Here is a 72,089-nt window from a genome sequence, read left to right on the forward strand (position 1 = left end):
GAGAGGTTTCCTCTTGCTCATAACTTCATTGTTATCAAGGTATGGCTTTGCAGCAAAATTCTACATTTAGCGAAACTGAAAAAAACACCATTGACTTTAACGCCTTTGTAGTCTTGTAATTTTTCCTGTGGTTTTATAAATTTACTGACAAATTGAAACAGTGAAAATTCACAAATCTCTTTGAAGTCAGTGGGCGTTGTTGGCAGTGAAGTTTTCTGCTGTGACAATGCAAAATACATTGGAGTCAATGGGGGGTTTTGTTGCCACTTTTTTTGCAGTGAAATGCAAAATGACAAATACATATGAGCCGAAAATGCCTCTCATCACTAATGAGCAATCAACGATACAGCTAAAGCCATCCACAAGTGAAAACTTTTTCATCCATTGTTCTTGAGTAAGGTTAAAGGTTCAGACGGGTGGCAACACAAGTTCACAACTAAGGGAAATGACAACAACAAAGAGCAGATTGCATTCCCTGGTACTCAAGATCTCACAATGAAGTTCATGCAGCAACAATATGAGACTGTTACCTACGGTATTTTACTGGTGTATTCTTCTTTTGTCGTTCTAAGTAGTTTCAAAAAGCAACTCCAAATTTGCACTGTTAGTGAATATTAGTTGTGTTTCTAATGATGTAGCAGCAAAATGACAGCTCCAAATATATACCTATGGTATACACATGGATAGGAGACCATGCAGATGACTGAATACGGCTTGGTCCCTGCAAATAAAGTAGTTAATAAAGTAGTCATAAGCTAAAAAATAATAGCTATTAAGTAAAAAGCTACAGACTTCAGGCAATGCTATGACAATACTCTGTAGCCTTTGAACAGATTGAGCATTGTTCTATTATGACTGTAATGTAAATGGGTTGCAAGTACTTATGTACATTGAATGTGCATTTTTTGTATCCTGGAAATGGAAGTGAATATTGGGACCAAACCTTGAAAAGGGAGCGCACAGCCTGCTATATAAAGACACCAAATAGGGTTCAATACACTCAGGGTTACATGAAAACACTTTTTTTAATTCTATGTCAATGCTATCCTCTTACAATCATGTGACTCTGCATTAACGCTATCCAAAAACAGAAAAAAGATGCACTCTTAGAACGATATGTGGTATCCCCTAAGTACCTGCAAATATTTATTGTGCGGAGTAAAAATTAAACGTTTCAGGCTGAAACATTTAGTTTGTACACAGCACAATAAATATTTGGAGGAGCTTTGGGTATACCACATAACGTTTTAAGAGTTCATCTTTTTTTCTATTTTGCTATATAAAGACAGACATATATCTCATAATACAGACTTCTCTTAATTACCTGTCTGCCCTCTTGTGCAGCGTTGCAGAAGAGGCAATTTTGCATTTTTCTTCTTTTATTAAAGGGGTTGTTTGAATTGACTTTTAACATAATGTAGAGAGTGATATCCTGAGACAATTTGCAATTGGTTTTCAATTTGTATTATTTTGGGAGTTTTAGTTATTTCGATTTCTATTCAGCAGCTCCAGTTTTCAATTTCAACACTCCGTTTGCTAGGGTCAAAAGTACCCTAGCAACCATTCATTGATTTGAATAAGAGACTGGAATATGAATAGGAGAGGCCTGAATAGAAAAATGAGTAATAAAGAGTAGCAATAACAATAAACATTTTTTTAGATCAGTGATCTCTGTTTGAAAGCTGGAAAGAGTCAAACGAAGAAAGAAAAAATGTCAAAAAGTATAAAAAATAAAAAAGTTAAGCTAATTGAAAAGATACTGGGGGGCACATTTACTTAGCTCGAGTGAAGGAATAGAATAAAAAATACTTTGAATTTCAAAGTATTTTTTTGGCTACTTCGACCATCGAATTGGCTACTTCGACCTTCGACTATGTCTTCGACTTCTAATCGAACGATTCGAACTAAAAATCCTTCGACTATTCGACCATTCGATAGTTGAAGTACTGTCTCTTTAAAAAAAACTTCGACCCCCTACTTCGCCACCTAAAACCTACCGAAGGTCCCCATAGGCTTTCCTAGGTTTTTTCGATCAAAGGAAAATCGTTCGATCGATGGATTAAAATCCTTCGATTCAAAGGATTTAATCGTTCGATCGAACGATTTTTCCTTCGATCGAACGAATTGCAGTAAATCCTTCGACTTTGACAGTCAAATATCAGTCGAATATCAAGTAAATGTGCCCCTTAGAGTAAGTAATTCTATAACATACTAAAAGTTAACTTAAAGGTGAAGCTCTTTAGTGGCTTATGGTAAGACCACCCAGACCATATTTAATAGATATTTATACTCAAACAGTAATTCAGATACAGCTCGATAGTTATTGAGAAACAGTTATCTCAAATCTCACCTCAATAATAATTTGCCTTAGCCCCTCCAATGAAAACTTGGTTCATCTCTAAAGGCAGGACAAGACACGTTCTGGAAATAGAATACATTTAGGAACATTTACTCATTATTTCCTTTGCTAAAAAAAGCTGCAAGAACATAGTCCAATTTCAGACTTTGCCTCCTCAGCATTTGTTACGTTGGGAATAATATACTAAATTAGCAGTAATATGCTACACAAGCCTCAGAGTTTAGATTTTCCACTGAAAGTGATTTACGCAGAACATGTTTGTGACAGTTCAATGAATGAAACTACTTGAGTTTAATATTTCCATTCTTGGTATTTAGACTTTAGACAGACAACGAAGGGGCTTTAAGCGATAAAAGGATTATAAGAAAAGAAACATAAAGTTTCCACTCATTCACAGGAAATATACTCCTAGGAAAATCAGACCCAACAGAGCAGCAACAAAAAAATGATCTAAGCGCACACCGATACTCTCAAACCTCAATGTGCAGCACATGAAGAGCTGCCCCGGTGAGCTTAATAGTCCAGAACCATAGAAACAGGCACTGTGGTTCCCAACAGAGCAGCATAACAGTCTCTCATTCACCTACTCACAAATGCACTAGTAAGCTGAAGCAAAAAAGCAACATGGTTGAAGGCATTGGTGGCTATGAGACCCCATATTGCTGTCATATGAAAGTAACAGACCTGGGAAGTCTGTACAAATTAGGCATGTAAAAATTGCCTGTACACTTTAACAATATAATTTTAAAGGAGAAGGAAAGCTACGGAGGCATTTTATTGCCAATAGATTAGCTGCAATAGTGCAAGCTAGAATGCTATATTTATTCTGTAGAATGTTTTACCATACCTGAGTAAAAAGCTCTAGAAACTCTCTGTTTGTTTAGAATAGGAGCTGCAGTATTAATGTGGTGTGACATCACTTCCTGCCTGAGTCTTTCCCTGCTCTGGGCTCAGATTACAGTAGAGAAGGGAGGGGTGGGGAGAGAGGAGCAAACTGAGCATGCTCTTGCCCAGGGCAATGAGGTTTAAGCTGAAGGCAGGAAGTCTGATACAGAAGCCCATGTGTACACAATAGAAGGAAAGAAATGTTGTGTTTCTTTTGACAGGGGACTCAGAGTAACATTACTTTGGGGGTTTACTGGTATATTTAGATGGACCTTTCTGATAAGGCTTACTTAGTTTTAACCTTTCCTTCTCCTTTAATCAATGTTTAAATGTTTTTGGAATATAGGGGGAATATAACCTAGTGCCCACAAAACTATCAAAGCTGTTGCACAACATACCTACCAGGGTTTCCACCAACGTAAATTGGAAGAGTTATGTTTCCATTAATTCCCTACATGGGTGAGACAAGGCCAGATTTGACAGTTTTTACACTAGAGTGCACTAGCTTACCTCTCCTGTGGAAGGATGGCACAGTACTGCTGTCGAGTAGTATATTGGAAGCGTCTGCAGGGCTGTCCTTGAGCATCAGTTAGATGTAATGAGAACAGACATAGCAGAAGCAAATCATACAGAATTACTAAGAATTCTGCACAAATACTCTTGGGGCTGTTAGGTGGTGGGTTTGGGGCTTACTTATTGTGCACAGCATGCAGGAACTTGTGAAAGATATTTGACTTTAAATTCTTACCCACTCAGACAGAGTGTTGTTATATGGCAACAAAGAGCAAGCAGCTCTCCTATTGGGCTCAGTTATCAGCAGGTTTTTCAACCAGCCTTGTACCTGCAGGATTTCAGCTGATCTGTGCAGTCATTCCAGCCAGGCTTTGCACTAGTGATGTGTGGTCGACTTTCGCAAGAAGTTTGCAGGCAGCAGGCGGCTGAACTTTAGCCTGCGTCCACCCCACTCGGGACCTCCTAGTTCCCCACTTCTACCTTTTCATATGCTCACACTCCAGTGTGCCCTGTCCCCTTCCGCATATAAATAGGAGTGCATGGTGGGTTAGGGGCGGGTATGGGTTCTCGGGGGTTGGGGTCTGGTTAGGGTCGGATGCGAGTTTTTCTCAACCCGTGCATCACTACTTTGCACTTAACGACAGCTGGGCATTCTAACATGGGAACACCTCTGTCTTTCCCCAAGGTGACCATTCATGGCAAGCTGTATTGATTGTGTTTGTAGAAAAAAGCAGACTAAAGCAACCTGGATGTCCAAAAATTATTTGCACTATTCTAGCATTTTTGTGAATACAGTCCCAGTGTTGAAAGGGTTAGTTCAATTTTTAGTTGACATTTAGCAAATTCTAAGCAGATTTTCAATTGGTCTTTATTTTTTATAGTTTTTTAATAATTTGCCTTCTTCTGATTGTTTCCAGCTTTTGACTGAACCCATCTAAAAACAAATGCTCTGTAAGGCTACAAATGTATTGTTATTGCTACATTTTATTTATATCACCCTTTATTCAGGCCCTCTCCTATGCATATTACAGTTTCTTATTTAAATCATGGCTGCTAGGGTAATTTGAAGCAACTAGAAAAGTGGAACAACCCCTTCCAAAACAGGTTTGAGAGTTGAGGGGGTAGAGCATATTGATGGTTTATGAGCCTACAATTTTAGCACCAAGACTTTCACTTAAATAAAGTTTTGTGGACATTGTCAGAATTGGGGGCTGTCACCTCAGTGTGGAATCAAGGATACAGCACCCAGGGCAGGAAGCAGGTCTGGGTCAGTAGGGCCCCCGGGATTTTTTTCCAGATATCCTGCCAGCCTATACTGACCCTGTTTGTGGATGAATCAAAGCTTTTTTTCTTTTTTCTAGTAGTTATCTGCCACCTCAGTACTACAAGTGGACCCTCCAAATTTCTAATGAAATTTCTAATGGTATTGTTTAACCACGTTTCTAAATGCAAATCTTTTACTTGCATATTAGTTATGCCAAATCAAAGTGTTATGGCCCATGTGTACCCTAGGCTTAAAGGAGAACTCCGGCTTCCAAACCAAAATTTGATAAAAAGGCCCACATAACACAGAATCCCCTAATATACCCATCACAGTTACCTGTTTCTTCAAAAAGTATGACTAAATGACATTTTCTATGCTGCAATCCAGCTGTTTAACAGTTCTTCTCTTTCTGCATCATTTGAAATCCTGGGGGATTAAACTACTGATGTTACAAATTGTAACAACTTCTCCACAATTTACAGACAGCATGCAGGAACTACATAACCCACAATGCATTGCACTATGATGTTCCTTTCCTTATTAAAATCACATGTGCAGGGAATTGTGTGGTTTGGAGGATGCAGGCTAAGGACAGCTGTACGGAACGCATTTTAGGACATCATGCGTCTACTTACGTTTGCGTCATGCGTCGTCCTATGCCTTCTCCGTTGCGCATCGCTTGCCTTTGAAGTCACGGATCATCCAAATGTGCAGTCGCACCTCCGCTCTGTAGCCTCCCTCCTCAGACGTCGCTCATCAACGCTCCGCCCTCAGACTTCCTCCTTGAGCTGTCAGACGTCGTCCATCAGGAATCAGTCGTCCTCCATCAGGCATCCTCCATCTGGCATCAGGAATCCTACATCAGGCGTCCTCCATCAGGAATCCTTCATCAGGCGTCCTCCATCAGGAATCCTCCATCAGGCATCAGGCGTCAGGAATCCTCCATCAGGCGTCAGGAATCCACCATCAGGCGTCAGGATCAGGCATCAGGCGTCAGCATCAGGCGTCAGGATCAGGTATCAGGCGTCAGGATCAGGCATCAGGCGACTCTCTGTCCTGGGCTGCTGTATTCATTTTTTTTTTTACTTCCGGTTTTACATTTGGCGCATTTTTTCCCCAGCCAATAGGAGTCTTAGGTTTCGACCAATTAAATTAAAGCTGCCACTTGTAGGCGTCGCCATTTCGTCCCACAGACATTGTTTGGCAAGGCACGCTGTCTGGCTCCGTTCATCTACCCCCCCGCATGATTTGTGCTGGTAATTAGATAATTAATTAATTAACTGAAATGTGGCATATACTTTAATTAGTTCGTGTTTATGTTGTTTTTTTTATTTATTTTTTCAAATAATTTAGCTTGCTGCTTACAAATAATTTACACTGCACAAGAGAGAGCAGGTTTCTCTGTACTTTAATTACCTTCCATGGCTTTGTGTTTTAGTTTAATATTTTAGAATATATAATATTTTTCTGGTTTTATTGCATTAATTTTATTTATTTATTTTATACGTTTTTTTTTATTTTATTTATTTTATTGCTATTATTGTCATTACAGGTATTTACCATAGCTTTGCAGCTTGCTCGTTTGTTTGTTTTATAAACCAGTTTTTACCCATGTTTGTTTTACTTGTCCTTTAGCTTCTATTTTTTTTTTTTGCTCTATTCTAACTTTATACTGACCACATCTAAAAAAAACATGCTCTGTAAGGCTACAAATGCATTGCAAAGGCTGCGTTTCGATTACTCCTTTTCCTATTCAGGCATCTCCTATTGATTTCCCACCTTTTACAATGCATGGTTGCTAGGTGTATTTGTACCCTAGCAACCAGATGGTTGCAATAGCAAACTGGAGAGCTTCAGAATTAAAATCTACATAACCAAAAAAATAAATAAAAAACACGATTAAAAAATGTAAACAAATTGTCCCAGAACATAACACCCTACATTATACAGCTATAGAATCCCATATCCGGAAACCCGATATCCAGAAAGCAACTAATTACGGAATCGCTGTCTCCCATAGACTCCATTTTATCCAAATAATCCAATTTTTTCAGAATGATTTCCTTTTTCTGTGTAATAATAAAACAGTAGCTTGTACTTGATCCCAACTAAGATATAATTAATCCTTATTGGAAGCAAAACCAGCCTATTGGGTTTATTTAATGTTTAAATTAATTTCTAGGAGACATAAGGCACGAAGACCCAAATTACGGAAAGATCCGTTATCCGGAAAACCCCAGGTCCCGAGCATTCTGGATAACAGGTCCAATACCTGTACTAAAATTTAAATCAAAGGTGAACAATCCATTTAAGATATTGTAGTGTCCAGGCCCTGACTGGCAATCTGTGAGTTCTTGCAAATGCCAGAGTGGCTGCTGCAAGGTGCCATAGAAAGTCAGTATTTGGTGGCCTGGTGGGGGCTCTTTGTGCTTCTGTGTGGGCTGAATTGGTCTCTGCATACCGGAAATGCCGGTAGAATTTTTTTATTTGATTTATTTTATTGCCATTATTGTCATTACAGGTATTTACCATAGCTTTGCAGCTTGCTCCTTTGTTTTATAAACCAGTTTTTACCCATGTTTGATTTACTTGTCCTTTAGCTTCTATTTTTTTTTTGCTCTATTCTAACTTTATACTGACCACATCTAAAAAAAACATGCTCTGTAAGGCTACAAATGCATTGCAAAGGCTGCGTTTCGATTACTCCTTTTCCTATTCAGGCATTTTACAATGCATGGTTGCTAGGTGTATTTGTACCCTAGCAACCAGATGGTTGCAATAGCAAACTAGAGAGCTTCAGAATTAAAATCTACATAACCAAAATAGTTTTATAGTTTTAGAGTTTTTGGATTATTTGCCGCCTTCTTCGGACTCTTTCCAGCTTTCAAATGGGGGTCACTGACCCCATCTAAAAAAAACAAATGCTCTGTAAGGCTACAAATGTATTGTTATTGCTACTTTTTATTACTCCTCTTTCTATTCAGGCCTCTAATATTCATATTCCAGTCTCTTATTTAAATCAATGCATGGTTGCTAGGGGAATTTAGACCCTAACAAACTGGTAAGCTGCTGAATAAAAAGCTAAATAACTCAAAACCCACAAATAATAAAACATTAAAACCAATTGCAAATTGTCTCAGAATATCACTCTTTACATCATACTAAAAGTTAACACAAAGGTGAACAACCTTTAACAAAATTATATCGGGGGGTCTTTTTACAGTTTGGGGGTCTTACGGCACATAACACACAGTTGGGGATCTGTACAAGTGAGAAATCTCCATAAAACTATATACATTTGGTATCGCCGCGTTCAGGAGACATTTTTTTCATTTTATTAGACACTTAGAAGCCTATTTTTTTTTTTTATTTTTTTTTTTTACAGAAGTAGAATAACGCCGAAATTCTTACATATTTTCAAAGCTCAGGTTGTCTTGGAAAAAAAAACTATATTATTTTCCTGGGTAAACTAAAACCAGGAAAGGCCCTTAAAGTGAAAGAGTACAAAATGTCTAAAAACTTCTTGCCAGTAGAGGTTTTCAGCTAGGACAGAATGGCTGGCAGGGAAAGGGTTAACTTATGCAAGTTAGGTAACATTGTCTAAACAATATATATGATCATTGGCAGAGGACTGCATTAGGTCTCCTTTTTTCTCTAATATGTTTAATAAGGTGCAGTTCTAATTTACATTTTTTCATTTAGTATATTCACTTCTATATATAAATTAAGTGCTATGCATGCTGTGTTCATAAAGATACTGAGAGTGTAATTAACTGTATCATGAACAATTGTTTTAGTAAAATATAAAGCTTTGTTCATTTATTGCATTTTGTTATCTATCATTTATTTTGTCCTTGGTTAGTGTCAATTTACATTAATCTTTAAAGGTTTATTTATGTTAAACAATCTTACATATTTTTATTGAACAAATTGTTCAATCTTTGTTCTGTATTAACATTTTCCGATAATTTTTTTTTAATGTTTTATACATATATTTACAGATTATACATGAAACTTCAGACATGGAAAGTAAGTGTTTATATTTGTTTGTATTTGTTTAATTGTCTGTACCTTTTACTTATCAACACTTATTTTTATTTGTAGGAGAAGAGATCATCAGAGGCCTATTTTGCAATGGACACACACAGAAAGAAATCATTTGGATACTAGACAAAGTTTACAGCTACAGAATATCGTTAGTAATAACTGTGTGTCTGTGTATGTATGTGTGTATATATATATATATATATATATATATGTGTATTTATATATATATATATATATATATATATATAATCACACACACAATTTTGTTGTTTTTAGTCAAATCTAGATATTCATATATTTAAAATTTTTCTACATCTGTTTAAAGTGACCGTCATTTACGCCGAATTTTAAAATCTTATTCCTTGTGTCGTCGTGCACTCAATAGAGACCATCAATCTATTTTTAATGCTGTTAAAGTAAGTACTTATTTTTGCACACATTTACTATATCTTTATCACAAATCATTTATAATCACTTTATAAATCCGCTACCGATGACTATAAATACTATATTTTAGATTAGTAAAGTTAAACTTTTCCCCCACCTCCTATTAATTTTTACAATTAATTTTCACATTTTCTTTCTGTCAGCCCTATTTTGCTATTTTATAGTTAATAGGAGAAGTGATTCATGTCTTCAATTGCTTCAGGTGTTCAAGAGTGCTTCTGTATAGCTGTGCTTCGTTTATCAATCAATATATTGCAAATATCTAACTAGAACTGTGCTGCAGTTTGTAGAGTAAGTTGTCCTGGCAACCAAAGACATGCGCTCATATATGAATACATCCGATATGTCACTGCACTCCTTAGATTCCCCATCCCGCCATACACTTTTTATAATTGTATAGGCAGGGTACCATGCATGGGCATTAGGTCATCCATTCTGGTGCAGATTTTGGGTTGCTATACAACTTGCATTGTCCACAAAATGACACTTGCCTGCTTACTATGATTCATAATTCCAAGACTGAAGGAAACAAAATTTAAATAATAAATATAGCGTAAGTAAAGTTTATTTTGCTCAATTAAAATTTGAAGTAATTTCTTAGTGACAGGTCCCCTAAGCTTAAAATAGTATCACAACTGAGATGAACTGGACCTTGCATTGTTTACACCTCAGATTCATGCTGTAATTTTTCACACCTGTACTGCTCTCTTTTACACATGCTCACATGTTTACATGTCAGGCAGACTTTATGAGCAGCACTGGCAACGTAGAAACAGAACACACCGGCACAACATGGGTACTGCTAGCAGGTATAACCTTGCTCGTTTATTGCGGATGCAACGTTTTGGGGCGTAACCCCTTTCTCAAACATGCTTGAGAAAGGGGTTACGCCTTGAAACGTTGCATCCGCAATAAACGAGCAAGGTTATACCTGCTAGCAGTACCCATGTTGTGCCGGTGTGTTCTGTTTCTACGTTGCTTCTGAGGTTGCCAAGTTCCTCTATCGCCGAGCACCTGGGATTCGTGTTTGTCTGGATGGCCAGGGTGTGCGAGTGTAAGTTCTTTCTTTCTTTCTACAGCACTGGCATAGTGTCACTGTCCATAGTATACGATGTACTGTTCATGTTAAGGTGGCCATATATGTTAAGATTTTTAAAAGTTCTTTGTTATCCGAAGACAAAGCTTATCTTGAAATTATCTTTGAAATGTATGATTTGTTCATCAACAAAAACAACGATTTCAAGCGATATTGTATATTTCAATCTAGGGGAAACTGTGGGTAGCTGCCTGCTTGGCCCTGCAAACAATAGTACAATGGATACATTTCTCTCACCTAGTTTGGGGGGGGGACACAGGCACCATGGGTATGGAGATACTACAAATTGGAGAGTGGACACTAATAGATAAAGTTGACTCCTGCTCTGGTCTTCATCCCCTGCCTCCTCCTACCCTCTCCAGTTTCTTTTAGTATCCTCAGAGGAGAAGAACATGGACACTCCGTGGCAGGAGCAAATGACCTTAACTACGGCGCAGGTCATGCCACACTTTGGCCAGAGATTAGCTACTCCAGCGCCTCTTCAGCCAGATGTTTTCAGCTGCCTTCCCGCTCCACTGAGGCTGCAAGCAAGAGCTCCCATATCCCTGAGGCTGTTGTTCTCGCTCTACGGAAGACTGAACCAGCCTGATTTTACAGGGAAGTTTCCTCTAAGGCACTAAAACATTGGCTGAATAGGTAGGACACCTTTTTTCCTACCTCCCACCCCATATAGCAGCATAGCAACCCTTGGAGCAAGTGCCCCGTCTTAGGCTCTCTCCCTCCCCCAGTACTCTAATCTGGTGCAGCTGGAGCCTTCTTAGGCGCACCACGACCTTACACAGTCTCTTCCCAGCTGCACTCTTCGCCCCTCTTCAATTCTCCACTGCCATTTTGAACATTGGCACCCTTTGAGAGTGCAGCGACCTTACCCCACAGCACTCAGACATAACTAGCTGGTTGCGTCTCTATGCACCCTTCGCCCACGCTGGTGGCCATGCCTCCCATTGCCATCTTGCGTATCTTCCAGGCTCCACAACGTGGGAATCAGAGCAGATGATTAGGACTTAATCAGGGAAGTCCTATTTTCCTAACGGGATCTCTGCTTATATCATAATACACCCCTAGTCTAGAGATATACACACATATATCTATATATCTCTATCTCTACAGACATGCCTGAGGCACCACACGTCATCAGCACTGATACAGCGGGGACCCACATCTACCCCCTGCCTATCCATCACGCAGATCTCTCTAAGGGAGATTGGCCATGACTGACACAGCGGAGAAGGCAGTTCTAGTCAAACCTACTTTTGATTACCTCATCTTTCTCCTGTGTCCCCCTGTCGACGAGAGAAAATCTATATTTTTGACCAAACATTTCTATTGTGTTTCCCACATAACAATACATCTTATTGTCTTCTTAGAATGAAATTCAAATTTGCTCCCCCATGATTGGTGTAAAAGCAATGCATAGGAAAATCAGAGATCTCAAAGGCATTCGACCATGCTACAGGTTGGTTTTTCTGAAATTATAGTTACTTCTATCTTTCACATTTGTAATCATGTTCTGCTAAGATATTGTCTTGATCAATTCCTTTTGTTTTAATGAAAAGTCCTTCAAATATGATTGAGTTTCTGATTTTTTTATATACAGGTATGGGACCTGTTATCTAGAATGCTTGGGACCTGGGATTTTGGATAACTGATCTTTCCATAATTTGGGTCTGCGTGCCTTATGGCTACTAGAAATTAATTTAAACATTAAATAAACCCAATAGGCTGGTTGTGCTTCCAATAAGGATTAATTATATCTTAGTTGGGATCAAGTACAAGCTACGGTTTTATTATTACATAGAAAAACGAAATCATTTTTAAAAATTTGGATTATTTGGATAAAATGGAGTCTATGGAAGACTTTCCGTAAATCCGAGCTTTGTGGATATCGGGTTTCCGGATAAGGGATCCTATACCTGTACTATAAAATGTTTTAATTTTTTTATTCATGTTTGGGGAAAAATAGATATAAATTTCTTTGCACATCCATGTTTGTGAGATCGAAAATGATATTTATAACAAATTAGTTTCTTTCTTGGATATATTTAACAGTAAATGTTACTGTTGAAGACTGTTGGGGAAGACTAGTAAATATTAAAGTTAGCTGTGATAGAAAATCAGAGCAAGCAAGAGAATTTTTTTTATTGAAGTGTCATTAATTTACAGTTTTAATTAAACCAATAGGAATGATGTATATCAGGTAATGAGAGTGCTCGACCCATATGGACTACAATTTCGGCGTCCAGGACAGTGTCGTATCCCTCGAATTGTTTATAGCTGCAGAGGCCCAAACGATGTCTGGCATATTGATGGTAAAGTGTAAGACATTTTTCACGTTTCACTGTGTACATTAAGGGGCAGATTTATAAGGGTTGAATTTCAAAGTAGAAAAAGCTCCGAAATTCTACCATCGAATTTGAATACTTTGACTTTGAATATCAAAGTCGAAGTTTTTTTACATCAAATTTGGCAATTTGCGGTCGACTTAAAATCGTTCAAACAATTTCATCCATCGTTCGAACGGTTTTTCTTGATTTCCAAAAGCTTAGTAAAGTGCTCTATAAGGTCCCTATAGGCTAACCTAGCACGTCGGCAGGTTTAATTTGGCGAAGTATTGAAGTCGAATTTTTAGTTGGTTCTCTACAAAAGTTCAATTTTGGGTCGGATTTGTAAATTGTAATCATTTTTTTCTTAATAATCTTGAAATTTTTTTTTACTGTCATAGCCTGTATAAAAAAAGTACTCCATCTCAAAAATGCAGAAGTCAATGGCAGATTTCCCCTTTACACTTGCAAGATCTGATCGCACTGGGTTTTGTAAAATTTGAAGATATCTTTTTCAGTCAATATTACAGAAAAATCACACAATTCAGATTTTTTTTACTCTTAACCTTAGTGATTAACTTATTGATTATATTTATTGATAAATATTGTGCATACGAGTTTGTGCATACGAATTTGCACAAAGTGGTTTTAAGAAACTAGTGAGACATTTTCTGTTTTTAATAAATAACCCCCATAATGTATTTTTATTAAAAAAAACAAAATAACACTACTTAACAAACCTTTATTTCAATATAATTTTTTTACAAAGATTTGTAAAATATTTATAGATCTTTAGTTTATTGTACAGAAAAAGAAGAATAATTAAATATTTTTATTTTAGGAAATGATAAATTAAAGTTCTATGGAATTTGGATTCACTTATGTATTGATGGGTAAGCATGTTATTAACCAAATTTGTAAAGAAATTCATTCTCATATGTATCTCTCTATTTCATTCTGGATGTCCTAAAGTATATTCAAAATCAAAATAATGTATTACAAATATTTTAAGCCACCCCTAATTTATTATAACTTTTACATGTGTAGTGTAACTAATGTTTTAATAAAAGTATTAATGGCCAATTTAATGGATGATCCAGATTAAAAAGGATGGCCCTATTATTTATAACATACAGATTTAAAAATGTAAAGTTAAAATCAAAATATACTGGTATTATTTTTAATTATAGTCATGTAAGGAAAATAAACATGTAAACAGCTATGTACTGCTTCATCTTAATTATGTTTATTTTGATAGTTTTTCCAGACGTGTTATATGGCTTAATGCGGGTACTACTAATAGAAAACCGGACATAATTGGACGATATTTTCTCAATGCCGTTGATAGTGCAAATGGTACAAACCGGTTTACTTTCATATTTGCTTTATAGTGATTAATAATACTATTAATTGTTAATGTTCAGATATTAAAATTGCATCCAAGAACTGAAACAAAATTACATATATTTTTTTAGGTTGTCCAAGACTAGTAAGATCGGATCGTGGGATTGAGAATGTCCTGGTTGCTATATTTCAGACATCTTTTCGGTACTATCATAATGACTCATGTTCTGGTTCCAAGAGTTTTCGCTTTGGAAAATCTGTTCACAATCAGGTAAGCAATCAATGTTGACATTAACGCTGTACGTATGTAATCTGCAAATACAAGTCTTATGACCACTTTATGTCATCAGTGTTAAAAATGCACTGTTAAACAATGTAATGGCAATATATTAATTTCAATAAAATATTTATTTATTTGTAGCGCGCAGAATGTTTTTTTGGCCATCTTAAGAAGTCGTGGATATCTATGTGGCAACAAAATTTTGAGGTACTGCTTTAATTGTAACAAAATTTCACAGTGTAAACTAGATAGGGTACACAGGGCCGTTTCTGTAGTGCCGCCACCCATCACCCACTTAACTATCCTGTGTGGGGGCCGGGGGGAGGCTGCAGCACTTGTACGGAGAGCTTGATTGTGCTCTCACACTAGTAAAGCTGAATTTTCAGTTTTAAAATGGAATTCGGCTCCTGAATTTACCAGGATAAACTTTTTTTCGCACCTTTTTTGTCGCTGATGCCTGAGTAGCGTTTTTCAACTTGCCTCATTGGAGCAGTGTCCCTGATGGTGCACTAGGATTTCAACTAGATAATACAGGTCTGACCTGACCTGAGGCTGCACTGACATATTTTTCAGTCCATGGTGGAGATTTTAAATAATGAATGGCACGTAAGAAAATTGTAGAAAAATGTCATTTAATTCTAACATATTTTTTACATATTTCTGATTTTATATTCCTAATGAGGCAGTACTATTTACAGTTAGGGTGCATGCAGAGAATAAAGTTATAAATAGTATGTGTATATATGACTTAAGCTGAGGGAAGATGGAACATTGGCTCCCCTCGCCAAAAAGTATGGCTTCTGATTGCATACAAGCAAACACAGTGCACTGGAGCAGGTGCTGGCCTTAAACACGATAGCATTTTCTGTGCTGACCTCCATTCTGCGACACGTTCCTGCATACAAGTATATTTTTGACTTTTAATAAATCAACAGATTTGGAGCACGGAGTGGATCCTCTTCTTTTGGCTGCATTAAAAATAGCATTTAAGCCAACAGTCTGTGTGCCCTGGTCCTTGTGGAGCATGTAGAGCTTACATTTTTTCCCTGTGGATTTCCTAAAATCATCATTTTTATGCTTAGCATTACTATAAGATGCCTATGATTAAGGGAGTGATTCCAGAAACGCGTAGGGCGTTGGATCCTTGCAGGAGTACGTAATAAATCTGTATTCTTTTGTTCGGAATGCTGTCCATCTTTTTAGTGCTACACGGATTTCGGGCAGTGGGGACGCTGCAGACAGAGCACCCAACAGGAACAGCAATGGGGGGGTGAACTTTGAGCGGTCCGTTGTTTTCAAGCGACATGAGAGAGAGAGAGAGAGAGAGAGAGAGAGAGAGAGAGATGTCTCTACACAAAAAAAAAATTGTGAATTATTAAAGTCCATATATTTTATAATATATATATTATTCAATACACAGCAATATATGTATACTGTTTGCATTTGTGTTCTATATGATGTATTCACAGAATTAATATTTTTTGTTACTGTTGTATTAATAATTTTTAAGCCAATTTGTATTCCACATTTTTTCATTAAAAATCATTTAGAATCTAAAATGATTGGTATCTTCCTTCAGATTGTTAGGGGGGTTCTTAAGATTAACAGGATTATTTCATGTATTGTAGTGTACCTTACAATCATTTCTTTCCTGTACATTTATACTTTTTTTATTCCATATTTTTTTAATTTTATGTCTAATTTTTATTTTTTTTCCTGTAGACAATGGTGGCAGCAGAGATACTCGATTTGTCCAATCCAGTTAATATGCAAGTATTTTTTTATTTCTAGTTAACCAGTGCTGTGCCAAGTCAGCCAGGCTTCTGTCACCCCCCTTCTAATGCGTGCAGACGCAGAAACGCACATGCGTATTTGTGTCCAAGCGGACAGCCAGAAGCTGTTTGTGTATGCAGAAGAGCACATGCAGCTTTTGCAGGTGGGGGAACCAATCCCCTGAGCTTGGGGAATGCAACAAAGGTATACAGACCACAGTTTTTTCAGTGTTACCCTGTTTATAGTTCCTGTTATACAAAGGTGCTTTTGTACATTCTTGGTAGTTCCAGGCCCCCAAGGTGGTGTAGCCTGGTCCCCTGGCAGGGCTGACCATTTTTTTTTTCTACTATTCGTGTCCTTTACTCCCAGAAGTTTTTGTTAACCCTTCGGTGCCTGGGTCCAACTTTCGAAGACTATATTCTACATTTCAATAGACCCTATGAGAAAAACCCATCTTCATTATTTTAAATGTTCTTAATTTTTATTTTATAAAACAAACCCATTAAAGTCATTAGATTTCATACCTATTAACTGTTCTTATATTACATAATGGACTGTTGGCCTGGCAAGGTTAAAGGGGTTTGCGTAGGCACACAGGTGTCTTCACTTTCTCCCCTCCACATCCCTCCATTGCAATTCATTTTCCTAATTGTTGGATGGTGTGCATAATTTTTAATTGTGTGCTCAGAGCAGAGCACAGTGTTGTAGTTTTGGGAAAGAAAAGCAGTACTCTTGTACTGTATGTACCAATTATACCAAATTGCTCTTGCATGTGTGTCCCCTGTAAAAGATGCACAATGTACATTGTAAATGTCAAGCATAGTTTCAAGTATAAAAAAAGAACTGTATGTGAGAAACTACACTGTACTTCCTTGACTTACAAAATATTGTTGTTTTTTTTATTGATACAGACATTGTCTCCAGTTCTGTTTTCTTCCTCTAATTGATCAAGAATTGAAATTTGAACAGTGTGAATGGAATGGACACCTAATTAGAAAGCAGAGAGGATTTCACAATTTTTGTGCAAAACCAGATGTGCTTTACTTTGCTCCACCCAACGGTTAGTGACTTACTTATAAAAAAAATAAATGTATATTTTTACAACTGTTATAGTAATATAGAATTTTTTAAAATAGTCCTATCGCATGCATTATTTCTTCATTTGTATACTATATTATGAACTCTATATTAATTTTTTTGGCTACAGTTCACTCATGAAAAACTATAATAAAACAGTGGCGTGTTTCATATAAGTTTGTCATGTTGCTCACAGTTTAGTACATGTCACAAAAGAACATGGATAAAGTTTTGTTTTAGCATAGGATGCAAATGTTAGGCACCTCCAGTGAAAGAAATATTAAATTCTTTTCATAGGGGCTCTCATTGAACTTCTCGTGTTAAAAATTAACCACCCATGTATTAAAAATCATGTTGAATTTTAGTGAACTAGTTCAGAGCACTGACACTATGGAGTTGAGAGCACTGACACTATGGAGTTGATTTATCAAGTGTGAGATTAAAATTAGAGAGAAAAACTTTCTATTCATTCGTATATGATAAAAAAAATCCCCTAGGAATGAATACAAAGTAAGTGAGTTTGATTTTGATGAGTTATAATCTCACAATTTAATAAAGCTGCCCTTATATTTTCAATAGAAGAAACGTATCAGTTTACTCTACTATAAATCCAACAATTATTTTTAAAGGAGAAGGAAAGGTAATTTTTAATAGCTATTCTAAACTGTTGGTTGCATGCCCCCCTCCTGAAACGCCATACTTGAATTTCCCAATTCGAGGTGGATTTCTTGTACTTACAGAAGTAAATCCCAGATGCTGAGTTTATAGCCGTCATTTTGATGTATGCGTCACATCCTGTGCCTATGTTCCGAAAGTATGCATGCGCAAAATTTATTCCTCCCCCGCGTCAACTCGCGTCATGCTTTCAAAGCTCCTGTACGCTTGCCTGGGGGATATACAGAAACTGTTTGTACATGCGCAGGGCTTGGATGATTGATTCTGTGCATGTGCAAGCCCTTAGAATATTTGGATTGGCAGAGGGATGTCTTCTATTTTATTAGCACTTTACAATATTTTTGACATATCTCTTGGAATACAGCTAAAGGGGAAATCATATAGCAGCAGCATTTCCGTAAGTAGCTCTTCACTCAAGGCGCAATATATATAACTGTATTTGTATTTTACCTTTCCTTCTCCTTTAATTAAAAAAATGGCACTCCTATTATTTTTCAACTGTCAGGTTTAGTATTCTATTAAAAGCCCTTTGCAAAACATATAAATATTACTAATATTTGAGATGTTTACATTTTAAAGTTTAATTTAATGTGAACTAGATTTCACACATGCAGATTACATTAAACTTAACACGATCTTGTAATGCACATCCACATTAAAGAAAATACTTATGAAGTGGCAGCAGAGACATCTTATCTGTGAGGGTTGGTAGGGGTGACCCCTATGTGCCTCACGCATTTACCCCTTAAAGGGGAAGGAAACCTAGTTGTCGCAAAAACCCTCCCCCCCCCCCCCCGGCCTACCCGTCCCGCTGGGCAAATGCCCCTAACTTGTTACTTACCCTTCTGCACAGGTCAAGTCCAGGGAGTTCACAGGCGACATCTTCTTCCACGCTATCTTCTTACTGCTTTGACCGGCGCATGCGCAGTAGGAGCATTTCGCCGGCACGATCTACTGCGCATGTGCCAAAAGTACATTGTGACTTCTGGCGCATGTGCAGTAGATCAGTACCGGCGAAAGGCTCCTACTGCGCATGCGCCAAAACAGGAAGAAGATCGCGTGGAAGAAGATGGCGTCTGTGAACTCCCTGGACTGGACCTGCGCAGAAGGGTAAGTAACAAGTTAGGGGCATTTGCCCAGCGGGACGGGTAGGCCGGGGGGGGGGAGGGTTTTTGCGACAACTAGGTTTCCTTCCCCTTTAACAATACAGACCTACACAACTTGTCCTATTGTTTTAGGTAAGGGAGCCTCAGATCTCCATTCTCTAGTGTAATTTGTTTATGTTCACCATGTGGTTATTGTCAATAACATAATTTAAATGTTTATAATGCAATTAGTTCAATAACATTTGTTTTCTCTTTTTTTATTTAGGGAAAGAAAACAATATTTGTTTGTTAGATCCAGAACTGAGAAATTATGCTGAAAACTTTGCAGCAGTAGCGGGACAACATCTTCTTGTAGCCAGTGAAGAGTTTAGAAATTTATCTTGCCAATTTTTGCTCCAGTGTGGATATACTATGCCAAAGACACGTAGTCAAGCTTTTGACTGTTATCAAATACTTTCTGCATCTTTTGACTTCATTATAAATAGATTGCAACTGTGTCCACCCCAAACTTTTGTGCAAGCTATTGATGTCTATCATACTATCTTTCATTCATTTTATTGATATGATTGGTCTCTGACATCTAAAGGCTGCTATTCAACTATTCCTACTATATAATCAATAGTGTTGAATCCTGTCAAATATTTATCTTACAATTATTGCTCTCTTTAATGTAGAGGGATTTTGTATTCACCGCAAATTCCCTTTCTAGTAGTCCCAAACTGTAAGTGCAGACATTAGTGGTCTTGTCTTCATTTACCTCTGGAGGCACTACAGAGAATTAATTTTTTTCTTGTACCTCCTGGTCCCTCACACTGTGTATATATAGTTAAGTCTCTACCTCCTCATATCCTTTCCGTTGTCAAGCTCAAGATAGAAAGATGTCCCTGTGGCCAGACTAAAAATCAGCCTGGGTGGGACTTACTGCACTCAAAGTTTGTGCCTACTAAAAACGTTTTTTTCTGGTGAGAACAAAATTCCGTTTTATATAGTCGACCCTACTGTCAATACAGATGTTAATGGCGATCCAAATGCTGTCTTCGGTAGTTAATTTTAATTTGTGGTTGGATTTATGTTTATTGTGCCACTGTCACAAGTCAGGTCCAAATAGGGACTCTCCTGTGAAATTAAGAGAAGTCTAAAGCTGGCCATAGACGCAAAGATCTCATTGTACGAATCAAGGATTCGTACGTTTTTCTTAACGTGTGTGGAGAGTCCCGACATTTTTCGTCCGGCTGAGATCAGACAGGTTAGAAAATTTCTGTCGGCTGTGGGTAATATCTCCGTATGTATTGCCGATCATACAATTTTCAGTGGGAGACTCAGTAGCTTTGTCTATCGTACGATTGCTGTCAGGGGCAGAACATCGGCTGATCTGTTCTAAACTACTGTTTTTTTGGTCGGAATGGTAAGACTTTGATCTGAATGGTTAGTGGCAGGTCGGGAGATGGGAAAGTCCAATTGTACATTGATTCATAAGATCGGATCTTTGCGTCTGTGGCCAGCTTTAGTTTGGATGCGGTTTCTCCTGCCCAGTGTCTTAGACACAGGGCTCCTGATGCCACCACATTTGCTTTGGTTTAGGCTAGCAGTTTGGTGACCTCCATTGCGGCCTCTGCTAGAAATGTTAAGACAGCAGATAGCTTTGCTACCTCGTTTTGTAGTTGCTGTGTCGGTGGACATTGGGCTAACTCTTGCACCCAATATCTGCTTCTGCGGGTTAAGCCAATCCCACTTCTTTTGTTGTTCCTCGGGTTCCAGATACGTTTCAAAAGAATTTCTTTGTCAAAGCGATCCTGTGTTCTGGTTGTGACCACTCTGTCAATCGCATGAGTGATGGAGTTCAAAATTTGAAAGGCTTGTTTTTTTTTCTGAACTCCTAGAAGTCTGGCTGCCCTTGACAGTGCAGCTGTCTCGTCCTTCATCTCTAGCGTCTGCATCATCTCCCTTTAGTAGCCTTTTAGACACCTCAGGGGTTGCCACTGCAGTACCCCTCCCTCCTCTTCCTGTCTGTCTGAGTCTGTTTGGAAGTACTGTTGTTCTGAACTATCTGTATCCTGATCTGTATCTGCCCCTGCTGTAGAAGCCAGTCCCTTTTCAGATTCTGAGGAAAGAGTGAGTGTGGTTGTAGCCCTGTGTTTCACATTATCGCACTCTGCTTTGGGCCCTCCTTTTCATAACCCATTGGAGAAATTACCTTGTCTGATGTTTGGAAAATCGGATCAGTCTACCAGGCTATTGTTATAGGGCTCTCATCTATAGGCCTCTGGGGGGCGTTTTGTGATGAGGCCAACTCCTGTCAAGGCTGTGTCTGAGTAGTATGTGGTGAAAGTACAGGAGGCTCTGGTATGGTTGCTTCCTTTGGAGTATGTTGCAATGAGGGCAATAATTATGTTTTGATTTTTTGGGGGAATGTCTGCACACCCTACATGTAGTTAGCTTATTATGTTTCTCTTGCTTTTTAGCTGACTGTACTAACTCCATGCTGTCTTTTTGTGAGTCTGTCTCCTCCAGGGTTTGACATGTTGCCCAGCAATGTTGCCCAGCAACACGATTGTGTAGTTTTGGCATTTTCACACCACGTGTCTCTAGACTAACGAGCTTTCTTTTACTTATTTACCGCTTCCTGTGCATTCTTTTAATGCATCTGGTGTCAGTACCACCTATGTTTTATATTACAAATATTTTTCCTAGTGGACAGCTCTTTCTGTCCATGACCGTCCAGGGTGTCTTATTCCACTCGCTCTTATGGATACAGTTCTAGTAGCACAGCTCTGCGTGCCCTTCACTCAATCCACACTCTCTAAGTACTCCATTATGGGATAGGTGCTATTAAGACAGTTCGGCATGTCCCTAGTACCCAGGGAAGGTCTCAATCCCTTCATGATCCTGACTCTGTTATGAAGTAAACTTCTGCTTGTCCCCTGTCTGAAGTCCTTTTTGTGCCAGCAGACACTTGTTTTAAAAAGGTCAGCACTGTGTGACACTTGAACAAGTCCTTGTTAAAGGAAATTATGAAGAAAGAAAAAATTACTGTCCTTTGCCTCTAAAACAAGACAAAGCACTTATGAGGCGTTGCAGACTAACTATATTTACAGTGTGAGGTATCAAAACTCAATTGTCTGTCCTTCCTACAGAGGTGAATGAAAACAAACACCTAACATCTGGACTGACACTAGGGCAGACAAGAGAAAGCTGTGCACCTCTAACATTGTCTTAAAATAGATCTCCATGCATTAAATTAATGAAAATTTGTTTAACACAATAGTATGAATTTCTGTATAAGGATAAATACATTATTCTAATTGAGTATGCAGTGATGGAAGCAATATGCACTGAGATACTAGTATGTGATATGTAGATGCCCCAAAATGTACCTTGTGCATACTAATTTAATGGGTCACATCTACCCTGCTCCATAAAGACAACACCTGATCCACGTGTGGTAAAAGCCCAAAAAAGTACTGCAAACTATTTTAGTAAAACATTTTTTGTATACTTGTAAGAGTTGGTTTACAGTGTGTATAAGTATGTGTTTAAATGTACATAAATGAAAAAAAGAAATATTTAAATAAAGTCAACTTAGACATTCCTGGAGCAGGAGTTACAATTGCATCGGCACAGGGTCATGGATGTCCATGAGTGCAAAGCTGCTGTTTGAGATTAGGCCTGCAAATATTAAGTTGCAGGACATACATGACAGCCACCAGACTCGTTGACAAGGATGCAGTCACTGCTGTTTCCTCGGCGGCTGAAGCCACCAATGAAGAGAGAAACACTCAATCTGAGTGAGAACATTAATAGTACGTTCTTGCCATATAGACCACCAGCCTGTCAGCAAGTTGTGCTTGGCAGTAAAAACTATAATGAATGTAACAGCAAATACAATCCCTCATTCTAATTTACTACTTATAAAGAAACCACTTCTCTGTAGAACAGATGTTACATTGGCAGGAAAAGATTGTTCATGATAATTTCGGGTTTGATATTTCACAGAAAAACAACCCACCCCTCTTCCCAGGCTTGCAAAATACTGGCATGACTTCATTTCTGTGCAGAGCAGCTGGATGCCATCTACAGAAACTCTGCAGCATTCAGAGGAAGTAAGGGAAGGAGAATCCAAAAGTAAAACAACTTAATTTTTAAAAAAAAAAAGTCTAGAAGAGCTGGGTTTATTTATAGGTTGAAAAATTAGAAAATGGGGATTTTTCTCTTTACTTAGTCTTCAAAAGGTAAAGCTGCAATTAAGCTGTAGCAACTGTATCAGTAGTGTTGCTAACACAAATGCATTCATTTCCTTTTTGATATTCTTGCATAAAAGGATTTGCGTTTCAACTCTAGCCTCAAAAATGTTCCTGGGTCGTGCTAAATAAGTGCTTTTATTAGCCATGTAGGAGCTCCTATGTGGAATTGCAGCCTACAGGAGGCTTTATTTGACAGTACACCTATACACAACAAATTACTTGACACCAAGCCTGTAAAGTCTTAGAGATCATACAAATAATTGCTGAGAAAAATGTTACAATCCACTGGCTGCAGAATTGTTTTAGATGAGGACTGTTTTATGCAATATAAATTTATATAGACCTACATTTTAAGGGTACTTATCTGTGCTGAAATTTTTGTTGTCAAACAGTCTTTATGGATTGTACTACCACTTTTTCAAGATAATTGAGGCAAATCAGCTACAGTACGGATCTATTCAAAGTTGGTACCTAACACTGGTTTCCTTTCTTGTCATTTTGTTAGTGACATCATTATGAAGGGTATGCTCTATATCAAGGCATGAAAGACTCCCCCAAAGCACCAGCTTTTTTTAATGTAAATTTCAGTAACATTTTTTAAAATATTAATCAACATTAGTGCTAATTGTTGTATTACCACATTTAAACGGTCAGATGCTCTAAATCCATTTATTTTTGAATGTGTTCTATGTTTGACAGTAATCCTATACATGTAGTGGTAACTAAAACATATAGTAACATGCTAACTAAAATTGTGCTCTCAACCGCAATTTTTTTTAGACCAGTTAATCATCATTAATCGTATATGATAGGGAACTGAAACCAGTATATAGCTTTTGTAAATGCAGGTGTATAGTTCCAGTGATATTGCATGTATATCGTCTTGCATCAGACCACTGACCAATGCAACATGTAGCTGTACAACTGGCTTATTACCATGAGGTAAGTCATTCATCCCCATTTACAGTGATTGGGTTGTTTTTAACCAGTGTGCACACGTTTTTTTTTGTTCTTGAAAACTCTGTATTTGTATATTTCCACAAACAAGTACATCAGTTGTTTGTTAAATTAACTAAACTGCATGTCCTGTTTTATTTATATTAGTGGGCACATACAGAAAGGATTAATTATAGCTACATCGACAATGAGAAAAAAAAGGCACAGAGCAACCATGTTGCTTTTTACTTCACAAGCTAACTGAACATTTTCCTCTTTCTTCACACATTTAACATTCCAATATTTTAAGGAATGACTTGCAAATAATATGGTTAATTATAAGCAACTTTTCAATGGCGATAGAGGGTGGGCTGGGCAGCTTTATGTGGTGGGTGAATTTTTTACCTGTGCTGTCCCATGATCCTGGACTAACCCCAGGAGCGCAGGACTATATTGGTTCAATAGGCCTGAGGCCAGCCCTGATTATTCAAAATGCAAAGCAAGTAACTTTCACTCTACATCATACAAAAAAGGTATGCAAATGTTAAATATACACTTTATTAATCTAGCTTAAAATAAAGTTTTGTACAAGACTTTAAATGAAAACATTTTGGATACGGAATATTATAATTGAAAGTTTAAGAAAAATCACACAACTCTTATCCAAAAAGAATACTCAATGACACTTTAAACTTATCATCACTTTTTCTGAATGCTTTATTGAAAAAAATGTTTGCAAAATTTTTGAACACATACCATTCTCATGTAAAAATATGAACTGTACAGGTAATTCGGTGATAACAATGTTTCTACAGGCAATGTTAAAACTGTTAAATATGAATACAAATCACATCATGGTTTTCAAAAAAAAAGGTCAATTTAACAATTTACAAGAATTCAATACGTTTTTCGAAGCAGACATGTACGCTATATCCCATAAGTGGATGTATAGTTTTCCATCAGGACCAGGACACTATGAAAGAAACGTATTCCTCTTGAGCTAAAAAAAAAAAAAATACTCTACTCTGCCCTGTTATTTTTTTTTTTTTTTTTCATATAGTCTGTTTTACTTCAACTTGCTCTGAAGCAAGTCTGTTTTCATTGATTGGAAGGTATAGCTGTAGAGGTATGAGTTTGTTCTTTCCCTAGTTGTCCTGCCTTTCTGGTGACTGGAAGCTATAAATTAAAAAAAAATTGTGCATTCAGTGTTAATAAAAAAACATCACTGCTAAGTTTTATGTGAAAACAATACTTTACTTTAAAATCTTTAAATGGCTGACAAATTAAGAATAAAGCATTAGTCAAAATTTCCAAATTCTTAAAGGAACAGTAACACTAAAAATTTAAGTGGGTTAAAGTAATGACAATATAATTTATTGTTGACTTTCCTATTGATAACTGGCAGGATTTTCTGAATTTTATATAACAAGCTGCTGTGAGCAAACGGGCAGCCTTCAGTCCAAAAAAAGAGAAAAGGCACAGGTTTCCAAAGTCAGACCAAGAGAACAGTTTGATCAGATTATAGAATGGTGATTTCTGTTTATCGGTTATTTTTCCTGTGCCTGTTTTTTTTAATTTTCAGACTAAATTGCTGCCACCCATGGCTACACATCAGCCTAAATTTTATCAATAATACTACAGGTATGGGAACCTGTTATCCATAATTCTCTGAACCTGGGGTTTTCCGGATAACGGATTCTTTATGTTATTTGGGTCTTCATGCTTTAAGTCTCCGAGGAAATCGTTTAAACATTAAAGGGATACTGTCATGGTAAAAACATTTTTTCTAAATGAATCAGTAAAATGTGCTACTCCAGCAGAATCTGCACTGAAATCCATTTCTCAAAAGAGCAAACAGATTTTTTTATATCATTTGAAATCACATATGCTAGACATTTTGTCAATTTCCCGCTGCCCCTGGTCATGTTGACTTGTGCCTGCACTTTAGGAGAGAAATGCTTTCTGGGGCTGCTGTTTTTTCCTTCTCAATGTAAACTGAATGTGTCTCAGTGGATCATGGGTTTTTTACTATTAAGTGTTGTTCTTATATCTAACCAGGCAGTTGTATCTTGTGTTAGGGAGCTGCTATCTGTTATCCTCCCATTTTTGTTCTTTGTTTGGCTGCTGTTGGGGGGGTTTGAAGGAGGGGTGAATATCACTCCAACTTGCAGTAACAAGCAGTAAACAGAGTGATTGAAGTTTTATAGAGCACAAGTCACATGACCAGGGGCACTGGTATTGACTAAATGTCTAGATGTGTTTTGTTAAAAAGCTGTTTGCTCTTTTAGATGGATTCAGTGGATTTTGCCTGGAGCAGTCACATATATATAGATAGGATATATTAGATATAATTATATAATATATCCCCATGACAGTATCACTTTATATAAACCCAATAAGAGATAGAGATATATATGCTTCAATAAGGATTTAATTATATCTTAGTTGGGATCAAGTACAAGCTAAAAAAAGAATAATTTTTAAAATTTGGATTATTTTGGATAATATGGAGTCTATGGGAGACAGCCATTAAGATATAGAAGCTTTCTGGATATCGGGTTCCGGAATAAGGGATCTATACAGGTATGGGATCAGTTATCCGGAAACCCATTATCAGAAATCTCTGATTATGGAAAGTCATCTCCCATAGAAATCCATTATAACAAATAATCCAATTTTTTTTAAATGATTTCCCTTTTCTCTGTAATATAAACAGAACCTTTTACTTGATCCACTAAGATAATTAAAATTAAATCCTTATTTAAAGCAAAGCCGCCTATTTGAGATTATTTGATGTTTTTACATGATTTTCTAATAGACAAGGTATGAAGTCCAAATTACAGAAAAGATCAGTTTATCCAGAAAACCCAGGTCCCAAGCGTTCTGGAGAACAGGTCCATACCTGTACCTGTATTTTTAAACGCAAACAATTTTTACCTGTGCATAGAAATGAACTTCATAACAGTTATTACTTTAAAAAACTATTTTTCGTGTTACATTCGTTTAGGCAATTTCGAACATTTTAGAAAAAATATTTATTGCAGCAAGTAATGTGTCCTTGGGACAATAAAAACTGAAATGTCAAAAATAGAGAAGATTAAATATTAAATTATTTAAACTAGTAGAAAGAGCAAGTAATTGAGCATTCAACGTGTAAACCAAAAGAAGAAATGAAAATCTTAAAACGATTTTAAATCTTTTAGAAAAATAACAGTGACAAGTACAAATTGTGGCATTCCCTGAGAGGAAATAAACAAACTTAATTCCAAAATAGTAGATTTAAAATAGTAAAGGACAGTAACATAAACCAATTTTTTAAAAACTTGTAGTATAACATTGAAGAAAAAACGCCCAAAAGACAAATCAAACCTTAAAAATGCAACAGAGCCCTTTTATTAATAACTTAACAAAAACCATTTCCGCCTCTCTTTCAGGAAAAGGCCATATGGCGATCCATCGTAACAACACTCAATTTTCCTTCCATGCATCTTCTAGGAGATTGCTGCACATGTCTCAACGCCAATAACGATTTTCTAAGGGAGCGGAACAAGTAGTTTTGTTTTTTTTGTTAAAAAAAGCTTCCGTATTTTTAGTTTAATTTGTGTTTTTTTGTCTATGTATAATTAAATTTTGTAAGAAATTTTTTGATGTTACTGGGTCCTTTAAACGATTTTTAACGAAGTTAAATAAATAAATTGCGCACAAAGTAAGACTTTTTAATCTTATATGAATCGTTCAGTTGTAATAAATAAAAACGGTGCAAATAAAACATGCTTCTAATACAGTTAGTTAGGCAAAAATGTCGTGTATAAAGAATGGAGTGGACTGGATGTGTAACATAATAGCCAGAACATTACTTCAGCTTGTAAGCACTCTTGGTTTACACTGACGGGTTACCTGCTTACCAGGCAAGTACCAGAGACTTGAGGAGGGCACATGGGTCATATTTCGTTTTGCTTTTGAATCTGAGCTGAATTGCTGAGGAAATTACAAACTCACTGAAATAGTTATGTCCCATGTGGCCCCCCTTTATAGTCCCACTGACAACTCAGAGGTAGAGAGTGAAAAGCAGGAAGTAGTTGTTCTGGCTATTGTTATCCATCCACTCACTCCAGCCTTTATAGCGCACTAAATTTTGGCTAATTACGATATTAAGGAATTTTTTTTATTTTGCACAGCTATCAACAAGTTTTATTGTCACACTGGAATTGAAAAATGTGTAGTCAACACAAAATCTTCTCAATGCTTCTTTTTATAAAGTGCTATAGCACATATATAACCTGTGTATCACAGGCATCAGATAAATAGTTATTTATCTGAGAAAAAATTCTTAAAGCAGAAATTCTGCACTGAAATCATTTCTCAAAGAGCAAACATATTTTTTATATTCAATTTTGAAATCTGACATAGGGCTAGACATTTTGTCAATTTCCCAGCTGCCCTGGTCATGTGACTTGTGCATGCACCTTTAGGAGAGAAATGCTTTCAGGCAGGCTGCTGTTTTTTCCTATCTCAATGTAACTGAATTGGTCTCGTGAAGACATGGGATTTTACTTATTGAGTGCTGTTTCTTAGATCTACCAGGCAGCTGTTATCTTGTGTTAGGGAGCTGCTATCTGGTTACCTTCCATTGTTCTTTTGTTTGGCTGCTGGCGGGGGAAAGGGAAGGGGTGGAATAATCACTGCAGCTTTGCAGTAAGCAGTAAGAGTGATTGAAGTTTATCAGAGCACAGTCAACCTAACTTGGGGCAGCTGGGAAATGACAACTATAGTTCTAGCCCCATGTCAGATTTCAAATTGAATATTAAAAAAATCAACCGTTTGCTCTTTTGAGAAATGGATTTCAGTAACAGAAATTCTGCTGGAGCAGCCCATTAACTGATTAATTTTGAAAATCTTTTTTTTACAATGACAGTATCCCTTTAAAAGAAATTGTTGAGACAGTAGTGGAGCGCAAAAGGAAGGGCCAGAAGACAGACACCGCATCTTACCACATGTAAACCATAGTGGTTACAGAAATCCAAATTTGGAATTTTTAAAAAACGACTAACTTGTGTGGCAAGATGGGGTTCGTATCTATGTACTTAACACAGCATGTAACAATCCTCTTTAACTGATGCAGGAACATCAGCAAGGCCATGCGGTTGTGTCTTTCTGGAAGCAATCTTTAAAAGAGAAATCATGTCTTACATTCCACGCGCATTTGCCGCTAAATAATTCTACAAGTAAAATTCCAAAAGACAATTATTCAGATTGGTAGGTTGCCAGCTTCGTACCTGTATTTGACATTTTTCCGGGGACATGTTATAAGGGAGTTCCACCGTTTTGCGGGAAAAATTGTTTCTGGACATATGACTGCCCAATTGAGTGACACAGAATCCTTTCTCAATAACCTAGGATTATCAATACCTAGGAGATCAATGACTGATGACTATATAAAAGTGAAGAGGCAGAAATGCAGGGTGATTGATAAAGATCATGGAACGTAAAAGTGATTTAAATATCTTGTTACTAAAAAATTTGCAATTAAAAAATATTTTTTTAACAGAATTGGTCTAAGAAAAATTAATAGGAACCATTTATAAAGGACAAGATTGGTAAATATTGTTTAGTAGGCTAAAGTTAAACAGTCTAGTTAATGATATTGTATATCATTGTACTGATTATTTTGTACTTACCACATGAGAACTCTGTTGATTAGCTATACAAAAATATAAAATAAAATTAATTAACATATTAAAAATTAAAATATAAATGATTAATTATTGTGAAATAACCAACCTGGATCTTGACTATTTTGTATTGGATTTAGAGAGAGTTCTCCAGTAGAATTAAGACATTTTCCTCAGGCTGTACCATTTCTTCTTGCAGTCAATATTAAATTCATAAAATTCAGGGACTGATTTACTGCCCTTAAATGAAAGTCAAAATCTCAGTTCAAATTAATTTAAACAAAAATAGTGTAAGTCAAATCAGAGTAAACATTACTAATAATGTATTATGACACCGTAATGAAGCAAAAACCATTATACAGGTATGGGACCTATTATACAAGAATGCTCGGGACCTGGGCTTTCCGATAACGGGTCTTTCTGTAATTTGTAGCTTCATACCTTAAGACTACTAGAAAATCATGCAAACATTAAATAAACCTAATAGGCTAGTTTATCTTCCAATGAGGATAAATAATATCTTAGTTTGGATCAAGTACAAGGTACTGTTTTATTATTACAGAGAAAAGGAAAAGATTATTCAAAACCGGGATTATTTGATTATAATGGAGTCTATGGGAGACGTACATTCTGTAATTCGGAACTTTCTGGATAACTGGTTTACGGACAACGGATCCCATAACTGTAATACACTGAAGCCATGATTTTCTATTAAATTAATATACTTATAAATGGTGAAAAGTGATGTATTGAGTTATAAACATGGAGTACTGATGTCATTTTAGTCACATGACTCACTAACCTTGTGCGTTCTAATAAAGCACCCCTTGTTGGAAAATTAGGCTACTAGAAGTAACGCGGACTTCCACGACCTGTTTAAGAGCACTCACCTTCGGCCTTGTGCTTTTATGGTCATGGAACTGCTCAGTGAATTATAATCTCTAATTTCACACTAGGGGTAATTTATACAATATATATTTTACATATAGTTAACCAGTAACCGGTACCTAAAGTATAACTTATACTAATATATTTATAATTAATACGTTATTGAAGCATAAACTATACACTGAACTCAAGCAAATAGAAATTACAATGAACATGTGTACTTATTTAGATTGCCTCAATGCTATAAAGGAGATGTATTAATGACTAAATGAGGACAATAAAATGTACAATTAAAACTTCTTAGAGCTCTGAAAACAGAACCGTCACATAATAAGTTAATTAAGAAGAACACATCATTATTAAAATTAACATTACACTCAAATACCTTGATTAAATTTCTTGAGACTGACCTAAAAAAAAATATAATCAATTTAATATATTGATGTATTAAAAGGTTGGTGGTTGATATATTTTAAAATTAATAAATATAATAACCTATTGATGTGTGGATTGTACCAGTATATGTGGACTGTAATGAAATAAAAAAAAATACAGAAACGGTTAAAATATTTTTTAAATGAATGTGTAATTAAACAAAATAATAATAAGACAACCTATTCTAAAATTATCTGTATATTTAGCAATATTTAATGTAGTATTGGAATTAATGTTTTTCATCCTCAGTAAAATGATAATACGTTTCACAAATTGACTACCATTGCAATAAATTTTAAAATTATTTTCATTTATTAATTTGCCTCTGCCTTCTAACATGGAAGTCTTTTAGCTTTCTGGTGGAGGATTACCGACCTCCATTTAAATAATAAAAAATGTAAGCTCTGTGTCTTTTCAAGTTTATAGTTATTTTAATTTGTTTATACATATCTTAAAATTTCTTAGGTTATTTTACAGTCCTCAAATTTAATCCTTGCCTTATTGCAAGGTTAAATTAAACCCAACAACCAAAATGATGATGAGATGAAGAAATTTGAAAATAGAGAGACCGGATAAACATGATATAAACAGAATTAGGAAGGGCACATTAAAAAGCTTCATCAACTGCAGGTTGGAAACTGAATATGATATAAACAATCAATCCTTCATCAAAGGACAATCAAATATAAATTGAGGGATTAATACGATAGGCAATGGATGAAAAAGAGAGGAGTGAATGAGATGTTTTTGTATCATTTTATTCTCTGAAAATAATAATTAAAATACATTTTAGGGATTATAAAACTTTCTAATTAAAACAAATGAATTGTGAACTCACAACTTCAAGTTTAGAATTGTAATTTTGAATTCAGAGTTTATTTCTGTGTAATTAGACTGGGGAATATTGTAAATTGTGCGCAGTAGGATCATTTTGCCGGTAACGATCTACTGCGCATGCGCATGACTTTTGGCGCATGCGCAGTAGATCCGTACCGCCAAAATGATCAAACTGCGCATGGCGCCATTCAAAGCAGGAAGAAGATAGCGTGGAATAAGATGTCGCCTGTGAACTCCCTAGACTGGACCTGCGCAGAAGGGTAAGTAACAAGTTAGGAGCATTTGCCCAGCGGGACGGGTAGGCCAGGGGTGAGGAGGGAGGGTGGACAAAAAACGGGTGGGGGGTTTGCACCGACTAGGTTTCCTTCCCCTTTAATAACAGTGTCCAAAAAATGGCTCCTGGCTGCTTGCTGTAATTATGAGTTCCGAGACTGAATATTGTAATATATATATATTGTAATTAAAGTTCAATTTGCTTGACTAATGTGAAACAATATGATTTAGAATCATTTTTTGGGTGACAGGTCCCCTTTAAGGCAGTTTTAGGATAAATTCTAAATTCAACCCTTGATACATCTGGCCAGAGTAATCATTATATTACAGGTATAGGCCTGTTATCGGATACTTTAGGAACTTGGCTATTTATTTGGTTACAGTTTTATTATTAACCACAAAAGGGAAATCTTCTGATAATTTATTTAAGCATTATTTGATTATAACGGAGTCTATGAGAAAATAACTATGTAATTCGTAGCTTTATTGAGAACAGGTTTCCTGAGCACATATCCCATACTTGTAATTATTAAAATAAATGTAATTTTGTAGGCAAGGACATTATAGTGTTCACAATGAAAAGCAATACATAATATATAAGCAGTAAATTATATATTAAGAATATTGTACAGCTTAGTATTCTTTAAAGTAATTTAATAAAATATAATAAAAAAAATTTAATTGAAAAAAAAAAAAAAAACACATAAGACTTAAAATTAACAATGAACACTTTACTATTGCGATATTTTGGAGCCTGTTCTTTGTGGCGAAACGGTAGTTGCTGGAATTGTATCTATGGAATAGTGTAGAAAAAGTATTTAGATTAACATTAGTTAAATAAAGCATTATCATGAACACATATAGATTTATTTTCAAACCTTTATTTCGTCTGCCGATATAAAACGTTTTTTTCCATACATCATGCACATCGCCAAGAGTCTCGTGTTCCATCAGAAAGTCGGCTTTGGGCCATCTACACCCATCGTTCAAGCATAATGTGTATGAGGCATTATACTTTTCTTTGTCATGCCAGAGGTTGTCAATACCGATTTTTATAATGTCATCATAACTTGCTGACTTTTTCAACAGAACCCTGGGAGGCTCTTCGTCAAGAATGATTTTAATATATCGTCCTGGCCTGCTTTTAGTCCTCTCCACCCATTGCATAGGACATAATTTTATCTAAAGGAAAAAATTAAGACTAATTTACAATTATTCAAAATAAAAATAGTAATTTACAATTATTGGAAAATTATATAATCTTTAGATAATAATAATAGTTTGTTTACAAATATACGTGTAACAGTTAGGCTTTAAAGTAAACTGTTTTTTGAAGGTTATATTTAAAATAGGCTTTTACTAACAAAATAACTACAAAAGGACACTTTTTGAAATATTCACTTCAATATTTGGAGGACTACAAATAAATACTATACATTGGATATAACACAAAATATGTAAAATAAATATTTAAGTCAATACATTGTTTATCTAAAAATTTAAATTTTAATATAACTTGAGCCATTTTAAAAATTTAAATATTGAAACTGAATTTAAAGGGGAAGGAAACCTAGTCGGCGCAAACCCTTCCCCTTTAATGTTGTTCAACCAAGTCATAAGGTTGACTTTGACAACACACAACAAAGATGCAATGGAGAATGCAATGTTATAACAACAACTCAACGGGCAGAGCACAGTTATGTACTGTAATTAACAGCTTGTTTATTGAAAAGAGGGGTTTCAACTTTAATATAGTGTGCAGAGTGATATTCGGAGATCAGTTGCAATTGATATGAATTTTTTGGTTTGTTTTTGGTTTGTTTTCCGTTATACAGAAAGTTCACCATTAATTTTTTTTAATGATTGCCTTGTTTTATCTTCTATTAAAACAAGACATTTTACTTGATATAAAATATATAATTAATCCTTATTGCAAGCCAAACCAGACTATTAGGTACTGTTAAGTATAATAAAACAATAATTAATATATTAAATAAACCTAATGTCTGAAGATCAAAATTACGTGAAAGGAGCAGTAACCTTTGGATGGTACACGGAGAAAAAAAAATCATCAAGACAAATTAAACTTAAAAATCTCTAAGACTTTATTAAGAAATAAATCACCGAAATTACTCTTGTACTATTCTTCATAAAGAGCGACAGTGTGACGATCCATCATGTGGCGCTCGATTTCTCCTTCTTGGATATCTCCAATAAGGAGGACAAGAACGAGAAAGAAAGCACCGCACGATGAATCGCCCTATTGATTTTTCTGAAGAGGAGCGGAAGCAGAGTTTCACAAAAATATTTATTAATAAAAGCTTTGCGTTTTTAACTCTTACATTTTCGTGGTGGTTTTTTTCAAAGGTATAAAAAATAAAAAAATTTGGAATGTTAATGGTACTTTAAGATGCCATATTGGAAAAAACAAGAGGACCCAAGCATTCTGGATTAGACCCATAGGTATAGCTGTTTATTAAGCAGCTGTCCAGTTTGCAATGTCATCAATTCTGTTGCTAGGGTTCAAATAACCCTAACAACCATGAACATCTTCAAAAAAAAGGATTTTGTGATACTCACCATTAAATCCATTTCTCTACAGAGTTCTGTGGGAGACAGGGAGCTTGGGGTATAGCAACCACCACTAGGAGAAAGGAAACCAAGAAGCCGATTTCTCCCCTTCCAGCTATAACCCCTATTGGATTGGAGGATTTCAGTTGTGATTAACAAAGAAGGAAAAGCTAAGGAAAACTAACTATATACAGTTACGGAATTAGCCTGGTTGATAGGACTTCCAACCCTGGAAGCTGTCCACTTTACATCCTATGTCCCACAGACTTCCGAAGAGAAAAGGAATTTAACAGCGAGTATCACAAAATTAAATTTTCTCTTGCAGAGTTCTGTGGAACACATGGACCTTGGGGACATACCAAAGCTGTCCTGATGTAGGGCGGGAGTAAGGAAGGTTGTTGTAGTTAAACAACCACAGCTTGTAAAATCTTCCTGCCGAAATGCGTCTCAGATGACGCAAAGACATTTAGTAAATGAAAGAATGAATGGAGGCCCAAGTGGCTGCTTTGCAGACTTGTTCTGCGGAGGCCTGGTTCTTGAAGGCTGATGAAGTGCTGATACCTCTCGTAGAGTGTGCTTCGGGTCTTTAGCTACAAAAGCTCTGATAATGGCTTCTCTGATACATTTTGAGATTGTGGTTTTTGATGAGGGCGATCCCTTTTGCGTCCTGGAATGTTGCATAAAAAGTGATTCTGAAGTCTGAATTCCCTTTGTGCAATCTAAGGAGAACTTAATAGTCCTTACTGGGTCAAGGGAATGGAGCGTAATCTCTTGAGGTGATTAAGGTTGTGGGCAGAATGATGGGATGGTAATATCCTGGTTGTTGAGGAATTCAGAAACTACCTTATATATGAAGGACGTAACTGTGGAGGACTGCCCTATCAGAGTGGAACACCAGAAATGGATGTTGGCAGGACAAGGCTCCCAGTTCTGATACTCTTGTGTGCTGAAGCGATGGCAATGAGGAATATCACTTTCCATGTAATGCTTGGCAGAGCAACAGTTGGTAGTGGTTCAAAGGGTGGTCCCTGTAATGCCATCAGGACCAGATTAAAATTCAATGGTGGGTGAGGGGGTTCATGGTATGAAGGTTCTATGCAAGTGGCTCCCTGTAGGAATGTACAAATGTCTGGTAGCGTAGTGAACGCTAGGGGAAGAGGGTCTTTGTAACAGGCAATTAACTGTAGAAACTGTGTTTTCCGATTATGCCATGAGGTCTACCTCTGGGTTGGCCAACCTTTTGTTAACAGCTAGGAAGACTTATTTGGGGTGCAAACCATTCTACTAGGTCTAGGGTATGGCAACAGATAATCGGACTGCCAGTTTTTGAGCCATGGTATGTAGCTTGCCAAGATCAAGGTGTTGTGCCTCTCTGCCCAGGAAAGGATTTGTTGAGATAAGCCACTGTGGTGTCAGTCAGACTGAACCTGAATGTCCCTCTGGCCCATCTGCACCAGCCAGTGGAATAGGACTAGTTTTACTGGTCTCCGCTCTAGGATATTGATTGGGAGGAGGTATTCTGCCTCCAACCATGGTCCCTGTGCCGTCCGAGTCTGGAATAAAGCTCCCCAACCAAGGTTGGCCTTTGTAAACACTAAATGCAGAGGTTAGGCCAAACTGAAAGGTTGTAAATTGGAAGCATTGGCCGCCATAGTCCAATTGAAAAAATCACTGATGGGTAGGAAAATGGAACATGTAGATTTGCGTCTCGGATGTCTAGTGCTGCCAGGAACTCTTTTTGTTTCATTCCTGCAATGACCAAGCGCAGGGATTCTATCTTGAAGACTGCTGGGCGGATGAAGGTATTGAGTCATATGTGGTCAAGGACTGGATGAGGGGATCCGTCTTTCTTTGAGACTATAAAGAGGTTTGAATAGAAACCTATGAATTTTTGACTGTGTTCCCGGGAACAATGTCCTTCTCCTGGAGGAAGTTGGCACCACGCCACACCAAACAATAGTCTTCCCTTAAAATATATGATTGTAAGTGAATTTTTTGAATACAGATCTGCTGTCCACAGCTTCAGCCATAGGGACCTTTGTGCAGCTACCGAAAACGCAGACGTGCGGACGACTACTTGGACTGTGTCTAGGGTTGCTTCCACTAGGTATTCTGAAGCCTCCTGGATCATTTATGCAGTCTCAAGAAGTTAATGTCTAGGTTTGCCCACTGAAATATTCTTTAACAGTGAGTTAGAACATGACTGGATTGACCTGTTCACATATGCTGCTGCCAGTGTGGAGCCTACAGCTTCTCCTGCTGCTGTAAAGGTAGAACGGAATAAACGTCACATTTTTTTCCATTCAATCCTTAAAGGATGATGCGTCTGGCACTGGAAGCAACGTGCTTCTGAATAGACGTGACACCAGCGCATCAACTGAAAGAGGGGTAGCCCATTTTATTTCTCTCCTGAGGAAAGGGATATAGTCACTGGAATACAGGATTTGTGTAATCTTTTTTCAGGATGGTCCCACGCCTCATGCATGTTCTCTAGTTGTGGATGAGCTGGGAAGATGGGAATAGACTTTGTCTGAAGCTTGAGTAGCAGAGAGAATATGGGGGGGGGGGGTGTCTTATGAGATCTGGTTCTTGAATCAGGGTAAGTCTGTTCCAACCAGTCTAAAAGCTTGTCTAGGCATGCCGCTAGTTTTGGTATGCATGAGGACAGGTGGAGTGCCCACGCTGGGGGTGCTAACTCTGCTGAAGACTGACACATTGAAGTATTATTAGTCTTGGGGAGGACGAACTGTTGGGATGCCACTGGGGTATTAGTATCCTGCACTTCTGTGAAACATAAGGAAATGTAAGGAAAGAAATTTAAATTCCTGACATTCCGAACAGAAGAGATGTCTCTATATAAATCGGACACAAAGTCAGGAGAGATAGTGCGCCACTTGATGCTAGAAACCACAAGTTTACCTAGCACAGAATGAGTTCAACACTGGAACGCATGAAGGCTCTGAGCAAGGCAAGGATGGCAACCCTGTTCTGAGGAGCCATTTGTATTGCGGTTCCTGCTGTAAGGGCTGAGTTTGACATGGGAGGGGAGGCAATGGCCGAATGGTTTATAGGTGTATGTCCTCTGAGTAGACACCAGGTATGGGTGATACTGTTTGGGAGTTCTGTAAACCTGCACTGTTCTGCCTGGTTCAATCAGCCACCAAAACCATATAGGCTACTCAACTCTCTCTTAGGGAGACAATAGCTTAAGTGCAGCAATCACACGGAGGGGTTAGCTTGAATAACAACATTCTCTGCTGGAGAATATTAAAGGTCAACCCCTGTTGGCAAGAAGTCTTGCCGCAAAATCTTTTCAGTATCGAATTCATTTGTGGACCAGGTGATAAGATGTCCTGTCTCCATGAGGACACTCAAAAAAAAATGAAATCCTCCAATACAATAGGGGCTATAGCAGGAAGGGGAGGAGTCAGCTTCTTGATCTAGTGTCCTGCCTCCTAGCGGTGGATACTATACCCCAAGGTCCCTGTGTCCCACAGAACTCTGTAAGATAAAGACCATAATATACTGTTAATTGTAGAGGGCCTGAATAGAAATAAAGATAAATGTTTAGCCTGTCAAAGCATAGTGACCCCCATTTGAATGCTGGAAGGAAAGAAAAAAGGCAAATAAAAAAAAAAAATTAAACAGTGATAAAAAATGTACAATTCTTTTTCATGCTTACAGTTAAATCTGAACCATCCCTTTAATGTTAGTTGATCTGAGGGAGCACACATACCATCATTACACAGCAATTATGTAAAAGAGCAATATGTGATAAGGTATACGTATGAATGAAATTTTAAATTGAACAGAAAAAAGTATTTTCCTCACCTTCAATAGATTTTTGGACGCTTCTCTTGAGCTTGCTTGAGGAATCATTTTTTTTTTATGGGCATCTGTTGGTATACATTTTGCCTCATTTTGCTGAATACATCAGGAGCGTCTACAAATACATAAAAAATTACATCGATGTATTGTGATGCCTGGATTTATAATGCAATATAGAACAGGTATACTTCGCCATGGGGGGGTGCAAAAATGGAAGCAATGTATTTTACTTGAGGGGGGGGGGAAGAATAATTTTTTTACTTCTACCTTACAAAACGATCGGATTATAACTAAGCATATGGGCTCATCTGGGTTTATCTTCTTGTCTTTTTCTAGATATTTGGCTGTTTCTGTTTCGGCGCATGCAAAGTTGTTTGGAACAGTAAGATTGTTTCAACTGCGCATGCGCCGCTTACTTTTACAAGATGAATGCAGCAGTGAAGATGTGAACCCGTGAGCGCCACTTACTTTGCAACTAGGGGTAATTACTGGATATGGGGAAATTAATTATCACCTGTGTGGGTGGAGCCTTGTAAATTAGGGGGTAGTGAGTTTTATTATATGGGGGGTTGAATTATGCTTTAAGTCTATTAAACAGGTAACATTAAATAAACCCAATCGGCTGGTTTTGATTCCAATAAGGAGCTTTCTGGATTACAGGTTTATGGATAACGGGTACCATAACGGTAGTTGAAAGTTCAATTAAATGGTAGCACTGGTGCATGTCTCTCCTTACATCAGCACCAGCCCAGGACAAAAGTTAGATACATATTACACTAAGAATACTTCACATTTTACCATCCCTATTAAAACTGACTTTGCATGTGCTTTTAAATAAGTACTTTTTGAAACACTATTAAAGAGGAGGTAGGTTATGCCAAATTTAACTAAAAGGGTTGTCGATGTTTAAATACAGTTTTATTTTAATGTAAACTTGCACAAGAAACAATATGCAATTATATTAATTTGCTTTGGGGGGGGTTATTACACTTCCATATAATCTCCCTTTTTGAAGCATTGAGTGCTAAAATGTAATCCCGTCTGCACAGGGTAAAGCGTGGATCCAAAGAACAATTCTGCAGCTCTCAAACATGGTGGAACCAAGTAACCAACCAGGCAATGTTTAAGGTTATGCAATAACGTAATGAAAAAGATAGTGTACTGGGTAACAAACACTGAAAGGAAAAATTTAGCCCCAAACAATGTCGGTCTCTATAAAAATATATTGCATAAACCAGCTCATATATATAAAACCCTGCTACATGTAGATAAACCATTTTCATAATTATATATATTTTTTTAGTAGTATGTGCCGTTGGCAAATCATAAATAGATAACTGACATTAAAATTTTTATAAAAAAATAAAGGCCGCACCAAGGGATCCCAGGTTTCATGGTGCACACAAACTATACAGGTTAGGTAAAGGGCTAATTAGAAGAAAGTTTTATCTTTTGCTTCCACACTTCTTCCTTTGACAGTTCAAGCTAAAATATTTTTTGGTCATCTATGAGGCAGCACACAGACCATCACAAAATTTTGGTTCAAGGCAAGAGACGTAAAAAGGTCTATATATATATATATATATATATATATATATATATATATATATATATATATATATATATATATATATGTAGATATATATCAATTATTCTCAGACCAGCACTCCCTGTTAAAAAATTTAGTTGTTTTATTGTTACATTGCATCTATGCCCGACGTTTCGGTCCCCATTGGGACCTTTTTCATCCTTCATCTATCTATCAGTTTGGCAAGATTCTTTAAAATGCCACTTGATATGATATAAAGTATTGGTTGCTCAAGTATTAGTTTTTGGGATATAGTTTGCCTTTGAATTAGTATTTGTTTGAAGGGATGGTTATAAAGACTTAATTAAGAGTGTTATACAGTACACTAGACAAATAATAATGGATTTAACAATTCAAGCGATGCTGGATTATTCTTTGGATCTAACTACAGAACTTAACACACCAGAAATAAAAAATTAAATACATAACAGTATATCACCTCTGGCTCGATGGTCAATTAATGGATTTGGCTGACTGAAGAGTATACTGGTTTGTTCAGAATACGACTTTTGATCTATAAGACCTATGGATTGAAAAAAATGTTTTTAATGATTTCAACTGCCAAGTTGTCAAATACACTCAAATACTGTAGTTCACCTTTAAATTAAATTGTAGTACAATGTACAGAGTGATATTATGAAAATTTGCAATTGGTTATTTTTTTTAATATTGTAGTAGTTATTTAGCTTTTTATCGAGTAACTTTCAGGTTTATATTTAAGCCATCTGGTTGCTAGGGTCCAAATTAACCTAGCAACCATGCATTGATTTGATTAAGAGACTAGAATATGAATAGGAGAGGCCTGAAAAGAAAGAGGAGTAAAAGAAAGTTATAAGAAAATATTTCTAGACTTATAAGACTTATAAAAACCAGTTTTTTAGATGGTATCAGTGACCCGGATTTGAAAGCTGGAAAGAGTCAGTAGAGAAATACAAAAAAATATATATAACATTTTTTTAATAAAGACCAGTTGAATAGTTGATTAGAATTGGCCATTCTATAACACAATAAAAATGTGATTACAGGTGAACCACGCCTTTAAAGAAAATCTAATTTTTATGTAAGATTATTACTTGTACCATAGTAGGTTACTTAATTTGTATGTATGCATTATTAGTAGCTTAGAGTATAGTGATGTTATAAATATTACAGAAGCAGTAATAACATTATTTAATACATAATTCAACATCTAGATTAATCTTAAGTACAATTTTAATGACTCAGTTTTTTTTTAAATGGTATAGAATTAAACTTCGAAATTGGCATTTTAGAAGCTTCATATTATTTATTTATTTATATATATATATATATATATATATATATATATATATATATATATATATATATATATATATATATATATATATATATATATAGAAGTGAAGAAGCTCGATAAGTCCTGTGAGTGCGAGCTTCTTCACTTCTCTACTTAATTTTTGGGCGTATTGCACCCAGGCAGCGAAGACTTTTTGACGTGCTGTGCCGGCTTCCTGATTATCACATATATATATACACACACACATAGCGAGTGGAACGCACGTCCCTAAAGTGTAGAAGCCTGGGTGCCAGTACACTATCAGGACCAATTCTATATACATACAGGTGACGGCACTCCCAGAGAAAACAAAAAATGAAAAAGGTAATGTTGCTGATTAAATCAGGTTTATTATATCCGACGTTTCGGTTCTTATACTAGAACCTATTATAAAAAATAGTGGTGAGCACAACTTTCCCTTGTTTGTTATAGTTATACAGGAGCAGTGACGAGCTCCATGTTGTAGCTCCCACCCCTCCCAGCTATAGTCAGGTGATCCCACTGGTGTCTAATAAAAGGGCAGCCAAGTTTGGGAGTTTTACTTTGAAAGCAGCTAGTAAGTTGCAGGTAAAACTTAGTCCCTTTGTAAAATGTATAATGAAGCAATAGAATTCTTAATGAATCAGATGAAAATTGAGCATAGGACTGGCAGATATGGGATGACTGTGACGTAGTTGGCCAGCTTAAATATATTGCAATATATGGACAAACAATCCCTGTGTTGTTTAAAAGGGAAGGCATTTTTCAGTAGCACAAAATGTCTCTGTCTTAAATATATTGATAATGGGTTGAGTGCAGAGGAATCTCGTAGTTGACTATATATATATATATATATATATAAAGCTAGGTTCATATAGGTGGATTAGCATAAAATTCAAAAATATGTACCTTTACGATAGTCTTCTTGCAATTTTTGAAATTTTTCGTGAGGTTTCATTCTTAGATCTGTAAATTTAATTTTAGTTTACATTAGATTGGGAAATACATACAATGAATAATACAAAAGATAAAATTAAAAGACTTCAGTGGTTATTTGAAACCCTGGGGGTGCCATTTGAAGACCAATAAAGGGACAAATACCAGAATGCTCATTTATAAACACAAGGTCCACCCAAAGTAATTACAATCTGCATAGATGAAAAATCAAAAATTTAACAATCCATGCAGAGAGCAGCATCAGGAGACAGGTCACCAAAGCAAGGGAGGGGGGACCTCACAAGACCATGACTTATACAGTGGTTTTAGGTAAAGAAATGTGCAGGTCTCTGCTGATCTATCATTGTTTTTTTTTTTTTTTTAAAGAGCTAATGCTATAGCAACATGTTTAATGATTATGTGGACTACTAAAGGTTTTAATGAGCAGTCCAGTATATATATGTATGTATGTGCTCCCGATACAGGACCGTGTATATGCCATTATTTGCAGACGTCAGCTTAGTCTCAATGGCAAACTCGATAGCTTTCAAGAAAATAATCAGAAATGCGAGATGAACACTACAACTTACTGGTTTTATTGATAGCAGCAAAGGGCTCCCTGAAACGAAATAAATCCAAGATGGAGCAAAAACCTGTTTAAGCGTCTCCTCTCCTGCACGCAGAGACCTAATTTGAGAACAGAGCAACAGAGAAATATGGCACACACCACCAACAGTTAATGAAAATAATGTAAGGACTTTCGTTTCACAATCAAGTTCAATCATTTCTATATGGAACATTTTTATATTGATAATGCCTAAAAAGATTACTTGAATACTCTTCAAAATTGAATGTCTGTATCACAACTGAGAATTAATTTAAATTATCTATTTTAATAAATATTTTTTAATTAGTATCTAAATTTAAAAAATCTGAAATAGAAGGCCTGCCATTTCCCATATTAAGGGCTGTCCCTGGATCATACAATTAAATAGTCAAACAAACTCTAAGAAACAGAAATTCATGTTAGGCCACATCAGCCAATGAATGGACAGAGCTCTGTTTTTCTCTCTTACACTTTGGGGCACATTTACTTAGCTCAAGTGAAGGAATAGAATAAAAAAAAGAAAAAAAAACAAACAAAAAACGTTGAATTTCAAATGATTTCGACCGTCGAATTGGCTACTTCGAACTAAAAATCGTTTGACTATTCGATAGTCGAAGTACTGTCTCTTTAAAAAAAAAAAACTTCGACACCCCTACTTCGCCACCTAAAAACCTACCGAGGTGCAATGTTAGCCTATGGGGAAGGTCCCCATAGGCTACCTAACAATTTTCTGATGAAAGGAAAATCGTTCGATCGTAGGAAATGCGGTAAATCCTTCGACTTCGATATTCGAAGGATTTTACTTTGACAGTCTAATATCGAGGGTTAATTAACCCTCAATATTCGACCCCAAGTAAATGTGCCCCTAGATGTTACACTATTTAGCAGCATATTTTTAAGTTAGGTAATATTTGAATTTTCTTGTAATTTAAAGTTCAGGGAACACTATTCCTCATGATACTCGCAATTCCCTTTATAACCCAGCCTGCAGCCTTGTGCGTTTATATGGTCACAGAACAACCCCTCAGTGACTTCTAATATCCTTATCATTTACAGTAGGGGGTACATTATCCCTTATAATACATGAGTGATACTCAGAGTTCCCTGTATAACCCAGCCTGCAGCCTTGTGCGTTTATATGGTCACAGAACAACCCCTCAGTGACTTCTAATATCCTTATCATTTACAGTAGGGGGTGCATTATCCCTTATAATACATGAGTGATACTCAGAGTTCCCTGTATAACTCAGCCTGCAGCCTTGTGCGTTTATATGGTCACAGAACAACCCCTCAGTGACTTCTAATATCCTTATCATTTACAGTAGGGGGTACATTATCCCTTAGGGCTATTCCACACGGGGAGATAGCGACGCGTTTGCGGTCGCGGCGACAAAGCGCCGCGACAGTCGCCGCGACCGGCGCAGGCGACAGTTTTGTATGGGCGCCTATGTAAAAACGCCTGTGCTAACCACACGAGGCGATGCGCTTTTCAACAGTCGCCTGAAAATGCCTCGCCAGGCTTTTTCAGGCCGCAACCGCAAACGCGTCGCTATCTCCCCGTGTGGACTAGCCCTTATAATACATGAGTGATACTCAGAGTTCCCTGTATAACTCAGCCTGCAGCCTTGTGTCTTTATATGGTCACAGCACAACCCCTCAGTGACTTCTAATATCCTTATCATTTACAGTAGGGGGTACATTATGCCTTAAAATACAGGAGTGATAATCAAGAGTTCCCTGTATAACTCAGCCTGCAGCCTTGTGACTTCTAATATCCTTATCATATACAGTTGGGGGTACATTGCCCCTTATAATACATGAGTGATACTCAGAGTTCCCTGTATAACTCAGCCTGCAGCCTTGTGCCTTTATATGGTCACAGAACAACCCCTCAGTGGCTACTAATATCCTTATCATTTACAGTAGGGGGTACATTATTCCTTATAATATATGAGTGATACCCAGAGTCATGGCCGCCATGAGGGGGGCACAGGGGGTACTACTGTACCGGGCCTGAAGGAAGGCCCGCAGAAAATCTTTCAGGGGGGGAGAAAAGACGCTCCAGCTGCTGCACTCTCTCTCTCCTAAGGAAGAAATGCAGACTCGCTCTACTCACTGATTTAAGAGGCTGCAGTGACATTCCGTCCGTGCTGCAAATACTTTTTGAGTTGCAAACTCCCCCCTCGCTCGATCCTCCCTCCTTAGCCCTCAGCCCCTCCCTCCTCAGCTCAGCCCCTCCCCTCTTAGCCCTCCTCCGTGCTCAAGGCTGACATGAAAACCCTAGTTCATAAGCTGAACACAGAGCACGGAGGAGGGCTAAGTGGGGAGGGGCTGAGCTAAGGAGGGAGGGGCTGAGGGCTAAGGAGGGAGGATCGCGCGAGGGGGGAGTTTGCAAGCCACCTCTTCCATCTGAAAAGCAGAATAGCTGAAGTCCTAAAATCGGCGAAAAGACCCAAAGTCCTGAAGCGGCGAAAACACCCGAAGTCACGAAAGAAGGTGTAGTTGAAGTCCTGAAGCCACGAGTTCCATACTGAACACCATTTTTTTTTTTTTTTAAATCCCCTGCCCGCCAATGTATTATTGTAATACTCTATAGGCCCCTGCCACCAATGTTTTTTTTTTTACAAATTTTCTCTGGGGCCCCAATTATATTTAACTTGTAAGGAGGGGCCCTGGCCCCAATGTTTTTATTAAAAATATTCTCTAGGGCACCAATTTTTTTTTTTTACTTTTAAGGGGGCCCAATGTTTTTTTTTTTAAAAAAAAAATTTTATGGGGGCCCTGGCGACAATTTTTTTAACTTATTGGGGGGCCCTGGTCACCAATTATTTATTTTAACTTGTAGGGGGGCCCTGACCACCAATTTTTTTGAATCAAAACTTTTTTGGGGGCCCTGGTGCCACAGTTTTTTTAAAAAGGGGCCCTGACCATCAATAGCTTTTTATAACTTGTGTGTGGGGGGGTTACCTTTTTTAGTGCTGATGTCTGGGTGGTGAAGTGGGTGGGATCTGGGGTGGGTGGGGTCCAGGGGGCCCCAAAAATTGTGTATGGGGCCCCGTGATTTTTAATGCCGGCCCTGCCCAGAGTTCCCTGTATAACTCAGCCTGCAGCCTTGTGCCTTTATATGGTCACAGAGCAACCCCTCAATGACTTCTAACAACCTTATCATTTACAGTAGGGGGTACATTATCCCTTAAATTACAGGAGTGATAATCAAGAGTTCCCTGTATAACTCAGCCTGCAGCCTTGTGCCTTTATATGGTCACAGAACAACCCCTCAGTGACTTATAATATCCTTATCATTTACAGTAGGGGGTACATTATCCCTTATAATACATGAGTGTGATACTCAGAGTTCCCTGTATAACTCAGCCTGCAGCCTTGTGTCTTTATATGGTCACAGAACAACCCCTCAGTGACTTCTAATATCCTTATCATTTACAGTAGGGGGTACATTATCCCTTATAATACATGAGTGATACTCAGAGTTCCCTGTATAACTCAGCCTGCAGCCTTGTGCCTTTATATGGTCACAGAACCCCTCAATTATTGAAAATTAAATATCAAGAAATAAGGTAAAATGACAGAGGTCTTCTAGAGATTTTGAAAATATTGTGCATCGTTTAACCAAATTTTATGTCACCTAAAAAGGACAGAAAATCTAAATAAGAAAAAATTATGTTTTTGTTTTAAATAAAGCAGTGTGCAATGTGTGTAAAATAGTGGATTCTGCAGTTAACTGAAGCAAATAATCACATAACAAAATGGGAAAATGAAATTTTTTAATAAATATAGTGCAAAGAAAGTTGGGTATTTAGTTATATACAAACAAATATAATAAATACGGAGAAGTTACAGGTACAGAACTTAGCGAGTAATTGATGCAGCATGAAATACTTACTGAAGAAAACGACATTACATTTACACAGGGCTGCCATCAGAAATCACAGACCCCTGTATGACAAAAATGTTCTGGGCCCCACCCGCCATAGGAGAAGTGTGGAAATAGTGACAATACAGTAGTAGTGGAAGAATGGTGTGAGAACCAATGGAAGAATGGTGTGAGTCACTAGTCCTATTGTGTCATATTCTACTGAAGAGTTGACACGTAGAAACTACAAGCAAAGTGTTAAATGACTGCATGTGCATTCGGCAGCATCACTAGTGTTGTCCATCTCACACCCACCCCTCAACCCCCAAATACTTTCAGTAGTCATGTCACTTCTTAAGAAGTATTTCTGAGCAGTGTTGCGGGAGGACCCAGGCGAGTCAAATTTATGTCCTAAAACTTGTCTTGAGATGAGTTAATGGAAGAGAGTAGAGCAGACGCACACCCCTAGAGAGAACAGCCTGGTGCTGGATGCTTGAGAAATGGGCGTGGCCCTGAAACGTTGCACTGACGCACTTTGAATTAAAGCAAGGGTTTCCCTTCAAATTAAGCCTTGTGTGCCGTTATCTGTTACCTGAGAAGAGTTAAGCCATATATCATGCCAACTTTATACTGAACAGAAAATGTGACATTATTACATGGATTAGGGAGACTCTACCCTAAACAAATAAGAATCTCTGCTGTAGGAATAACATTATGCACAACTAATGCTGCACATGCAAAACATAGCATGAATGTGGCAACCCCACAGCAGGGAGTTAGTTTAAACTTGGACTGGAGATACGAGATACTAATTACAGGTACAGCAGCTGGGTTGTACTTGGAAGGAAGATACAGCACAATGGCCTAGCCGTGTAAATTCGACCTGACTCCTGTTCCCAGAACACTATGTCAGACCTTTAACCCGCAAATGCAGCTCGTCTTCTTACCACATCAGCTCGGTTCACACTTTGGGTCTTCAGCTTCGGGTCTTCGACTGGAGCTTCAATTCTTAACACCTCAGCTACATTTGAGCTTCGGGTCTTCAGCTGTAGCGATGTCCAAACTCTTAAAGGGATACTGTCATGGGAAAAAAATTTTTTTTCAAAATGAATCAGTTAATAGTGCTGCTCCAGCAGAATTCTGCACTGAAATCCATTTCTCAAAAGAGCAAACAGATTTTTTTATATTCAATTTTGAAATCTGACACGGGGCTAGACATTTTGTCAATTTCCCAGCTGCCCCATGTCATGTGACTTGTGCCTGCACTTCAGGAGAGTAATGCTTTTTGGCAGGCTGCTGTTTCTCCTTCTCAATGTAACTGAAGGAGTCTCAGTGGGACATGGGTTTTTACGATTGAGTGTTGTTCTTAGATCTACCAGGCAGCTGTTATCTTGTGTTAGGGAGCTGTTATCTGGTTACCTTCCCATTGTTCTTTTGTTTGGCTGCTGGGGGGGAAAAGGGAGGGGGGTGATATCACTCCAACTTGCAGTACAGCAGTAAAGAGTGATTGAAGTTTATCAGAGCACAAGTCACATGACATGGGGCAGCTGGGAAATTGACAAAATGTCTAGCCCCATGTCAGATTTCAAAATTGAATATAAAAAAATCTGTTTGCTCTTTTGAGAAATGGATTTCAGTGCAGAATTCTGCTGGAGCAGCACTATTAACTGATTCATTTTGAAAAATTTTTTTTTCCCATGACAGTATCCCTTTAAGGAGGGCCCAGCTAGTCCGGAATGCGCATCACAGCAGAACCCTCCTTTAAAGCTAAATTTTGCCAGGCCGTGGACAACGGTCGCCCATGGTGGCAGGCCTGCATTTACCATCTGAGGTTACTTTAAAACTCGTAAAAACAATACTTAAATTTTATTGGTTGAAAAACTCATTATTGAATTGCTATTGGATATTACATTTGGCACCACCCTAAAAAAAAAAAAAGTGAATTATGTGTATCGCGTATGAAAATAAGTATCGTAAATATAGGGAACACGACCAATAAGAAAGGAGGGCACAAGACAAAAATATAGCTTAGATGAAAGCTGAAAACTAAAATGGCAAGCCTGACAAATGGAGGGGGGCAGAAGGCGGAGATATGTATTGTACAAGAGGCGAGGGGATAAGGGAGGAGGGCTGAGAGGGAGTGGAGGAAATCAAATTAGGAAAGCTTAGATGTGAAGGCTGACTTACGCAACAGGAGGAGTTAAATTGGAGCATTATGTGTGGCCAGGACGAAGGTGTGACTACAGCTTTTTTGGATATGTGAGCGAGAGACGCGGCCGCATTACGGTAACTTAGAAAAGCGCACAGCTGAGGCTGTACTTAAATGGTTTCCGTACTCTATAACTTACTGGTTTTATTGATAGCAGCAAACTTCCTCTCCTAGACGTAGAGACCTAATTTGAAAAGAAGAGACAGAAATATGAGCGCACAGCACAAACAGTTGATGAACACAATGTAATGATTTTAATTTCAAAACCAAGTTCGAACAATTCAGCACACACTAAAACCACACTAGCAGGTCTGGACTGATAATTAAACCCTTTCCCTGCCAGCCGTTCTGTCCTAGCTGAAAACCTCTACTGGTAAGAAGTTTAAAGACATTTTGTACTCTCACTTTAAGGGCCTTTCCTGGTTTTTGTTTACCCAGGAAAATAATATATTGGTTTTTTTTTTTTTCAGGACAAACTGAGCTTTGAAAATATGCAAGAATTTTGGTGTTATTCTACTTCTGTAAAAAAAAAAAAATAAATAAAATAAAATAGGCTTCTAAGGGACAAATTCACTAAGCGCCGGTACTTCGCAAATTCACTACACTAACGGACACTGGTGTAATTTCGCTAGTGTAACTTCGCACCCTTACGCCTGGCAAATTTTCACAACTAATGTAACTACGCAAATTCACTAACATGCGCATTGTTCTGAACGCTATCTTTTACGCTAGACTTCCTTCGCCACCTCAGACCAGGCGAAGCGCAATAAGAGTAGATAGGCATTGCTTCAAAAAAAGTGAACATTTTTTCTAAGTCCGAAAAAACGCTGGCGTGTTTTCTATATTATGGGTGATAAGCTGAAAAAGATTGAAAACATTTTTGGGGCTCCCCTCCTTCATTTCCTAACTTATGGCAACTTAACTATACAGTGGGCACATGTGTAGGGCAAAATAATCATTTTATTTGAAGTTTTGAAGGTTTTCTAGGCATTTGTAGTGCTGATACGTACAGTATTCCTCCATTGAAATTAGAATTTGGCGCCATATGCAAATTAACCATCGCTAGCGAAACTTCGCTTGGCGAATTAACGCTAGCGCAACTTCGCAAACTTACGCTACCCATGTGCGCAACTTCGGATTTTAGTGAATTTGCGGAGCGCTGGCGAAACTACGCCTGGCGAAGTGCAGCGAATTTGCGCATGGCGCAACTACGATTCTTAGTGCATTTGCCCCTAAGTGTCTAATAAAATGAAAAAAAAAAAAACATGTTTACAAAGAACAATCACATATGTCGGAAACATTTATTTTATCTACAAGCCAATTGGGAAAGGTCTATGTCTCCTGAACACGGCAATACCAAATGTATATAGTTTTACGGAGATTTCTTACTTGTATAGATCAAAATCTATACAAGTGAGAGCCCCAACTGTGTGTTATGTGCCGTAAGACCCCCAAACTGTAAAAAGACCCCCCGATATAATTTTGTTAAAGGTTGTTCACCTTTGTGTTAACTTTTAGTATGATGTAAAGAGTGATATTCTGAGACAATTTGCAATTGGTTTTAATGTTTTATTATTTGTGGGTTTTGAGTTATTTAGCTTTTTATTCAGCAGCTTACCAGTTTGTTAGGGTCTAAATTCCCCTAGCAACCATGCATTGATTTAAATAAGAGACTGGAATATGAATATTAGAGGCCTGAATAGAAAGAGGAGTAATAAAAAGTAGCAATAACAATACATTTGTAGCCTTACAGAGCATTTGTTTTTTTTAGATGGGGTCAGTGACCCCCATTTGAAAGCTGGAAAGAGTCCGAAGAAGGCGGCAAATAATCCAAAAACTCTAAAACTATAAAACTATTTTGGTTATGTAGATTTTAATTCTGAAGCTCTCTAGTTTGCTATTGCAACCATCTGGTTGCTAGGGTACAAATACACCTAGCAACCATGCATTGTAAAATGCCTGAATAGGAAAAGGAGTAATCGAAACGCAGCCTTTGCAATGCATTTGTAGCCTTACAGAGCATGTTTTTTTTAGATGTGGTCAGTATAAAGTTAGAATAGAGCAAAAAAAAAATAGAAGCTAAAGGACAAGTAAATCAAACATGGGTAAAAACTGGTTTATAAAACAAAGGAGCAAGCTGCAAAGCTATGGTAAATACCTGTAATGACAATAATGGCAATAAAATAAATCAAATAAAAAAATTCTACCGGCATTTCCGGTATGCAGAGACCAATTCAGCCCACACAGAAGCACAAAGAGCCCCCACCAGGCCACCAAATACTGACTTTCTATGGCACCTTGCAGCAGCCACTCTGGCATTTGCAAGAACTCACAGATTGCCAGTCAGGGCCTGGACACTACAATATCTTAAATGGATTGTTCACCTTTGATTTAAATTTTAGTACAGGTATTGGACCTGTTATCCAGAATGCTCGGGACCTGGGGTTTTCCGGATAACGGATCTTTCCGTAATTTGGGTCTTCGTGCCTTATGTCTCCTAGAAATTAATTTAAACATTAAATAAACCCAATAGGCTGGTTTTGCTTCCAATAAGGATTAATTATATCTTAGTTGGGATCAAGTACAAGCTACTGTTTTATTATTACACAGAAAAAGGAAATCATTCTGAAAAAATTGGATTATTTGGATAAAATGGAGTCTATGGGAGACAGCGATTCCGTAATTAGTTGCTTTCTGGATATCGGGTTTCCGGATATGGGATTCTATAGCTGTATAATGTAGGGTGTTATGTTCTGGGACAATTTGTTTACATTTTTTAATCGTGTTTTTTATTTATTTTTTTGGTTATGTAGATTTTAATTCTGAAGCTCTCCAGTTTGCTATTGCAACCATCTGGTTGCTAGGGTACAAATACACCTAGCAACCATGCATTGTAAAAGGTGGGAAATCAATAGGAGATGCCTGAATAGGAAAAGGAGTAATCGAAACGCAGCCTTTGCAATGCATTTGTAGCCTTACAGAGCATGTTTTTTTTAGATGTGGTCAGTATAAAGTTAGAATAGAGCAAAAAAAAAAAATAGAAGCTAAAGGACAAGTAAAACAAACATGGGTAAAAACTGGTTTATAAAACAAACAAACGAGCAAGCTGCAAAGCTATGGTAAATACCTGTAATGACAATAATAGCAATAAAATAAATAAAATAAAAAAAAACGTATAAAATAAATAAATAAAATTAATGCAATAAAACCAGAAAAATATTATATATTCTAAAATATTAAACTAAAACACAAAGCCATGGAAGGTAATTAAAGTACAGAGAAACCTGCTCTCTCTTGTGCAGTGTAAATTATTTGTAAGCAGCAAGCTAAATTATTTGAAAAAAATAAATAAAAAAAACAACATAAACACGAACTAATTAAAGTATATGCCACATTTCAGTTAATTAATTAATTATCTAATTACCAGCACAAATCATGCGGGGGGGTAGATGAACGGAGCCAGACAGCGTGCCTTGCCAAACAATGTCTGTGGGACGAAATGGCGACGCCTACAAGTGGCAGCTTTAATTTAATTGGTCGAAACCTAAGACTCCTATTGGCTGGGGAAAAAATGCGCCAAATGTAAAACCGGAAGTAAAAAAAAAAATGAATACAGCAGCCCAGGACAGAGAGTCGCCTGATGCCTGATCCTGACGCCTGATACCTGATCCTGACGCCTGATGCTGACGCCTGATGCCTGATCCTGACGCCTGATGGTGGATTCCTGACGCCTGATGGAGGATTCCTGACGCCTGATGCCTGATGGAGGATTCCTGATGGAGGACGCCTGATGAAGGATTCCTGATGGAGGACGCCTGATGTAGGATTCCTGATGCCAGATGGAGGATGCCTGATGGAGGACGACTGATTCCTGATGGACGACGTCTGACAGCTCAAGGAGGAAGTCTGAGGGCGGAGCGTTGATGAGCGACGTCTGAGGAGGGAGGCTACAGAGCGGAGGTGCGACTGCACATTTGGATGATCCGTGACTTCAAAGGCAAGCGATGCGCAACGGAGAAGGCATAGGACGACGCATGACGCAAACGTAAGTAGACGCATGATGTCCTAAAATGCGTTCCGTACAGCTGGCTGTTGATACAAATTAACAGTTGTCAGCCAGCTCAGCAAAGTAGTCAGTAGAGATCAGCAGGAGAGCAGAGGGCTAGCCTTAGGGAACTGTTACAAACCATTAAAAATCATGAAAAGTCTGCATATTTTTTTATCGATGTATATCAACTGCAAGGTTGCTTGAAATTAAGTTTACTTTTCAAAAAGCTCGTTATGTGTGGAGTTCCCCTTTAATACTTCCACAAACGGATATAGCACTCTACCATTTCTTTGCTGTGCAATTAATCCTTTATTGAGCCAGATTTACCACAAAAATGCAGAATAACGTTTTGGGGGGTTTACGCCTCCCTTCATCAGGTTACATAAATGAGCCAAAAAAACCTTACAGACATACCCCATAAGCCCCACCTTCATGACATAGTGTGGTAATTGTCCGTCTATATGATGACGTGGCTGTGCATCTAGGAATAGCACCACCGTGAAAACCAGCACCAGAGAAGTGAGATTAATGCTTCCTTCCTAACTATACTTGTGAATACCCTATGCTTAACCCATATCTACAGTAATTCAACACTGGCATATTTCCATACAATATTTTATGTGATACAACAACGCATTTTTTTTGGCTACATATTTTGTTTCAGGCACCTTTTAATGACTGTGCTCCATATGTCAGATACAATTTAAGTCTGTGTCACGGAAAACCCAAAAAAGAACTAACATTGTCAGCTTCCATGTGAAAAGCAGATACCTCGGAGCAAAAGGAGCTAAAAATGGAAAGCCCTATATTACTTACTTGAACATTTGCATTCCTTAGAGTGTGCTATTTATGTTGAATGCCCCTGAACCACATCATTTCAATCCAAAAACATCAAATCCCCCTATAGGGAAAAACCTAAAGCTTAAGGAACTTTATATACAACTAGGACATATGAGAAAGGGAACTTGCTATATGAAAGAGAGTGCATGAATATTCTTGTGTAGCCCTGGCTGAGACATGCAGATCCTGCAAATAACAACTGTCGGCTGGGGTACTCTTGCTGAACCACTGAAGGATAATGAACTTGACCTTACCAGCAAGACTTTATTTACAGCCTCGGCAATCAACTGTAACCTTATTTAGACCAGTTGCAAGTCAGTATTTCCTACACGCCAGCTAGTTGGAAGCAAATAACAATATATATCCATGTTCATTAAATTACTACAATTAAAAATAATTAATTTTAGACTAAAAAATGTGAAATGCTAATTGATGCTAAGAGACATTCTTCACATATATTGACAACATACACCTTACATTATACATAGTACTTAAGTTGACTATACATCACCAGAATCTTTCAAGCAGTTCAACCATTACATTGAACCAATCGCGCATGCATTGTACAGGGCATTGTACCCCGTGAGGGGGTTTCGATACACAGTCCTACAATCCTGTCAAATCTCAATTCAAAATGTCTGTTCAACAGAATGCTATTCCAGGTCAAACAGAACAGCTATAACTGCTAAACAAAGTTTCAAAGAACACTTACATTCAGAAAAAGGGATCATGCATCTGCATGGACTATTAAACTGCAATTAAGATATATTAACAATATATAAATATTAAGGAGGTTATTTACTAATATCCAAATTTATCTCATATATTGTTTAAAAAAACACAATCAAACTCCCATGCCCAATTTAAAGGGACACTGTCATGGGGAAACATGTTTTTTTCAAAACGCATCAGTTAATAGTGCTGTTCCAGCAGAATTCTGCACTGAAATCCGTTTCTCAAAAGAGCAAACAGATTTTTTTATATTTAATTTTGAAATCCGACATGGGGCTAGACATATTGTCAGTTTCCCAGCTGCCCCAAGTCATGTGACTTGTGCTCCGATAAACTCTTTACTGCTTTACTGCTGTACTGCAAGTTGGAGTGATATCACCCCCTCTCTCCCCCCCCCCAGCAGCCTAACAACAGAACAATGGGAAGGTAACCAGATAGCAGCTCCCTAACACAAGATAACAGCTGCCTGGTAGATCTAAGAACAACACTCAATAGTTAAAAGCCAAGTCCCACTGCGACACATTCAGTTACATTGAGTTGGAGAAAAAGCCTGCCAGAAAGCAGTTCCATCCTAAAGTGCTGGCTCTTTCTGAAAGCTCATGACCAGGCAAAATTACCTGAGATGGCTGCCTACACACCAATATTATAAATTAAAAATAATACACTTGGTTCAGGAATGAAATTTTATATTGTAGAGTGAATTATTTGCAGTGTAAACAGTGTAATTTAGAAATAATAACTACACCATAAAAATCACGACAGAATCCCATTAAGCTTATTTATTAATAAAAAAAACTTGAGTTAATCGGATTGTGGAAAAACTCACTAAAATCGGGGGGGAAATCTGTCTTTTTCCCAAATTGCTAGAATTTTTTTGGTTTTTTTTCCGAATTGCTCAAAGGTTGGATTTTCGGGCTACACCCAGGGCAGACCACGAAAACTTCAAATTGAGATAGGTACCATTGACTTATACAGGACCTCAAGTGGTCTGAGATGTAGGATTTTTTGAGATTTAAGATTTTTGCAGCATCGGGGTATAATGAAAAATATTTTGTTTTTTTCTTCTAAAAAATTTAAGTTTTCTAGTGAAAAAACTTTGAGATTTTAACATTGACATTTTAATAAATAGCCCCCTAAAAGTTTTGGTCATATGCAGGTCATGCAGTGGTCTGGCATTTATTTTGATTGGAATACTGCTGCTGTTGTTAAACTCTTTTACTCACTTTACTTAGTAAATGTGTGCTGTAGTAATAATGAGCTCACAGGCTTTGGATATGATACAATGGGATGTAACTAGACTCCAATAATCAAAGAGCAACCTAGTATCATTTCATTAGAAACAGCATTTCTTGTAAATATTTCTAAGATTTCCCATGAACCAAACACTGAAGAATTTGACAGGATGTGGAAATATTTTGCTTTTCATTTTTCGCTAGAATAAAGAAGATTGATGTAAATGAGGGGAGGTTGCAGCTGGAGATGTAGCAATAGTTTTTTAGAAGCTGCTGCAATAATAATAATATTAATAATAACAGACCATATGTAATGTTAAGTAATCAGTAAAATTCACATGAAACTGAAAGTTTAAACTTTATGAATGCCTGCTCCTTGCAGAACTGCTATTGATGGAAGAGTGCTCTCTCGTGCAAGAGGACACTGTACTTAACACCAGTAAGAACGTGGTAACTCTAAGTGGTTTCCACTGCACCTTCTTGAAGGACAGAAATAGGTGGATTGTAGGTAAAAAAAAAAATATGTCACTTTGCATCTGTTTTTTACGGAAGAGCACTGGGGCCAGCAAAAAAAAAAAATTATGGTGAATTATGACTTTTAAAAGTCATAATTATGACTTTTAAACTCATAATTATGACTTTAAAAAGTCGAAATTATGACTTTTATTCTCATAATTATGACTTTTAAACTCATAATTATGACTTTAAAAAAGTCGAAATTATGACTTTTAATCTCATAATTATGACTTTTAAATCTCATAATTATGACTTTAAATCTCATAATTATGACTTTAAATCTCATAATTATGACTTTTAAATCTCATAATTATGACTTTAAATCTCATAATTATGACTTTAAATCTCATAATTATGACTTTAAATCTCATAATTATGACTTTTAAATCTCATAATTATGACTTTACAAAATCGAAATTATGACTTTAAAAAGTCGAAATTATGACTTTTAAATCTCATAATTATGACTTTTGCAGTCCTGCTTGCAGCCAAATGCCCTGCCTGTAATGTCCTGTGTAGATGAAAGCTCAGCTGCAAGCAGGACTGCAAAAGTCATAATTATGAGATTTAAAAGTCATCATTTCGACTTTTTAAAGTCATAATTTCGATTTTTTAAAGTCATAATTATGAGATTTAAAGTCATAATTATGAGATTTAAAAGTCATAATTATGAGATTTAAAGTCATAATTTTGACTTTTTAAAATCATAATTATGAGATTTAAAGTCATAATTTTGACTTTTAAAGTCATAATTATTAGTTTAAAAGTCATAATTATGAGATTAAAAGTCAAAAATTCGACTTTTTAAAAGTCATAATTATGAGATTAAAAGTCATAATTATGAGTTTAAAAGTCATAATTATGAGATTTAAAGTCATAATTATGACTTTTAAAAGTCATAATTCACCATAATTTTTTTTTTTTGCTGGCCCCAGTGCTCTTCTGTAGTTTTTTGCAGCTTGCACTTTTTCCCATATAATATATGAAATATTGACATAACTATAATAACCCTAAATCTAAGGAGTGAAAAGTGTTTTCTTATTTATTTACCTTCTGATGGCTCAGAACTGAACACAGGAAAGTATCAGGAATAATACGGAAGTAACTTGCAGCTCACTTTTGTTGGTATGAAGCCAAGGCAGAAGAATTGGAACCAAGACCAACCAAAGTATTGGTTGCCCTTCTCCGTAAACTGATAGTTATTATTATTATTATTATTATTATTAACATGTATTTATATAGCGCCAACATATTGCGTAGCACTGTAAAGTAACTGTGATTATACAACTACATCACATGAATTACATACATAGAATATATGGAGTAACAAACATCACAATCAATACAGGTACAAAGAGGTGAGGAAGGCCCTATGCATAGGCATACAGTCTAAAGGGAAGGGAGTAATACACAAAGTGTGGGAGTGGGCAAGATCGAAGTAAGTGGGTGAGAAATGTGGTGTTGTATGTGGTGTTGCGTTTGGTAGTTAAGCAGAGTGAGGGTAGGCTTCTCGAAAGAAGTGCGTTTTCAGAGATTTTTTGAAAGCAGAAAGGTTGGGAGAAAGTCGGACAGATCGTGGGAGAGAGTTCCAGAGGAGGGGTGCAGAGGAGGGGTGCAGCCCTTCCAAAGTCTTGAATGCGAGCATGTGAGGAGGTAATGAGAGAAGAGTTGAGTAGCAGGTCAGTAGAGGAGCGTAGTAAGCAATTGGGTGAGTATATAGAGATGAGTTCAGAGATGTAGGGTGGAGCAGAGTTGTGAAGTGCTTTGAAAGTCAGTGTCATTAATTTGAATTTGATTCTGAAAGTTCAGTAACAAATACTAGCATAAGGTGACATTTATATAGTGAATAAAATTCATCCTCTTGTAAAATATAAGGATATTACAAGTTGCCGAGGAGTTCCACGATACGAGGATGAAGGCCAAGTGTTTTTATACAGGTCATGGAACTCCGAGGTGACTTCTAATATCCTCATATTTTGCAACAGGGGGTACTTTATTTATTATAATACACAAGTTTCAGTGAGTCATGTGACATAAATGACATCACAAAGCTCTGATTATAACCAATGACATCACTAAGCACCATTTGTAAGTATATAATTTACAAGATATTCTTGTGTATTATAATATATACACTTTCCATAATGTGTTCTAAGGTTCTATAATTGATCAGTGCACCTTATCATTCAAGAACAAGTGCTACATTAGTAATTGTATTCTTCTCAAAGTTAATCTGTCAAGTGTTTGGTCAAAGAAAGAAAACACTGAGGAAGGGGGAGATGGAAGATGGACAGAGAGGATAAAAGAAAATAAAGTATGACTTATTAATTGCCCCCTGGGAATCCCCTGACTTTTTCCAGTGTCATGGATTTATGGTCATTCCAATCATTAATCCCAGAACAGAACACCGCAAGCCCTTTGAACAGGTTTTTACACTACATGGAAAGCTCAAAACAAGAACGGCACAAGAACAGAACAATTTATAAAAAGCTCAAGACTCTTTCTATTTCAAGACTCCAGAAATATCCACTTATGGAATTGTTTTCTGCCAGCAATTACACAAAGATACCCATCACTTATTCAACAAGCAGGTGGTAAATTGAAAAAAAAAACAAAAAAAAAACGTGACCGTTGTTTGGTTGTGTGTTTTTTTCCAACCTAATTAGTATGTTATTATGTATGTACACTATTCCCACATTTATATAGCAGTACATATTGGTAGCCGTTGCTGTGGGTGGGATATAAAACCTAGAAAAGGTCATGTATAACGGTAGTATGGTCATATGACTGACCCTCCACCGTTTCAAAGCAACTATATATGGCCCCCACCTTTAAAAAGTGACTAGTGCAGAGACAAGCTGGCCCATGCTCTACACCACCCAACCCAAGAGAGAATGAAGAGAAACAGATGCTGAGAGAGGGTTAGTGAAGACAAACTTGATTATTTCAGAAACGGTAAAGATCTCCCAACTGCTAAACTTACTCGCAAATTAAAAGAAACAATCAAGTGTAATTGAAAGGCTTCAGCTTTTATTAAAGGGGAACTATCGCGAAAAGGAAAATTTAATATAAGCTTCATCATACTGATATAAGAAGTTTTCGAACTATAATCAATTAAAAATTCTTTACCGTTTCTGAAATAATCAAGTTTATCCTCACTATCCCTCTCTCAGCATCTGCTTCTCTTCATTCTTTCTTCATGCAGCAGTTGAGTGTCAGATATTAATTGACAGTTAAATCCAATATATCTTATAGGAAGGCTCCTTTTGCCTAGAAGATGTATTAGAGCTCATTCTATTCAAATCACCAGACATCATCAAGTCTCTTTACATGCAGAATTTGTGCAAAAGTCAGTTATTTTGTTAGATTTTGTTTGTATTGGAATTAACTCTAATACATCATCTTGGCAAAAGAAGCCCCCCTATAAGATATATTGGGTCTAACTGTCAATTATTATCTGACACCCAACAGTGTTGCCAGAGACATGGGCATATGTTGGGTGTAAGTCCAACAACATGTTTCAGAATATGGTTTTGTGTTGGTTAAGGTTTTGCTGGGCTGGGTGCAGGTTGACATTTTCATGACCCGCACATCACTACTGTGTGACCCCCAGCATTCCTGGCTCTGTCTGAGTCTTTCTTGTATAGAATGGTGCATTCAATGCATTTAGCATTGTTTTCCCTTTATAGATTGAGACAAAAATGTACTTTCTCACACAAATATTCTACAATCTAAAAATTAACATGTAAGTAGTGGAAACACTTTATGCATCAATTAAAAGCGACACATAAAAGCATATAAAAGTCCAGGGGATTATCGAATCCTTTAGAGGGATAAATATTACAGCAGTATTAATCCGAAAGAAGCTTGTCTAAGTGCACAGAACATCAAAACACTTTACTGAGGCTATAAAAAGAATTGTTCCATCAATCTCCATCATCCCAAGAGATACAAATTGTGTGGGGGGGGTCCAGCTTTTTAATACAAACACAAGTTCATATTTTTGTTTCTAATTACTTGTTACTCTGCATTTAGATAAGATGTTTTTTATAGCTGAGATGCAGACAAAATAAAATCATCTGCACCGTGTCCCTGCTTCATTACTGGGCTAAAGACAGAGCATCACTAGGAATAAACTACAACTCCTAACATTCTGTGAGTAAAGACCTGTTACCGTTATCTATCTCTGAAGCCAGTTGAGATGTCATATCATATAGTTGGTATGGAGAAACTACTCCACAGTAAAATGACTCCGATTTGTAGATTGGGCAATCCTAAACCCCTTTAAAGAAGAACAAAAGCTTAACTAATGACATAGGCTAGAAATGTTGTACATTATGTTTTGTGCTTCTGTACCAGCCCAAGGCAACCACAAGCAGTAAAAATCTGTGTCTCCAAAGAAGCCCCAGTAGCTCCCCATCTTCTTTTCCGCTGATTCACTGCACATGCTCTGTGCTGCTGTCACTTACTGAGCTTAGGGACCCACTCACAATATACAGTTCACATAGAATAGAAATGATACAATATAAGGCTGATTAGTAATTAATACAGATAATTAATCCATGACAGCAGAGAAACCAGTGCAATTAGCATCAGAATTTAATAATCAGCCCTGTAGCATCAGCTTATATTACAGACCAACCTCATTTTGTGCTTGATAATTTGCAACAACCCCTAAGCTTAGCTTCTCAACAGCTGCTCAGAGCCCACTGAGCATGTGAGTGTCACAGACACTTTCCAGGATGGTGACCCCCTGTGACAAGTTTGAAGTCCTGGTTCATTGATGCTATTGACAAGCTGAAACTTTAGGCTGATGCAATAAGTTCAGTTTATAAAATATGGTATTTTTAGTCAAATTTATTTTTAGGGTTTAGTTCTACTTTAACAATGTGAAATTTCTTCCAGTAAAAAAAAAATTAAATGAAGTGCTCATTAGGAAGAATGTGTTTGAATCTTATGCTTCAGATGTTAAAGGAGTTGAACAGAATTGCTGAACTGCAGTTCTCTAATCCAGCCTTATTAGCAGCCTAATCACAAAACGTGGAGACCGCTGGTCTTATAAAAATGCTGTTGCTCTAAAAATACAGTCTGATGACTAACATACTAATGTATGTTGCTGGGATATACAATGAAATGTGGGCAAGTACTGTATCTGGGTGGACCGCCAATCAACAACTTAAAGGATTAAACATCTCAAGTGCTTTTGTTAATGTTATAAAATAATATATATTAGTAATTTCAGTAATAGCGAGTTATTATAAGGACCCATTTGATAAACTGTCGCCGTTTCCAAAGTGCAAAACGTGCAGATTCTTTTTCTTAGAAATCAAGTGCAGATCCTTGCATATCGAAGGAGTATATTAAAGGGGAACTAGTGCGAAAATGAACATTTCATCTAAGCTTTAGCTCATAGAAATAACAATCTTTCTATACATATCATCAATTAGGCATTCAGTGCCTTTTCTTAAAGAATGGAGTTATTCTTCACTACCCCTCTTCGCAATCTGTCTCTCTACATGCAGCTTTGTGTCGGGGTCAGTTATTTTGAAAGCCAATTAACATTAATACATAGTCTAGGCAAAGTGAGCATACACCAGGGACATAACTGTCAATAAAAATCTGACTCCGACTCCTCCATGAAGAGAGACAGTTTGCTGAGAGGAGGTTACTGAAAAGTAACCTAATTATTTTAAAAATAGTACAGAATTATAATTGATTATATTTATACAATTTACTATTTCCATGAGATGATGTTTATTTAAAATTTACATTTTCATCATAGTTCCCTTTAACTATGGGGCAACAGAGTTTAGCAGATTCTCTTTGTAATAAATGAAAACACATCTTTTTCAGGGGTTTCAGGCAAAAACTTTAAAAGATCAAGCGAATCAGGAAAAAAGCTAGAAAAGCAATTCGGGTTTTCGCTCTATTTTATCGAGTTTTTCTGCAATCCGATTAATTCAGGTTATTTTATTAATAAATAAGATCAAATCGAGAACGGGAGTTTGGTTGTGTTTTTTTTTTAATAAAATATGAGATAAATTGTGTGCATGTGTGCTTTAAATTTTGCATGGGGTGTGGCTTCCTAGAGCAGGAAAAGTAGTTAACAAGGGAGCATTCGGTTACTTACAAAGGCAAGTAAGCATTCTTAAATGGCATCGCCGGCTATGATAGGGATATATGCAGCGCCTACATTTGTGAGCAACTTTTTTCAAGAATGAACACACTAATTTAGGGGCAGATTTATGAAGGGTCAAATTTCGAAATTGAAAATGCTTCGAAATTCGACCATCGAATTGAATTACTTCGACTTCAAATTCGAAGTTTTTTTTCATCTAATTTGGCCATTTGTGGTCGAAGAAAAATCGTTCAATTCGAACAATTCGAAGGATTTCATCGATCGATCAAACAATTTTTCTTCGACTTCAAAAAACGTAGAAAACTGCTCTAGAAGGTCCCCATAGGCTAACATAGCACTTCGGCAGGTTTAATTTGCCGAAGTATTGAAGTCAAAGTTTTTTTTAAAGAGACAGTACTTTGATTTTCGAATGGTCGAATATTCAAAGTATTTTACTTTGAATCGAAGTTGAAGTCATAGTATCCTATTCGATGGTCGAAAGTATCCAAAAAATTACTTTGAATTTCAAATTTTTTTACTTCGAAAATTCCCTCAAATTCACTTCGACCCTTGATAAATCTACCCCTAAGAGTAAAATTAGAACCAATCTGATGAGCACCTTGAGAATTCACAAAGAATTGCAACTACTTCCAATCAACCAGATATTGATACATTAGTTTCTCAAACACAAATCCCACTAGGTTTATAATACTAATAATAGATAGCGTTAGTGTTTGTGTGTATTTCGAGTGTGGCTCCAGATAATTTTTCTTCTTCCAATATGGCCCAGGGAAGCCAAAAGTTTGGACACCCCTGTCGTAAGTCTACTAAAAAATAATTTTATTATGAAATGAACCCAATAGGATTGTTTCGCCCACAATAAGGATTAATCATATCTTAGTTGGAATCGAGTACAAGGTACTGTTTCATTATTGCAGAGAAAGAAAGGAAATTGTTTTTAAAAATGTGAATTATTTGATTAAATGGATCTTTCTGGGTAAAGGGTTTCCAGATAATGGGTCTCACACCTGTATTATTTTTAATACTTGTGGCCAACTCTTTTGACTCTTTTTGATTTTTGACTAAATCACAGGCACTTCCAACCTCCCCAAGATATTCACTCTGGGTTTAAGTACTGGGGGGATCTTAGTTGGTTCAGCCATTCCCGGTTTTGGTTCTGCTTTCCTTTTCCAACTCTTTTACACTTTGTATTCGGATGTGTGCAAATAGCTGCAAACCTCTACACTCTGTTTCAAGCACTAGGGTCAGACTGGAGCATTGTTCCAAACTTACGGGACCCTGCGGGCATGCACACATGCCAGCACGCCACGCTGCATATATTTTCTTTTAGGGCTGGTCCGACCCTGAATGAAAAGACAGCAAAGCAGAAAATACATGAATAAAGGTTATATTTTTAGGTACTATGAAGCCTATTTACTATGGTCCTCTACTGGGCCATCAAGTTATACAGTACATGTGTGTGCGTGTGGTGATGAAAATACCATGCTCTATACTACTCCCTAGTGGGCAGCGTCACACTCTCTGTAGGATGAAGATGACTTCCAATGGGCAACACTAATTAAACACATTACATTACAGAAGAATATAATTACTTTGTGCTAGAAAACAGGTACTCTGACTGGCTAGAAAATTTGGCTTAAACCTACAAACCTACATTAAATTTTGCTGTAACATACCCTTTGGACATATCATGGAAACAGAAAATACACCGTTTAACTGGTGACAAATAACTTAACAATACTACTGAGTTTCTGACTGGTTTCTTAGCCAATCCATGTCTGACTTGGTGAGATTTTGAAAGGGAATAAAATCTAGGGTCCAATATGCTGGACAGTGTTTCATCCCCATGTAATCTTTTTTAATTTTATAAAGCCAAAGGGTTCAATCAATGTTAACGTTAAAATATAAATAAAAGGCTAATTTTGTCAGCCTTAATAAATCCTGCACTTTATAAATTCTGCCAAGTCATCTAATACACTCCAACTTAATGCCCATGCTCTCTCTGGGTTATTTCTATCCCTTACACTTCTTTTTATAGCTTCATTCTGGGAAGAGGCCTCCTGTTAAATGTCAGGCATGAGTTTTGACAATGACAAACAGGCCAAAACAAAACCAGCGCCAAGAAAGGAATTAGGAAACCCCTGCAGTCTAACATGGCTCAGCTTCCAGCTGGTCCTGTGCAGGAAGAAATGGCACAAGATATATTATATATAAACATAATGGAAGGTCTGTTGTCTGGTAAGTCAGGTGGAATTACATGACCATCAACTAAAATGGCAGTGAGCAGAAAACTCTTCTGTACCCTCTAAAGATAAATTACTCTCTAAAGTTAAGAGAAAGTCGAAAAGAGAGAGATAGAGAACTAGACAGATATTCATATTAGTGCCCATCACTAAAGCTTAACTAAAGAAGTAAGACAGCAATGTTGTACATTATGATTTGGGAGTCTGTACTGTACCAGCCCAAAGCAACAACAACCTTTTAATAGTAAAGATCTCTGCTTCCAAAGATGTCCCAGTAGCTCCCCGTCTTCTTTTCTGTCGATTCACCGCACATGCTCTGTGCTGCTGTCACTTAATAAGCTTAGGGACAAACTCACAATATACTGACTATATATTATAAATGTCACAATAAGAGGCTGATAACCATATAATTATTCGTACATGGCAGCTCAGAAACCAGCACAATTAGCATCAGAATTTAATAATCAGCCCTGTAGCATCAGCTTAAATGACAGGCAACCCTAATTTTTTTGCTTGATGATTTGCCAAAACCCCTAAGCTTAGCTTCTCAACAGCTGCTCAAAACACACTGAGCATGTGCAGAGTCACTGACACTCCTAACAAAATCCAAGATGGGAAACTTTGAAGGCCTAGATCATTACTACTATAGAGATGCTGAACCTTTAGGCTGGTTTGATAAGTTCAGTATGTAAAATATGGCACTTCTAGCCATATTCACTTTTAAGGACTTAGTTCTCCTTTAAAACACTTTTAATTGGTACATAAATGACTGCACTAGACCAACACAAATTAGATTTTTTTGTTATACCAAAAGGCTATTCCACTGTCTGTGTGCTAAAATAAAACTTTGTGAGAAACCCAAAAACAACCTAAATCCCTTAGTACAGTTGGGGTGCTACAAGCCTCAGAAGGGGCTGGTTAATGTGGCCGTACATGGACCGGCAATACAAGGAAACCTCTATGAAATGCGCCTCTTTGAAATGGGTCTAGAGATCCCACCTTTTCTTGAAAAAAATACCAGCCTTTCTGTATATTTATCTTTGTCCCCTTAGCAACATTGGGATCAAGCATCATTTTAACAAGCCAGGCTGGTAAAATACTGAGCAGGTGGCAACTTTAAATGGGCCTAAATGATTGAAAGATTCTGCAGGTCGAGACAAGTGGGTCTTAAAGGAGAACTAAACCCCCTTGCTATTAAAAATCTCTACCCTCTTCCATACATAGCCCCTCCTCTGCTCCCCCCTAGGTGTTACCTCCTGTAATTGCCCCTAATTCTTTACTTAACTTTCCTTGCAGAGTCATCACAGGTGCCATCTTTGCTTCTTTGGTTTTCCTCGGGAACGGAGCAGCGTATCGGCGCATGCACAGTTGGAGCAGTTTTCCGGTTCATGACAACTGCGCATGCGCCGTAAGTGAAGGAAATTGCTGAAGGGAAGAAGAACCAAAGAAGAACAAAGAGCCAGAAGATGGCGCCCATGAGCTCTGCTGACTCCGCAAGGAGAGTTAAGTAAAGAATTAGGGGCAATTACAGGAGGTAACACCTAGGCTGGTGGGGAGCAGAACGGGGGGTTATGTAGGGATTTTTAATAGCAAGGGGGTTTAGTTCTCCTTTAAAGCAAATGTCTATAAAGGTGTATGTTTTAAGAAGGTCTCGAGATCTAACCTGCAAATTCCTAAACTATATGTGCTCAACCAGTGATTTAAGCAGCAAGAACATTCATGGTTCTATATATTTTAATATTCAGCACAAGAATTTATTATGTGCTTCCATAAATCCAACTCTCCCAGTGGCTCCTGTAGATCAGTAGATAGTGTTGTTACTGCTGGACACTACTTCAGGTGTAGCAAGCAATGCGACAGCACCCTCTCAAATGCATATCTGCAAATAAACAGGGAACGAATGGAATATTCTGTACTCACAATTAAGCAATACCCAAATGTAGTAAGGAAACAACATTGACCATAAAGGCAGCGTATAAAAAGCAGTTATTTCTCATTATTCATTATGCAAATATCGCTATTTCTTTTCCAGATTACCACACTGTTAGCCACCAAGGACAGGATTCTTAAGCCATTTTTGAGTGCCAAAAGAATACATAATTAACTACTGTTAGAAGTTTGAAGCCCTTCAGTGTTTTCCATCTGCCTTGTTATTTCCAAAGTCCTTAGTACAAAAGCACAGAAGGCGCCAGCCTCCACAGTATTGCCCTCATCTGCAGCAGCTCCAACTCCTACTCTTGTGTCTCTCGTATTTGTTGTTGAACAGATTTTTATTTTTATTAAAGGGACCGGATTTAAATGCTAAATATTGGTTTCCATCAATAGATAAGATTGGACTTTATTAAGAGACACTTTCTAGGCAATAATTATAAACAGACATGTAGTTACTCTTTCTAAACAAAACACAATAGCAGAATTACAAAAGGCAATAGACGGATATATGGCAGTGATAGTTCTTAAAGGAAAAGTAACACCAAAACATTTAAGTGTTTTAAAGTAATGAAAATATAATTTACTGTTGCCCTGCACTTGTAAAACGTGATGTGAAGGTTTGTTAAGAGCACACAAAATAATTTCCTGAAGAATAGCATTATACGTAGCAGTCAGCTTAGTTTTATGGCAAAAACATGTATTTGTCATTTATGATGCAGGAAGTAGGTATTATGAAGGTGGCATTGCAGTATTCACGTTGGAATTGCTTACAATGGAGAAGAGGTGCTTGAAGGTAAATTACATTTTTTGTATGTTATAGAATGGCTAATTCTGAGCAACTTTTCAATAGGCCTTCATTATTTATTTTTTATTTATAGTTTTTTTCTTCTGACTCTTTCCAGCTTTCAAATGGAGGGGGGGGGCACTAACCCCTTATAAAAAACAAATGCTCTCTAAGGCTACAAATGTATTGTTATTGCTTCTTTTTATTATTCATCTTTCAGGCCTCTCCTATTCATATTTCTAGTCTATTATTCAAACCAATGCATGGTTGGAAATTTGGACCATAGCAACCAGATTATGAAATTGCACTGCGGCATAAAAAGATAAGTAAATCAAAAACCACAAATAAAAAATGCAAAATAGTTGCAAATTGCCTCATGCCTCAGAATATCACTCTCTACATCATACTAAAAGTAAATATGGCCACTATACTCGATCTATTCTGTATTCAACGCACCTGTTTCACGTGGAAGTTTATTAATCACAATCATATTATCCATTTCTGTTATTCTTTCTGCAAAAATACAATTGACCAATTTAAATATTAAGTAATGAGCTAAAGCTGGCCATAAATGCAAAGATCAGATCGTTCCAATCCTCCAACGATTGGACTTCCCCACCTCCCGACCTGCCACTAACCGAAAAGATAGGGCTCCTGCGCCACAGCTTCTGTCCCAATTAGGAGCAATGCAAATGCCAAGTCTTTAGAATTGTGGACAAACAGGAAGAAAAAACCGCAGGTACTGTGCTGCAAGGCTTTATTTATGTTTCGAGCTAAAGTGGCTCTTTTTTGAGTGTTAATCAGTGCACATTACAACAAGTTTTTAAATCTGTATAAACTCCACCCCTTTGGCGTGATTGGTTGCTAAAAATTTAACTCAACGAGGTCATTGCATTGGGGATTTGTTAGCCTGGCCTCATATCATATATAGTGATCAGTGTAACTGTGGTGCTTAGAGTCCAATGTAGTGAAAAGTCCAAAAAGTCCTTTAGACAATAAAAACCATGTAACATGGTAGGTTACACTTTTACCCCCTGTATTGCAAGTTCGCCTACAAAAAGAGTCCAGTTTGCTGCAAATTCTCTTTTCAATTACATGAACATCATATTACTTAAGTAACAAAATTGTATTACATAAGAACTCTTTGACCGTGTTGCATTGTATTAACAATGTTGCATTATATAACAATGTAGCGGTACTGCCCAATATATCTTACCACTCAGAGGATCTGATACTGTACGAAATCTTGTTTCTATTATATTATTATATTATATATTTATAACTATGGGGCAGCCGCATCTTTCTCACTGAAAAGGAACATAATAACAGGTTAGATTGCAGCACAGTACCTGCGTTTTTTTGTTCCTGTTTGTCCACAATTCTAAAGACGTGGCACCTGCCACTAACAATTCTGATCAAATAAAGTAGTTAAAGAACAGATCAGCCGATGTTCTGCCCCTGACAGCAATCATACGATAGACAAAGCTGGTGACCGTCTCCCACTGAAAATCGTACGATCGGCAATACACGCAGAGATATTATCGGCAGCCGACAGAAATCTTTTAACCTGTCCGATCGACCAAACGACCGATCTCCGTCAGATGAAAAATGTCGGGACTCTCCACACACAGTCCGAAAATCGCACGAATCCTCGATTAGTACGATCAGATCTTTGCGTCTATGGCCAGCTGAATCTGTTTTGAAATTATAGGAGGGAATCAATCCTCTTCCAAACATACATGGTCCCCGCATGCACGTCGTTCTTCTTGGATCTGCAAATATTTGGTTGTGATTTGGACTTTGGGAGTTGAGCTGGATGTGCATTTAACAGGCAGAGTGTATTGGTATATCAAAATATTTTTCAAAGAAGCCTGGCAATAAAGCCATCTGTATCTATTAAAATGACACAGTTAACAGTCCATATCTCACAAAACATTTGCTTATCATAATGAAATATGCTTTATATACAGTATATATAGCAGTAAAAAATGTCAAATGCCTAAAAAATATGAAATATTAAATTAAATGAATAAAACAAAGACAGCAGAGAAGGAAATTAGATTAAGTGAAACCAGACCAAATATCTTCAGCAAAGTGATTGCAGCAGAGAGAATCTTAATGAAGGATGCTCAGCGTTCCCGGAGCCCAGCTGCCCAAGCGGAAGAACACAAAAGGTAATTTAAGGTTTTAGTGACACAATTAGGTTTCAAAGTAAATGTCTTGATTTAGTTTCTCATTTTACATTAATATCAATAGCCTAGAATAGCCTAGAATGCATTCTGCTAAGAACATTTCATACGCAGTGTTCTTTTTATAGCTCTGCCGATGAATTTCTTTGAGGCTTTCTTTTAGTATCTGAAATTTGCCATTTTATTATGACAAGAGGTGCATCTGAGTGCAAGGTATAGGTATGAAGTCCATAAGTTTTGACTATATATATATATATATATATATATATATATATATATATATACACACACACACACACAGTATATGTATATACTGTATGGCGCTCCAGTAAGCTCTACTTAGGGGCATATTTATTATATGGTATAAAAAAACGGCAGAATAATTCTTCAGGCATTGCCGCGTACAAAACAGTGTAAAAATGGCGTCATTTTTTTATGCACTTTTTCTTTGAGCAACTTCCATCAGAACTTACCTATAAAGGTCTGAAGCCGTAATAAAGCAGTTCACATGAAGTAAAATAACACACAGCTTGATAAATTTACATTTATTTTACACAGCTTTTTACACATTTTTTTTTGTAGGATTTCTATACAAGCATAGTAAATAGGCCCCTTAGTATTATTACTTACAGCTGATTTCAGATAAACTGACCCTTTGCAGTGTTGAACTGGGACACCAGGGGCACACCAAAAAAAAACCTTAGACCAGGGGCCCACTCTCAGTACTATTTTCTTCCTCTCCTCACTCAAACTCTATTCTCCTAGTATTTATTCTTTACATACTATAATCTATTATTCCATCTATTTAGCCTCTTTGGGTTTAATACACATATATATTATTTTCTAGTAGACTTAGGGGCCATTTACTAAGGCTCGAAGCGAATTCAAAAACTTTGAATTTCAAAGTCATTTTTGGGTACTTCGACCATCGTATAGGCCAAAATTCAAATTGAAAAAATGTAGACTTCAAAAATCGAAGTATTGTCTCTTTAAAAAACTTCGACTTTGACACTTCGCCACCTTAAACCTGCCGAATTGCTGTTTAGCCTATGGGGGACCTCCTAAAAACTTAAGCTAAGTTTTGAGTAGTCAAAGTATTTTTTTGTAAAATCGGTCGAATCATTTGAAGCAAAGGTTTAATCGATCGCTCGACCGATTTTTTTAAAAAAGTACTTCAACTATCGAAGTATCAAATTCGATGGTCGAATTTCCAAATTAACTTTTAGTATGATGTAGATACTAATATTCTAAGACAATTTGCAATTGGTGTTCCTTTTTTATTATTTGTGATTTTTGAGTTATTTAGGTTTTTATTTATCAGCTCTCCAGTTTGCAGTTTCAGCAGTCCTGAGGCAGCAGCCCCAATGCCGCACCCCCCCCTCCGCGCTTTGAACATAAATTCAGCTCTTAAAGTTACCGACGGTGGCTTTTTTTTGCCCCTGGTAACTGGCCACTCCATTTCGCCTGAGGCAAGGTTCTTACCTTGCCTCATGGCAGGAGGGACCCTGCTTAAAGGTGAACCATCCTTTTAAAGGGATTCTGTCATGATTTTTATGGTGTAGTTTTTATTTCTAAATTACACTGTTTACACGGCAAATGATTTTATTCCTGAACCAGCAAGTGTATTTTTTTTTTATTTATAATATTGGTGTGTAGGCGCCATCTCAGGTCATTTTGCCTGGTCATGTGCTTTCAGAAAAAGCCAGCACTTTAGGATGGAACTGCTTTCTGGCAGGCTGTTGTTTCTCCTACTCAATGTAACTGAATGTGTCACAATGGGACCTGGATTTTACTGTGTGCTGCAGCTGTTATCTTGTGTAAGGGAGCTGCTATCTGGTTACCTTCCCATTGTTCTGTTGTTAGGCTGCTGGGGGGGGGGGTGATATCATACCAATTTGCAATACAGCAGTAAAGAGTGACTGAAGTTTATCAGAGCACAAGTTACATTACTGGGGGCAGCTGGGAGACTGACAATATGTCTAGGCTAGCCATATGTCAGATTTCAAAATTAAATATAAAAAAATCTGTTTGCTCTTTTGAGAAATGGATTTCAATGCAGAA

General features: G+C 37.2%; 2 protein-coding genes and 2 long non-coding RNA genes across 7 annotated transcripts; 1 reads left to right on the forward strand and 3 right to left on the reverse strand.

Annotated features, from left to right (window-relative positions):
• Positions 1-7,282: 7,282 nt before the first annotated feature.
• Positions 7,283-20,306, forward strand: LOC121403094. Its single transcript, XM_041590662.1, has 13 exons — positions 7,283-7,316; positions 9,023-9,050; positions 9,126-9,216; positions 9,394-9,484; positions 11,979-12,067; positions 12,793-12,920; positions 13,774-13,825; positions 14,191-14,288; positions 14,408-14,547; positions 14,698-14,763; positions 16,279-16,325; positions 17,241-17,389; positions 19,453-20,306. Exons 2-13 carry the CDS (start codon positions 9,044-9,046, stop codon positions 19,746-19,748), a joined length of 1,254 nt encoding a protein of 417 aa, XP_041446596.1. The 5' UTR covers positions 7,283-7,316; positions 9,023-9,043; the 3' UTR covers positions 19,749-20,306.
• A 20,316-nt stretch (positions 20,307-40,622) lies between these two features.
• On the reverse strand, positions 40,623-43,789 carry LOC121402855. The gene is made up of 3 exons (XR_005966823.1): positions 43,277-43,789; positions 42,660-42,716; positions 40,623-40,979 (listed from the first exon to the last, which is right to left on the reverse strand). It is a non-coding gene; the product is annotated as an uncharacterized LOC121402855 (long non-coding RNA).
• A 5,094-nt stretch (positions 43,790-48,883) lies between these two features.
• Positions 48,884-53,452, reverse strand: LOC108705929. 4 transcript variants are annotated; one of them, XM_041590668.1, is made up of 3 exons: positions 53,038-53,452; positions 49,513-49,557; positions 48,884-49,087 (listed from the first exon to the last, which is right to left on the reverse strand). In XM_041590668.1, the coding sequence occupies exons 1-2, from the start codon at positions 53,430-53,432 to the stop codon at positions 49,518-49,520; spliced, it is 435 nt and encodes a 144-aa protein (XP_041446602.1). In that variant the 5' UTR covers positions 53,433-53,452; the 3' UTR covers positions 48,884-49,087; positions 49,513-49,517. The 4 variants fall into 4 exon arrangements, with proteins under 4 accessions (XP_041446602.1, XP_041446600.1, XP_041446601.1 ...); XM_041590666.1 differs by having other exon boundaries at positions 52,798-53,452; XM_041590667.1 differs by having other exon boundaries at positions 48,884-49,557.
• Positions 51,230-52,426, reverse strand: LOC121403095. Its single transcript, XR_005967043.1, has 2 exons — positions 52,251-52,426; positions 51,230-51,307 (listed from the first exon to the last, which is right to left on the reverse strand). It is a non-coding gene; the product is annotated as an uncharacterized LOC121403095 (long non-coding RNA).
• Positions 53,453-72,089: the final 18,637 nt, after the last annotated feature.

Source organism: Xenopus laevis, chromosome 4L (assembly GCF_017654675.1).
Source record: "Xenopus laevis strain J_2021 chromosome 4L, Xenopus_laevis_v10.1, whole genome shotgun sequence".
Taxonomy (NCBI): Eukaryota; Metazoa; Chordata; class Amphibia; order Anura; family Pipidae; genus Xenopus; species Xenopus laevis.

What these genes read in the sequence shown, in the direction of transcription:
- LOC121403094 (XM_041590662.1), top strand. An exon ending in GTTTACAGCTACAGAATATC is followed by an intron (nt 9,217 to 9,393) that starts GTTAGTAATAAC and finishes ATCTGTTTAAAG; the next exon opens with TGACCGTCATTTACGCCGAA. An exon ending in CGATGTCTGGCATATTGATG is followed by an intron (nt 12,921 to 13,773) that starts GTAAAGTGTAAG and finishes TTTTTATTTTAG; the next exon opens with GAAATGATAAATTAAAGTTC.
- LOC108705929 (XM_041590666.1), bottom strand. Translation starts at nt 53,432, where the DNA reads ATGCGTCTACTTACGTTTGCGTCATGCGTCGTCCTATGCCTTCTCCGT. An exon ending in CCCCCGCATGATTTGTGCTG is followed by an intron (nt 49,558 to 52,797) that starts GTAATTAGATAA and finishes TTTTCAAATTAG; the next exon opens with GTCTCTACGTCTAGGAGAGG.